Source organism: Ipomoea nil, unplaced genomic scaffold (assembly GCF_001879475.1).
Source record: "Ipomoea nil cultivar Tokyo-kokei standard unplaced genomic scaffold, Asagao_1.1 scaffold2338, whole genome shotgun sequence".
Lineage (NCBI taxonomy): Eukaryota > Viridiplantae > Streptophyta > Magnoliopsida > Solanales > Convolvulaceae > Ipomoea > Ipomoea nil.
The window spans coordinates 61,732-133,820 of NW_017618766.1; the positions used below are offsets into that span (position 1 = coordinate 61,732).

The window sequence follows — 72,089 nt, forward strand, 5'->3', positions numbered from 1 at the left end:
ATTTCTAAAATCTTAACCAAACATAGATTGAGCACCTTTTCCGGAATGTACTTAAGGGAATGTTTCTACTAGAAATCTAATAACCAAAGTTAATGTGACATCCCCTGAACCAAAAGACAAATTGCCCTCTGTTATGTGGCTGTTCTTTTCTCATGAAGCAAGGACTTAGCTCATGCTCTGTATTGATGTTTATAGGCTATGTTCATAACTTACATTTTGTGTTCTCTATATATCTATGGCTTTTGATTTGAAATAATGGTTTCTTGCCAGATAGAGAGCTCATATACAAACCTAAAATTACTTTCTTCTATAATTGCATCTGCAAATCAAACAATTTATGGCTTACAACTTGACTGAAATGGACATTGGATATTGAGTTGGTGCTGTCAGTACCTATCATCACATAACAGATATCTCCTAGTGTCAGTAGGCAACAATCTTGAGAAAAGCCCAAATTGTTTAGTACTAATTTGAAGAGATATATAGGTGGAAGACACTAAAAGAAAAGGTGAACTGAATTTTTTAAGATTGAAAATTTTTATGCATTTAACAGAGCCAACATCACTAATATCTCAAATTTGGTTAGTGTTTCATGAGATAGATGCTGTTTCTTTATAGATCCCTGGTTGTTAAAGGAAATACAATGGAGTAGATTTCTAAAACTTGTTTTGAACTGTCAATTTTCTAATATGTTTCTCACTATCATAAAATGGTACTCTTATCAAATTTGATTGTTTCTTTACATGGATTAAGGAATATTTTATATGTTGCTTCAGTTAACAGCCTTAAATCTACATGTGCAGAATACCATTGTATGTGGGAATGTTTGCTGTCGGCTTGAATAGTCTCTTTTTCTTGTATACTGGTACATTAGCCTGGGGAATCAGAAAATCCAGTGAGAACTGGGAAATTTCAAGTGCAGCTGCTTTGCCATTTGTAACTGTTAATGGACTCGTATCATTCTGCTTGTAAGAGGAATTGTGGTCGTTTCTGAAACAATTTCTTGTATCTTTGAGGCCAATCTTGCTTAAATTGAAAAAAATTATTATGCAGGTTCGTGTACGCATTGTGGCCTATTTGGAGTTTCTTGACTCTCCCTCTCGTGGTATGCCCTATGTTTTGATGCTTTGAAACTTGTATCATTTTGTTTACATGAATATGAATGGTTTAAAGGGCTGTTATAATTACTTTTTCATTTTCGTTTGTTCCCTGTCATAATAAAAGATTACTATGTGTAGAACTAACAGCTCAATAGCTTTTTGCATGAAATTCTGTGATCAAGCAGCTTTCTTTTGATGTTCAGTCAGAATAATTGATGAAAAATAAGATACATAACTTGAATAAATGTGTCTATTGTATGGCCTCTTTTGAATTATCTGTTAATATGAATTAAAATTGAAAATTGTTACATATGCTTCCATTTTTTGCAGTTCACTCTGTTTATGGCTTGCATGGTTATATTTCCATATTTGGTCCTTGGGACATTTAAGCCTCAAGCAGACATGCTTCGTACAGATTAGACGTTATTGGACTCGTTAGGACAGTATATCCCCAAGCTGACTTAGTTGGATGGTGTGTGCAATTATATGGACGGTTATCTCCAGTTCTTGTGAGGTTGAAGCCTTCTTTTGAGATTGTTGCCGAAAAGGAGACTCGTTCCAGCACAGATGCAATGTATCATAGGAGTTTGCTCCATTTACCTAATTTATTAATTCTTCCTTCTTCACCTCCCCTCCCCAAAAGAGTAAGTAAATAAGTTGTATTTAAGGCTTTTAGATTTGGCAGTTCTGCTGGAACCTTGTAGTCGACAGAAGAACCTATATGAAATCAAAACACTCGGAAATTTGTCAATGTTTTCACTGGCAGAAAAGAAAAGTAGAAATGGGTAGAAAGAAGGACAGAAGGAAGCAGGTAGCGGGATAAAAACCATGCTTCACATCGTCTTTAATTATTGTAATACTATCAATATGAAAAGTTTCATTATACTTGTTTCTGTCCAATGTCCATAGCTTTTCTTTGTAAAGAGTGGCTATCTTTTTCCCCCATAATCATTGCAGATTGCAGATATCTTAGCCTCCCAAAGTGAATGTGCAAAATGCAGCATTTGGTGACAGTTGTTCACTGATCTGCAACAAACCAATCTTTGGTGTTTGAGTTGCCAGGTGGAGAGATTGTTGGGGGTGGGTGGGGGGGATGGAGGGGAGGTAAGGGAAGTGTCAACCTGATGGCCTAGTGGGAGTTTGACTATTGGAAACTGACTTGCCTATCTTCAACTCTTTGTGTTTGTTGGGTATACACTAAGTGGAAGTAGCTTTCAGATTTTTGTTCTTTTATAGAACTGAGAATCTTTCCCTTTTCACAACTGCATTATTTAGGACTTTATTTTGAATCTTCAAGCATTACCCAATGGCCTTTAACCTACTTTGAGTCATTTTTCTGTTTTTGCTTTTTGTTATCAAAGAACATTTATGTTGTACTGCCTGAACATGCCACACACTGACACAAGTTATGCACATTATAACTTTCTTTTTCTTGCATGAAGGGTGTGGAAATGTGCAATGTTGGTTCTAGTCAATGTATAACATGGTTTAGTTGGAGGAAAAGGACATGAGGGTGGAGAATGGAGTACATACTTGATTGACTTGGAATAATAGTTGAGGACAAGAAGATTAGGCACAAGGAAGCTCACATCTTTAGACTTTATAGAATTCTATATAAATTGGAGAGCACAAATTTTCTATTTCATAAAAGTAATGGAGGTTTTACTGCTCGATCTGATATGTTCATTGAGAAGTTAATGTCTCCTACCAAAGTAGGGCCGTCGGGGTGGGGTTTGCCAAAGCTTGCCATTTAACGGGGTGGGACAGGCTAGTTTGCCATTGTGCAGACTTAAGAAATACTAGAATGCCCTGCCCTTTTCATTATTTAAACATATTAATTTAATAAAATGTTTATTCAAAAAGTTTATTGTTGAACAATAAAACAATTTAAACAAACAATAATACAAAAAAATTGTCTCATGAAAATATAAAAAATAATATCTATGGAATTACTTTGATTGTCATTTAAATTGGCTAGGGATTTAAAGTGTTTGACGAGGTTCTCCCATCTTTGGAGCAGTGCTCGGCTAACGACTTATCGGTCTTCTCTATAACTACACAAATCTTAGTGAACGATAGCTAGTTTGAGCATTTTATTACAATGTCAAAAAAAAAGGTAAAATATTTTTGTTTACATGTTACTTTTTTTTTTTTTTTAATTCTTCTTTTTCAACACAATTGATATATTCAAAATAATTTTTTTTAAAAATTTTTTTTATAGAAAGATCGCGATAAAAGGCATTCAAGAAATTTTATATTTTTTAATCCCAAGAATCTACTTAAAAATCAATAAATAATATCGTTAACTTTCACAATCCGAAAAAGAAAAGAAAATGAAATGAGGATGCATGTGTTTTAGTTTTCAGTATATAATTATTTTTGGCTTTGGTTTGCAGGCTTTGCTTTCTTGGACTTGTGTTGATTCCAAGTAGTTCAGCAGTTGTCTTAGCTTGACAAGTTGCTAAATGCTAATGATATGATGAGACAATTTGGTGTGGCAATTATTATGTCAACTCCCAAGTCCCAACTGCAACAAATGAAATTCTACCTGTCTTACCTCTCAAGTAAATGGCATTTAATTACCAAACAAAAGCCTAGTTATCATAAACTATGATAATAGGATTCATATATTTGTAACAATATTGTTGTTGCCTTTTTGTTTTAGGAGAAAACCTACAATCGCTACTCAAGGATGTGTCTCGACTAACCAGCTCAACTGAGAGGCGATTAGATAACCCTAATAATTGGGAGTCAAACTTGCAAGTTTACTGGCCGACTAGCTCAACTGGAGGCTGAACCTAAAGCATCAAGAATATTTTTATTAGTTTAACCAAAGATGCGTCGTGGCTTACCAGTTCAACTAAGATAGCAATGGGTCAGGGCCGGTTTTATATTTTTGTGGCCCTGTTCTTGTAAATAAATGAGATCCTACCAAAATCGCAATTTTAAAAATTAATAGCGTAATATTTTCTATGACCTCCCAAATGAAACACAATATATACACGTTTCTACCACTCCTCCATGGAGTCTTTTAAGATTAATTGCAATTTTATTTTGTTTTAATGTCTTAACTAGCTAGGTAAAAATTAAATATTGGACCTTTTAAACTTTGGGGGCCCTTTGCTGTTGCATAGTCCAAAATCCGACCCTGCAATGAGCAACCCCCACCTGCGAGTGGAACTTGCAAGTTCACTACCCAACCCAACCAGCTCAATGGAGCTAAAGCCCCTACAATATTGTTATAGTAACATTTGGCATGTTATAATTTTAAATTCAAATAACAATATCAATTTTAATAAATATTTAGTTTAAACATGATAGAACAAGTTCAAATGTAACCAACATTGTGATCCAGTGATAAACGTGCAATTCAATTTATTCAAGGATTGAATGCCCCTTATATATAGGTAGAGAAGTCAAACTACCTTATATGGATTGACTCTAAATAAAGATTGTTCCTTATTCTCATGTTAAATGATCGAAATTTTTCTCCCAAAAGGTTGAATCCCCAATCCCAAGGACCCTTCACATTTCGGCTCAACAGAACATTTAGGGAACAATTAGTCCTTTATATAAATTTCACAATTAATAAAAATGACTAACATTTAATTTCATTATTCAATTATAAGAGTTACGTTTATGGAAGAGGAAAGAAATTACATGTTGGGGCAAGAATTGAATTGCAAAATTACATGTTAATCATTTTTATTAAAGGTTAATGACAAAAAATTAAATAAACTAATTGTGACAAAGAATTGAAAGTCAAGGATGTATTAGATAAAATTAAAAGGGCATAACCAGATGGGGTAATGTCATAATAGGGATGGCAATGTGCCCCGTCCCCGTTGGGGATCCCCGCCCCTATAGGGGATGGGGACGGGAACGGGGAAAAATTTCGAGAATCGGGGACGGGATGAGGAATTTCACAAACTCCCCGGCGGGGTGAGGGACGGGGACAAGGATACCACTCCCCGCCCCGCCCCGTCCCCGAAAATTAAAAAATAAATAAATAATATATATAGAATATTATTTTAGGATTAGGAAATAGAATATTTGAATGTATATACATTAGAATAATACGTGTACTGTACTATTGTGTGTATAACAACAATAAGTCAATATAATTACATAATGTTTGAATGTTAAACTATTTTTAGTATATATTTGCTCTTTTGGATTGAAATTTGAACTTCATTAGTTCGTATGTTATTAAAAATAGTTGAATTTTAATTGTTATTTCAATTTTTTTCTTTTTATTTCTACTAATTTCACACTTTGACTATGAGTTGACCGGGTATGGGGGTTCCCCGTCCGCGCCAAATTCCCCGCGGGGACGGGGATGGAAAATTTTTTCAAGTCCCCGCCGGGGACGGGGATGGGGTCGGGATAGCTATGTCATAACTCATAATAGTCATTAACATTTACGACTTAACATTCCGTTATTGTCTTTCATTTTTTTTTCCTACTATTTGATTATTATGTAAATTCGTTAATAACACATGATACAATTATTCAATTCTTTGGTAACTAATAAACTCTTTATTCCTTAAAAAAAATACACTCTTTATTAAATATTATAAATAGTATCATATTATGAAGTAAATTTTTTTAATAAAAATAGTATTTATTATAAATATAAATAATTTGATAAAAATAAAATTAATGAATGTATAATAGAATGGATTACAATCATGCATCAACAAACAATTTCAAGAATAAAAATATTGGGCATGATTCAGTCAAATAAGAAGATTTTGCATCTCAAAAAGTCGAGCAGATGGAATCAGCATGATGATGGTCTAGTGTAGACACATACTTTTGTTTCAAAATTCTTGTAATCAAATCCAAAAATAAAGCAAAAAAAGTGGTTTAGATGTGAGTATGGAATCAAATTAATCCTCCTTCATTACTCAGGTATCAAAGCACCCCCATCACTAACATCTCATCAATACCCTTTATTTGTGGGACCTACACAAGCATTTTTTTTTTTCTAAAATATTGAACCATCAATTTAAGAGTCACTCACCGCTCATGTCATGTACACATGTAGATGTGGTAATTAAAATCCTATTTGGTAAAATAGTTAGTTTATCAGTCAATTTTGATTTGTTTGACTATTATTAATTGTTTGACTTGGTTAAACAATCTATATAAGTGTTTGGTTAATTAATTTTTTTTTTGTATCAGCTAATTGCTCTTAAAGGTTAAAATTCAAAAAGTTGCTCAAAGCAGTTTTTTTTTATTAGCTTTTCGAGAAAGTCATTTTGCATATACTCAGCTATCAGCTAACAGCTAATTTACCAAACATCTTTCTACAGTCAATACTATCAACTAATCAAATTCACTAACCCAATCAACTATCAACTATTAACCAAACACCCTTAAATCTTGATATACTGATATGTGTCTCAACTAGCTTATCTGTACTCCAAATAATTTGTACACTAATGTCCATAAAAAGGATAAATTCATACATCTTTTTTTTTTTGTTTTTTTTTTTAATCATCGATATATATAATTCAAATCTTATACACTATGATAGCTAGCAAAGTAAAAAGGAGGAAAAAAAGTGACAATAATAAGCATATAAAGGAGGATGAAATTTAAATTGAATTTTGAAATTAAACTTGGCTACATTTTAAAAGTTTTCTATACTATATATTTTAGGAAAATAAGAATTTGGCCGTCTAATTATAGTTAAATACTTAATTAAGTATCACATTTGACTCTCGAGTTATTAAAAATGTGGTGAAATTAGTCATTGACATAATTAAAATGCTACAGAGAACTTTTTATTGTTAAATATTTAAAATTCTAAACATTTTAAGAATATTTTTGTAAATTTTGCGTAATTTTTATAAATTTTTGAATAATTATGCTTCTAAGGTTCAAAAATGACGTCGTTAGTGTTGAGCATTAACCATTATGTACAATCCAACTATCAATTTTTAAAATAATCTAGAAATATTTTTTATTTGAAAAAAGTACACTTTATTCATCTAATTCAAACTAAATAATGAATTTAATATCTATATTACATGAAATAAATATTATCATTTTTAATTCACGAGTTGTCACGGGAGTTGCAGATATATGATCTTTAAATGAAAACAACCTTAACAACAATAAATAAACTATCAACATCACTATGAAACAAATAAAAAGAGAAAAAAGAAAAGGAAAAAAAAACATAGTAACCATGTTTGGTAATATAGTTAGTTTATCAGACAATTTTGACTTATTTCATCACTATTAGTTGTTTGACTTGGTTAAAAATTCAATATAAGTGTTTGATCAATTAACTTTTTGTAATAACTTATTGCTCTAAAATGTCAAAATTTAAAAAGTTGTTCAAAACAACTTTTTTAATCATCTTTTTTAAAAAAATTATTTTACATGTAATCAACTATCAACTAATTTATAAAATATCTTTTTATAATCAACTAGTATTTGCGCCCGTGCGATGCACGGAATAAATTTGTTGTAATATATTAAGAATATTTCGATCGATATATAATTATTTAAATTAGAACATCAAATATTATATAGTTCAATTGAATATACGGGTTGGATCATTTATGTGTTTTTATATTATCATTGTATGAATTTAAGCAAATAATTGCTCAAATTAATAGCTAATGTGTAGATGTATGCATGTAGTGTTATAACTTTGGAGATTTTTTTTTTATCATTGTTTAGTATTTTTTTTTATAAATTATACAAATGTGTTCGTTCTCTAGCAACTCAGTTATATGAATGAATTGTTATCTTAATTCATTTGTATGGAGGATATTTTTTTTGTCTATACATATAACAATTTTGTCATTTAAAAAATATAATATCAACGATTTTATTTACACATTGTTGAAACCTCTTTGTAGACGACATTGGTAGTAGCAACACAATCTTGTCCATCATCGTCTAGAGCTAACACCTTCAATTGATCAGGATGGGTGACTCGGTGAAAATATATAATGGTATAATATTAGTCAATTAGCGATCCTTTTATATTTTAAATAAATTAGTAATATCATATTCATTTCCAGTCAATTATTCTTTTGTATTTTTAGTCAATTAGAATATTACATGGAGTGATATTTTTACCTAATTTGTGTTCCATTTTTAATTGAGGATGTATAATATTATTATTGAAATATTTCTGTTCCATTTGTAATTTACCTTTACTATTGTTTAAAACATGCACTTACTATTTATGATGTAGAATATTATTATTGAAATATTGGCGTTCAATTTTAGTTTCCCTTCCATTTTAATTAAAATGCAATGATTTAACCATTTATTTTTTTCATATTAGTCAATTATGAATAATTTTTTATTTGCAGTCAATTATTAGTATTCATTTCCTTTTAAATTTTCAATCCATTAGTAATATCATATTTATTTTCATCCAATTACTTCTCTTTTATTTTTAGTCAATTAATCAATTAGCGAACTAAAATATCAAATGCAATGATATTTTTACCAAATTTTCGTTTCATTTTTAATTGATGATTTAGAATATTATTATTGAAATATTTCCATTTCATTTTTAATTTTCGCTACATTTTTAATTTACCTTTACTATTGTTTAAAATATGTCTTTAGTATTGATGATGTAGAATATTATTATTGAAGTATTTCCTTTTCATTTTTAATTTACCTTTACTTGATAGTGTAGAATATTATTATTGAAATATTTCCATTCTATTGTTTAAAATTGTGTAAACTTTATGACATACTTGTGATTTGATGTATTATACTGTGTAATATTATTGTGAAAAATTAAAATGCAATGATCTGACCATTTTTTTTTTCTGTTTTAGTCAATTATGAATATTTTCTTATTTTCAAACAATTGTTAATATTTATTTCCTTTTTCAATTAACCTAATGTTTGTTGCCAAGCACCTTGTGCTCAGATGGCATGTAGTGACCTTTTTTATGTGGGAAGTCATGAGATCGAGCCTTAGTGAAGGTGTTGGTTGAGAAAATATGTTTGAATAGATACTTATTTATTTACCTAATTTCCATTCCATTTTTAATTGATAATATAGAATATTATTGTGAAATATTTTTGTTCTTTTTTTTTCATCCTTTTTTTTTTTAATTTACCTTTACTATTTACTATTGTTTGGGCGATAAATCAAGTAAATAGAATTTTGTTTTTAATTATATTATAGATTTTTTTTCTTTTTCTATTGTTTGGGTGTGAAAGTAAGGAAGAAGGATTTTCTTTTTAATAATGGTATAGATTGAGAATTTTTTTATATTTTCTTATTTAACTGAGTATTATTAGTATTAATTAGTGACTTTCGTTTCTTTTTCTATTTTTAGTGAATTAAGGATCCTTTTATATTTTTCTATTTTAATGCTAACTTTTAATTTTACTGATTATTATTAGTATTAATTATTCAGTGAATTCCATTTCATTTTCTATTTTTCGTAAATTATGAATCTTTTTTTTTTTCAATTTTTTTGTAGGATTGTTTTTACTGTTATTTTTATTATGACCCCTTTTTTAAAAAAAAAAAATCTTTCATTTTCATTGAATTAAGAATCCTTTTTTATTTTTTATTTTTTTTTGAATGCTACTAGCTCTATTACAATGTAGTATCTGTTCATATACTTTCTCAACCTACTGAAACACACTTTCTCAACCTACTGAAACACAAAGAGCCAATAACGCCTCCACTGAGGCTCGAAATCACATCACAATCTTCCAAATGGAAGTCCAACCCAGATACCATTAGACCACATAGTCCTGGTTTTTTATTTTTAATTTTACTGATTATTATTAGTATTAATCAGTAAATTTCGTTTATTTTTCCATTTTTAGTGAAGTAATGATCTTTTTTTTTTCTTCATATTTTACTGCTAATTTTTTGACTGATTATTATTACTATTAATTAATCAGTGAATTCCATTTCCTTTTCTATTTCTCGTGAATTAAGAAACTTTTTTAATTATTCTAATTTTTGGTAGAATTTTCTTTTTTTTTTTTTTACTGTTATCCTTATTATGACCTTTTTTTTTCACACCCTTACGTTTCTTTTTTCATTTTTATTGAATTAAGACTCATTTTTTATTTTTCTATTTTACCAATTATTATTAGTCATAATCAGTAAATTCCGTTTATATTTTCATTTTTAGTGAATTAAGGATCTTTTTTTACTGATTATTGTTAGTTTTAATTAATTAGTGAATCCCGTTTCCTTTTTTATTTTTTTGTGAATTAAGGATCTTTTTTTCTATTTTACTACTAACTTTTTTACTAATTATTATTAGTATTATTAATTGGTAATTTTTTTTTTTTTTATTGTTTGGGCGGGTAAGTAAGAAATGGGGGTTTTGTTTTTAAGAATAATATAGAATTTTAGTGAGTTAAGGATCTTTTTTATAGAATTCTCTTTCAATATTTAAATACATTAGCATAGTAATTACACGAAAGAAGGAAAGAAAAATTATTAGAATAATAGTATTTTCACCCGTTCGATGTACAGAATGGATTTGTTGTAATATATTAAGAATATTTGGATCAATATATAATTATTTAAATTATAACATCAAATATTATATAGTGCAATTGAACATATGGTTTAGATTATTTATGTGTTTTGATGTTATCATTGCTTAAATTTGAGCAAATGATTGCTCAAATTAATAGCTAATGTGTAGATGTACACATGCGGTGCTGTAATTTTGGAGATTTTATTTATCATTGTTTAGTATTTTTTTTTTTATAAATTAGTCAAATGTGCTCATTCTCAAGCAACTCAGTTATAGGAATGAATTACTATCTTAATTCATTTGTATGGAAGATATATATTTTTTTGTCTAGATATATAGCAAATTTGTCATTTAAAAAAAATGTCAACGATTGTATGTACACATTATTGAAACATCTTTCGACATTGGTAGTAGCAACACAATATTGTCCATCATCGTCTATAGCTAACACCTTCAGTCCATCATGATGGGTGACTCGAGTGAAAATATATAATGGTAGAATATTAGTCAATTAGGGATTTTTTATATTTTAAGTCAGTTTGTAATATCATATTCATTTTCAGCCAATTATTCTTTTTTATTTTTAATCAATTAGTCAATTAGAATATCATATGCAATGATATTTTTACCTAATTTTCGTTCGAGTTTTAATTGATTATGTATAATATTATTATTGAAATATTTCCGTTGCATTTTTAATTTTTTATTATTGTTTAAAATATGCCTTTATTATCTATGATGTAGAATATTATTGTTGAAATATTTCCGTCAAATTTTAGTTTCCATCAATTTTTAATTAAAATGCATTGACCTAACCATTTATTTTTTTCATATTAGTTAATTATAGATCATTTTTATTTGCAGTCAACTATTAATATTTCATTTCATTTTATATTTTCAGTTAATTAGTAATATCATATTCATTTTCAGCAAGTTATTCTTTTTTATTTTCAGTCAATTGGTCAATTAGCCAATTAGAATATCAGATGTAGTGATATTTTACCCAATTTTCGTTCCATTTTTAATTGATGATGTAGAATATTATTATTAAAATATTTTCGTTTCATTTTTAATTTTCATTGCATTTTTAATTTAACTTTATTATTGATTAGAATATGCCTTTATTATTGATGATGTAGAATATTGTTATTTAAATATTTTCTTTTCATTTTTAATTTACGTTTACTTGATGATGTAAAATATTATTATTGAAATATTTCTGTTCCATTTTTAAAATTGTGAAAGATTTATGACATAATTATGATTTGATGTACTATATTGTGTAATATTATTGTAAAAAATTAAAATGTAATAATTTGACCATTTTCCTTTTCCATTTTAGTCAATTATGGATCATTTTTTTTAGTCAATTATAAATATTTATTTCCTTTTTCAATTAACCTAATTTATGTTCCTTTTTTCATTTTTAATTTTCAGTCAATTATTAATATTCAATTATTTTTTCAGTTTACCTAATTTCCATTCCATTTTTAACAGATGATGTAGAATATTATTGTGAAATATTTATGTTCTTTTTTTTCCATTCTTTTTTTAAAAAAAAATTTACCTTTACTATTTACTATTGTTTGGGTGGGAAATCAAGTAAATAGGATTTTGTTTTTAATTATAGTATAGATTGACTCATTTACGAATTGGTTCAATAAATCATAAATATTACCAATTGTTTGGTCACAAAATAAGCTTTATTTAATTATATCTATATTAAATTATATATATATATATATATATATATATATATATATATATATATATATATATATATATATATATTATTTAATAAATTAGAAATTATAAAAATAAAAAATGATTAAATTGTGTAAAGTATATCAGGGAATATTACGGATTATTTGCTTAGAGGAATTACTTACTAAAAAAAAATGTAGTGAATTATTTTATTAAAAGCAGCAAAAAATTGTGTATATAAATTAATAAATTAGTTGTATAAATTAAAAATGAAAAAACAGGATATACATACTTAAAATTAGATTTCTAACTTATTTAATTTTCAGAATTTTGGAATAAATTTGTAATTGTATATAGTAAGGTAAGAATAATTCTTATGCAATATACGATTTGACAACTCAATTAATATTAAGATTTCGTGCAATGAACATGTATATTATCTTGTGTACTCATTTGAATGGTAATTTATTTTTATACAATAATTATGCATAATAAATTAATATTATGCTAATTAATAACTAATAAAATTTATTATTAATTTGACCATTAAAATTAGTCTGGATGGAAAAAAACATATATAAATTGGTTCAATAAATCGTAAATATTACCAATTGTTTGGTTAGAAAATAATCATTCTCAAATTAAAATTGATTAATTTGACAAATTATACTTAAGATAAATATTACAGATTATTTACTTATATAAAACTTTTATTGAATTATTATTTTATTATAAGGAGTGAAAAATTATATATATATATATATATATATATATATATACACCACATTGGTTATTCGTTATATACCATATTATGGATTTACGTCCATATGAGAATATGAAAAGAATAAATGTACAACCTAATTAATACTACGCATTACATAATAAATATCATACCTAATATTACTATACATAATACCATACGTAATTATTATTTTTAATACCATGCATACAATTACCATACATACTTAAACTGGTTATCAATATAGATTTCTTAAATTGGTTATAAATCATATTATGATATTACGTCCATATGAAATAATATTAACATACATAAAATTACCATACATACTTGTTAATATTTAGATTTATTAAATTAGTTACAATTCATATTATGGTAAAATAATTCTTATGCAATATACGATTTGGAAACTCAATGAATATTAAGATTTCGTGCAATGAACATATATTCCATCATGTGTACTCATTTGACCAAAAATATGAAGGTTGGTTCAATAAATCGTAAATATTACTAATTGTTTGGTTAGAGAATAATCTTTATCAAATAAAAATTAAAATAATTAAATCTCTATCATATTCATATGCTGTTGCTTTAGGCTTTTGTCAAGGAGCACTACTCATGATCCTCGACACATTGCCATGGCTCCAAATCCTTGTGTTACTCCTATTGGTGCTGGAAGGACCGTCACATCAGGAAAAAAAATATTAATAGTCCAAACTCATTCAATGATGTCCCCTCTCATGCAAATGACCTGCAGATCTAGTTGCTCAGAGTCCACTAATAATTGGTCAGTTTTTTTTCTATCACTATGAATAGTGCATTATTTAATCCTGCCCAAAGTCCAATAATAAACAACTTTTAATGGATTGAGATAAGGTATTAGAGAAATACCTTTAAATGGGTTGAGCAAACTCGTCCAGATTGATGATGAAGAAGATGATATATATGATCAATATAATCATAGTTTATATAATATATGTAGATAGATTTTAAATTTCACCAATGGTATATATGATTTTCTATTCTTTATTAAAAAAAAAAAAGAGTTGAAAAAGGATACAGAGATTTACCAAAATGTGTAGGTGTAGTGCAACAGCTCTTCTGGATACGCAGAGAATATGGGTCTTGTTCCTCCTCTTCTTGAAGGTCCCTGTTCTCTACACCATTGCTATGCAGTTTCAGAGAATATTCCCTTAGGTTCTTTGTAACTTGGTACTGTTTGTATTGAAGAGAATGTGATGTATATATAGGTGTTTAGATATAATTAAGGGTAACATTTATGGTTTTTATTATATTACCAATTACCAATTACCAATTACCAATTAAAATTAGAGTTACCATTTTACATTTGCTTACCAAAAAATTATATATAGATACTTAATTTATATTTGAAGAATATATTTACCTAATTTACTTTATATACAGTAATAAGTATGTCTACACATAAATGAATAATATATAATATATAATTTCAATATTTTGATAATTAATTAAATTAAAAAATTAAGATATTATATAAATGCCGCTAAGTTTTGGGAGAAAATTTATATGGTTTTTATAATATTATTATTATTATTATTATTATTATTATAATTATTATTATTTTATTATGCTTACATTATTTCATAAGATTTTTATTATACTTGAACAATAATATTTTCAATTATATTATAGAATATAATACCAGACATAATATTACCATTACCAATTATGTAATATAACAATTAATAGATTTCATTTAATTTTCATTTGGCATTTACTTACCAAATAAACTTTACTACAAAAGTTTTGGAGGGAAAATTTGTTAGGAGGATTTTACTTTTATATATATATATAGATATAGATTAATACTATCAACTATTTAAACACAATCAAATAACATCTATTTACCAAATGCCAGGTAAACTTGTATTGAGTAGTGCCGAGTCAACAATGTATGAATAAGAAACGAAACCTCAAGATCTCAAATGAGTGGGGCCCACAAGCCATTAATGGAGTAGGGAGAGTATCAAAGTCAAGTCTGCTCTCTGGTGGGCCCAATTCCCATTTTAGACATAAATAAATAAAAATTATTTAAATAATTTTTTTTTAAAAAAAAAAAAAAAAAAAAAAAAAACCTCCCACGTTATCGTTACGGCGCGCATTCGTTAAGGAGTCGTAGGAAAATCTTTGTCCCCACTTTAATATTTAATTTGAAAAGTCTTTGTCTGAATCTCCCTAAACTGCAATATGATTTTTGTAAATTTTGTTTTATTTTTTTTTTAATTCCGTAATTTGGTAACACAGACTTGTACAGATAAATTGTCCATAATTTGATTAACAAAATTTAAATAAAACTATTTTAATTTCTTCTTTACTGGGAAATTAATATTAACAAATAAGATTTAGAATCATGTTATATTGGCCAAAATTTTTCACCATATGATATAACAATATATGATTCGTATTTGATTAATAAATAGATTACTTTTGAGTTTTGATACATGATGGAGTACTGGAGTTGTCAAATTCATAGTAGTCAATGAATAAACATAGATTTATTGTCACACAAGATGATACAAAAATTTGGATCTTTGCAACAATATCTTAGAATTTATATGTATAAAAATTATACTAAATATTTTGTTAAACACAAAAAGAAAAAATTAAAAATTATTTTAAGATAAAGAAGAAAATTAATTTAGCCATATAATTACCAACAAGATAGATAAAAAAAAAATAATTTGCTTAATGAAATTATAGAAAATGACTTTAACTCAATGACTCAACAACGAAGTCCATTCGAGTCCCTTTCTTATTAGTTGTTGCGATGAAATAAAATTATCTAAGTGAAATAGTGGGTTTTATCACCCATCTAGACATATGAGGTGGTGACAATGTCAAAGACATGAAACTTGTAGTAAAATTAAGAGTGATTGACTAAATGTGATAATACAATATACCATGGCAGTCGTAGTATTAAATGGTGAACTTTCTCTTTTGTAACATCCTCAAATAATTAAGAAACCAAGACAATTTATGTCAAAAATATAGTGCCATGAGACATAGTTTAGTGGTGTAAAAGTTAAAGTAAGATAAATTTGAACGATTCAATTTTTTTTCTGAAGGAAGTGGAGAATATCCAGGATCAGTAGCTGGTCCTCACTGAAAGCGTGCCTCTCAAGAGGCCAATCTCATCTTCGCGTATGACTTTATGAATTGCTCTGGGAGGGCGTTCGAACCAAGTGTTGATATCGTTGTGCTCGTAAGCTTGCTTGGCAAGAATGTCTGTCACCTTGTTTTGTTCCCGAGGTGCGTGGACTATCTTAATTTCCCATTGTCTTCTCTTTGCCTCTTTGCATCTCTCAACAAGATTGCTTGCTGGCCCTTCATAGATCCCGACTGAATTTATTACGGATGTGGCCTTCGCGCAATCTGACTCTATGATCATTTTGCGAAAGCCCAGCTCCCATGCTCTTTCCATTCCAACATAGATACCCCAGATCTCAGCCTCCATGGCGCCACAGGTCCCAATCTGCTTGGAGAAGGCTCCTAAGAAGTCAGCTTCTTCGTTCCTGAAGATCCCTCCACAAGCAGCTTTGTTGTTTGTCACTGAGCATCCGTCTGTGTTTAGTTTAATCCAGCCAATGTCCGGTGGTTTCCATGGTTGATTACGTCTGTTGTCACCTCTCTGTCGGCCTCCAGGTCCTGAGCTTCTCTCCAGTACCTTCTCAATCTCCTCCATATGATTGTGCAGCCTCATAATCTTATCGCTTATGTCCATCTCCACCCCATTGAATATGCAATTGTTCCTCCATCTCTGTCCCCCATTGAACGATTCAATTTATACTGATATATAGCGCAATTTGAAAATGAATTCCTTATAAAAAGACTATCCCAACTAATTCTAAACCATTACATGTCCTTTGGTTGAAGGGAATTTAAATTTCCTTCCCACTTAATTCTCATCTAATTCCAAATGCTACAAAATTTCCTTGTTTGGTTGAAAAGAATTGTAATTTCATGGAATTGCAATTCTCCACTTTTCATGGAATTAAAATTCCATGTCCCCCCCACCCCCCCACCCGGGATTTTAATTCATGGGATTTTAGGAAGAAAAAAATATAGTGATGAGTCAAAATTATCCCTTCCCTTTTTAACCTAAAATTAATGCCTGACAATAACAATGGACATTTTGGACGTTATACTACTTATTCCCTTTCAATTCTCATGTATACCAAACATTGGAATTGAAATTCCTAGTAATTCTATTCTTGTAAGTCAAACACTGGAATTTAAATTTCCACTTTATTCTCAGTAATTCATCTCCAATGAAATTGCAATTCCTTTCTCACGTAATTCCCCCTCTCCAACCAAACGCCCTGTTACAGGGCGGTCGGTTGGAGGGAATTTAAATTTCATTCCCACTTAATTCCCACATAATTCCAAAGGCCACTAAATTCTTTAGTTTGGTTAGAAGGAACTGCAATTCCATGGAATTGCAATTCCCTCATTTTCATGGAATTAAAATCTCATGCCGCCCTTGGGATTTTAATTCCGTGAATTTTAGGAAGAGAAAAAGATAATGATGAGACAAAATTACCCTTTTTTTTTTAATGTAAAATTAATGCTTGACAACAACAATGGACATTTTGGACTTTATACTACTTATTCCCTTTCAATTTCCATGTATACCAAACATTGGAATTGAAATTCCCAGTAGTTTTATCCCTATAAACCAAACACTGGAATTTAAATTTTCATTTTATTTTCAGTAATTCATCTCCCATAGAATTGCAATTCATTTCCTATGTAATTCCCCCCTTTAACCAAACGCCCTGTTAAATGTTGGAAAAATAGCATTAAAATGACATTTTAAGTGGCTATTTTGTGGTACAATTATCAGTGGGGTCCACTTCCGAAATGAGTCAGGTCAAAGTGGATTCAGGTTCTTCGTAGTGAGATGAAGAGATTGATATATTGTATGCTCAAAATGGATAATGAGTGAATGAGATATTGATTCTCAAAGTAGACCCATTGAGTTGGAAAAATAAAGGGAGAAAGATAAGCTTTTGTCCCACATTGATTTGGGAAGAGGATTTGCCCCACTATTTATACAATAGTCTTTTAAAGACTTATTGAATTGATCTAAGCCTAAGCTTGTGTGTGTTGGAGTTGTAATCTTCTAGATTACAAATACAATCTTTATATATATATATATATATATATATATATATATATATATATATATATATATATAACTTTTGGGATATTAAATCGACTTTGATTTATTATTTCCCAACATTAAACGTACAATTATACAATTTATCTCTTCTATAAAATCAAATGTTTTGATTTATGAAAAATCTCGCAATTGCTATATAAATGTTTGTTCAGGATAAAATTATAAATACCAAACCTTAAGAAAACAAAACAATCAGAATCACATACAATTCGAACAAGTGTCATTTAATCTTTTTTTTTTTTTTGAACGATGAGAAAATTTCGCAGGGAAGATATGTATTGTGTAAATTCTTGCATTGGGACCTAGTCGATAAAGAATCACAAGGTGTAAGCCTAAGCTTGTGTGTGTTGGAGTTGTAATCTTCCAGATTACAAATACAATCTTTGTAGATATATATATATATATATATATATATATATATATATATATATATATATATAAATTTCGCAGGGAAGATATGTATTGTGTAAATTCCTGCATTGGGACCTAGTCGATAAAGAATCACAAGGTGATAAATTAACTTAGATTGTTTATAATTAACAGACATACCAAAAAAGTTAACAAGACACTCCTTTTGAATCAAACTTATAATTGAAAAGTATTACATGTACTCTTATTTTCTACTCTCAACGCAAAATTTTAGGTAGACACTTATATTGAGATCCACACAAAATCTTATGTAGACACTTGTATTGAGACCCGTATGAAAAAGTAGCCTATCGTTAGAGCTGTCAAAACGGTCTCGCGGGACGGGACGGGCCAAAACACACCAAAGCCCGTCCTCGTAGCGGGACGGGCTAAAAAGCCCGCCTCTTAGCGGGACGGGCTATAAAGCCCGCCTCTTAGCGGGCATGGAATGTGGTCGGCCCGCCCCGCTATGTCAAAGCCCGCTGGCGGGGCGGGTTAGCCCGCCAATCAATTTTTTCACTGTGTTAATTTTAAAAAAAAATCACTGTACAATATCCTTCAAAAAAAAAAAGAAGAATCGTACAGTACACTAACACATTAACACTACCTAGTATTGTATTCCTATAAATCTATAATCATATAAGTTATAACACACTAACACAATTACACAAACCAAAATAACAAAAAAAATAATATGTATTAAATACTAAATATATATGTATTAGCAGGTCGCGGGCTAAACCCGTGACCCGCTTGACCCGCCCCGTCTGGACCCGTGACCCAGGCGGGTCGAGCTAAAAAGCCTGCCTCCTAACGGATCAAAATTTGAAGAACCCGTCCCCTACCTATGGCGGTATGGGACGGGTCGACCCGACGGGTAAAACCCATTTTTGACAGCTCTACCTATCGTGCTAATATGAAAATTTAGAAAATATGATTTAAAAATCTAAGTAGAAAATACAACTTATGATTTGTAATATAATTTTGTGATTACTGAATTAACAACAGGAGTTCGCTGAAGTTTAATATTTAAATATTGAAATGAGTCAGGCTACTGTCTCGTATAAATTTATGCTTTATATCTCTTTCCTTCAACAGTAGTCACCTCCAAATCTCAAAATTTGGCACTCTACTTTTTTTTTTCTCCCCTTCCAACGCCTAAAGATTTCGACTTTCAATCAAACCATAGTTTTCTTTTATTATTGTTTCAGTTTTCTCTTTTTTTCATGGGTATATATTTGTACGTGAGTGGTGTGTAATCAAAGGAACTGTTGAAGTGTTGATGGTTTTAGGTGTGCTTTCTGTGGAGTGTTTGGTCTCTTGTTAAACACACTGTTGTGCTTGGTAGATTGTGCTATTAGGGCTCTTTTATGGGCCCGGAGTTCCACTGAGGGGGATTTTCATGGTGGATGGGAGAGGAGTCTCTATCTATTTCCTCAGTGCTTTTCTCTTTTTTGCACCCATTTCTTGCTGTCTCGCATTTGGGGTTCTAGGGTTCCTTTTTAAAGATAAGACTTGGGGATTTGGGGTTTTCTGCTCTTCATATTTTGGTTCTTGGCAATTTTGTGATCTGGGTTTCTGATTTTGGGGTGCGTGTTTTCAGTATTCTGGGGACTGCTGATTGCTGAATTTTAAACACCTTTCTTCACACTTTGATTCAATTGGTGCTCAATTTCAGTGCTGAGTTCTCTCTGCTTTAGCTTCAAGTGTTAAGACTCTTGAAGTCAATGACCCTGATCTTACTTTCTGATTAATGCTTCCAAGGTGGGGTTTTTACTTTTCAAAATTTTTTGGTTGATTTCTGAACTTCTGATGTTGGAATTCATATTTCATTGATCTTGAAGAGTGTTCATCTTTTGCAGGACCTGATGGTCTAGCTGGAAATTCAAATTTTGAACTTGGCCTTGAAGATACATTAATGTTGATAAAGTTGGATTGGATTTGTTGAAATGACTGATCGTTCAAGAATGGATAGAGTTATTCAGCCTCCTCTGGTAAAGCTTTATAATTTATGTTCATGGCTGTGCTTACATGTTTGGTTGTTTGGATGCCTATGACTTGTGTTATTCCTTACATTTAGTATATACAACCTAAGTTCGCATCTTTTTGTCTCGAGTCATCATTGGTTTAATTGATGTCTACTCTAAATTTAGCAATTCATCGGTTTTCAGCAACTGATCGGTTTTCTTATTCTTTCCTTGGGTCAACACTAATTAACACTCTCTATTATGACTGGTTTACGCCAGCTTATATATATAGTTGTTTTCATTTGCCAGTCTGTGGGGGAGATTGGAAACCTTCCCAAAGCCCAGAAATTTTCAATCATGTATGATGCTATACGCTTCCTCTTTTCATGGCTCTTCTTTGTTAGTTCACTATGCTTATCATGCTTCTTTTTGTGAAATTGACAAGCTTGAAAGTGTGTTAGTGATGGGCCATGTAATAGCTTTAGTTCTTGGTGTTTCTTATATGCAAGCTGACTGTTATGTGGCATGGCTGCAATAGGGCAGATGAATTGGGGTGTAGTTAAGACTTAAGATTGAGTAACATGGGTTCTAAGTATCGGATTTCCAGTTAAGGAGTTGGGGGGGTCTAGAGATACATGACGGTCCAGAACACTTTAATTTAAATTGTAAGTCAACGTGGTCCATTTTAGGTCCTGTCTTTCACTGCACTAGCATTTATTGGAGTTTCTATCGGTCTTGTTGATTTTGCTTACTGCCTGTTGCATGGGTCATTGTAAATGTTGATGTTTTCATGAAATAGTCACATATAGAGGCTGTGCCGTGTGGAAAGAGCGACTGAGAAATAGACTGCCCTGCCATTTCGTCTTTCAGGTTGACACAACAGCTTGTCTCTGTAGAGTAGATGCTGGGCTCAAAACAGTTGCTGGTGCTAAAAGGTATGTGCCTGGGACAAAGCTTTGTCTTCAGCCAGCTATTAAACCTTCTATTCATCCTACAAGACAGAAACCACCGCGCGACAAAAACCGAACCCAGTCCCCTCTTCTCCCCGGACTTCCTGATGATCTTGCCATTGCATGCTTAATTCGAGTCCCTAGGATTGAGCATTGCAAGCTTCGTTTAGTCTGTAAAAGATGGTACCGTCTGCTAGCTGGTAACTTCTATTACTCACTTAGAAAGAAACTTGAAATTGCTGAAGAATGGATATACGTAATCAAGAGAGACCGAGATGGTAAGGTATCTTGGCATGCCTTTGATCCCATATACCAGCTGTGGCAGCCACTCCCTCCCGTGCCCAAAGAATACTCTGAAGCCCTTGGTTTTGGATGTGCTGTTCTTAGTGGTTGTCATCTCTATTTGTTTGGTGGCAAGGACCCTGTTAAGGGTTCCATGAGAAGAGTGATCTTTTATAGTGCACGGACTAATAAATGGCACCGTGCCCCTGATATGCTTCGAAGGCGACATTTTTTTGGCTTTTGTGTAATAAATAACTGTTTGTATGTTGCTGGCGGAGAGAATGAGGGAGTTCACGGGTCTCTGAGATCAGCTGAGGTTTATGATCCAAACAAGAATAGATGGTCCTTAATTTCTGATATGAGCACAGCAATGGTACCCTTCATTGGAGTTGTTTACCAAGGAAAATGGTACTTGAAAGGCCTAGGTACTCACCGACAGGTTATGAGTGAGGTTTATCAACCAGAAACTGATACCTGGAACACTGTTTATGATGGAATGGTTACGGGCTGGAGGAACCCAAGCACTACGCTGAATGGGCGGCTTTATGCTTTGGACTGTAGAGATGGTTGCAAACTTCGAGTATACGACGAAGCGACAAATTCTTGGAGCAAGCATATTGATAGCAGGATGCATTTGGGAACCTCCAAGGCTTTGGAGGCAGCAGCGCTCCTCCCTCTCAGCGGGAAACTGTGCATTATCAGAAACAACATGAGTATTTCGCTTGTCGATGTAGCGAAATGTGATGATGCCGGGGCTGCAACTTCCGAGCACTTGTGGGAAACTATTGGTGGGAAAGGACAGTTTAAGACCATGGTGACAAACTTCCTGTCAAGCCTTGCTGGTAGGAGCCGCCTCAAAAGCCACATTGTTCACTGCCAGGTTCTTCAAACTTGAATTTTGTAACTAGTTTTTTCCAACTGTCGATGCCACATAGGCTTCTTTTCTCTTCATTTGTTTCCATTCATGAGCCATGGCATAGGAAGAGGCCGAAGAGCAATCACAAAAGCTTAGAGAAATTGAAATTGGCCCAATGTCAATGTACGTGCCTGTCTGCCTCTCTTGTAGCATATAATGAAGTTAGCATGTACTGTTAGGTATTAGGTAGACTAAAAAATGCTTCATTTTGCCTTCTAGACTCCTGCATTTCAAATATATAAACATACACAGCCCAGCTCTTGTATCTTTTGAAATCCAAAGTCCCAAGAGAAAATGATGTGTTTCAAATATATAATAACCAGAATGTTGTTGTATTATGCATATGTGCTGAGAACTGCATTTCCTTTACATGATAAGAAAAGGCAATATTGTTCTCTGCTATAGTAAAGAATTACTCTTTTCTTTTCCAGTTCATGATCATATACATATGGTTCCTAAAGTGTAAAGGAGAAAAGGCATAGATTGAGGGCTATAAGAGTACTACATTTGAACAACATTTAAGAGTGCATGGAACCTAATGGAATATCCCCTTAGATTTTGCGAGGTAGGCTTTTGCTGTTGTGAAGCACTTTTCCTTTTGCTTTTTGTATTCGGTGTAACGCCAGAAGAAATAACCAAGATAATCAAAATCAATCGGAGAAATCTTTGCCTGCCAACGTTTAAAGAAAGAAAAAAAAAGATTCTTTTCAGTTCACTTTCCATAGTGTTGAACTTGAAATTTGAAAGCTTGAAATACTATATACCTGGATTAGACCCCACAGACCCCAACACAAATGTGATGCTAACATGTAAGTGTTGGTCTCGACATAAAGAGCTTCAAGGTCCTCCTCAGATACCTGCCATGAAAATTTCACAACTTCTTAGCATTATTCATTCCATTTATGTGATGCAACATTTGTAAGATGCGTCGATATAATGTCAAAAGTTTAGCACAGAATGGCACGAGATTTTGAATTCCTTATCAGTTTTCACCTAGAACAATACAAGGTGTTTTGAATTTACTAACCAAATAAATTCTCCATATTTATTTTAGAGAAGAGAAAGTAGAAAACAATTAGGAATTTTAGTCCCCAATTTATTTTATCTTCTAGACTTGGGAATCCTATTCTTAGTTTCGAATAGTCTGAATAACTAGTCCGGATAGTTATGCTTCAGATAGTTAAATCAAACAGTAACCCAAATGGTTACTTCTCAGACAACTAGAAAGAAACTTTGAAGGATAGAAGATCATAAGAGTCGAAGAACAGAAGATTGCAGGACCGAAAGGTTGCAAATGTTGAATGGTGGAATGACCTACCTTTCGAAGTAAAGTGGAACGAATGGTTAAGTCAACCATTCGTAACCAAGAAGTAGCAAGTGTTAAGGTTCGAGATGTTAACTCGAATAGTTAACCATTCAAAGAGAACTGCTCGAGACATTCTATGAGCCAACCATTCTCTGTGTTTACTTGTATATTTCTCCAATTTGAAAATAAAGAATCAAGAATGGATTGGAGAAATGGAAAATTGAAGAACTGAAGCAAATTTGCTTCTCAGACATCAAAATTTGGTTTGGTGTTGTTCAACTAAGGGAAGGATCAAATGAAAATATAGCAGTTAAAATAACTAATTTAGTGAACTCCACTAAGAAGTAGGTTTAATCGCATTTTGACAGTGAATCCAAGATAACCTTGGATTTATAAAAAACAAATGGTGGAGAGTTGAGATGAATTGAATTGAAAATAGCTGCATACCTCATTTGGTTGGTGGGGTTTTAAGTAGTAACGGAAGAAATGATACTGCTCAGTCTTTGTTGGGTACCTACACCAGATAAGATGTTCAAATACAATGTTCATGTTCCACAAGAACATAATATCTTGAGAAGAAGGGTGGGGAGAGAACAACATACAGGCTGTAGTCGCATTCATAGCCAGCATATTCATTGAAGTGGTTCCCAATGTCAAAACCCCTATAGTTGTAGGATCCATACTCGAAATCAATGAAATAGAGTTTTCCTGGATTTTTACGATGAGGAATGAGGTTAGTGGAAAGGGTAGAATCATGTGTAGAATTTAGAAAAAAATCAAATGAAAGGATCATATAGCTTGTTCACATCAGATTAGTGCATCCAATACTTGCTTCCAACATTCTCTTCAAATCACCTCATACAGATGAGTAGATCACTAATCATTAGCCATTAAAAATTATTGATCCCGTGTAAAATCCATTATTGCAAAACTAATTCGTATTGGGATGACATCATGACAATGAAGGAGATGTGATCAGATATGTTACCAACACTTATAGCAAGATTTTACCAGACACTGAATGATCTGTTATATGCAATGGGCTCATAACCATTGGCAACCCAATATCTTTCTTGTGTGTGTAAACGGGAAACAAGATGAAGATGCAATGGTTAAGGAATATCAATGGCATAAGTACCTTCATCCTCATTGTGCATCAGATTGCCACAAAGTAAATCATTATGAGCAAACACCACTGGAGCATTAAGATGTCCTGTCAATTCCTGTTCCAGAATTGAAATAGTATTTAGTTATCCATCAACAAGATATTATAAATGCTAGTAATAGTTTAGATTCAATGAACCTCAAAGAACCCATGATTCCTTGTCCAAGGAAAATACTGTCCCTTCATTATGAGCTTTCTTCAAATGATGCCAAACTATCAGCAGTACAAGGTGAACTTAATTGAATTAGATTATGTAACCAATAATCAGAAATTACTGAAAGGTCAACTACCTTGAGCTCAGTGATCTCATTATGAACTTCTTCAAATGAGACTGTCACATACTTCCTCTGGCTCTCACTATCATCAAACTGAAGAGTTGATGCTGCAAACATAGTAGAAACACAGGCATAAGACCAGATGGACAACAATAGCATGTAGACTAAACCAGCATTCTCATTTCATGGGCTGAATTGCAGTGATATGTCTAGGATATTCAGTGAAGGAAATATCAAATTGTTCTTAGCCACATCAAATGGCATAACTGAGATAAAGTACCTTTTCTAAAGAACTTGATTATTTCATTCCAAAGTTGAGGTTCCTTGGGACCTGGAATTTCCACTTGATGGAACTCATGGAGTTTTTTTGCAATTTCAGCTGCCAGCTTGGGTTTTCTCATGTCTGCAAAGTTTACATTATTTAATTTTTCTTTCCTGTACTCTCCAGTATACAAATGTGTCTAGTCTGCATTCATCAAGTAACATATCTGGCTCTGTTTTTCTTTTATTAGTCAAGCCATCATTTTCTAGTGCCAACCCCAGGCTTTGAACTAGTTCAGTCTTGATTCATAGCTTGTGTGTGTGAAGCTTTCTTATTCTCAAATAAGACATGAGTCTATATTTCAAATGGGGGAAACACAAATATTTCTGATCAAAGGAAAAGGATAAAACTAAGGTGGGATGAAAAATGACAACATTTTATGGAGTAATATGCAGTAAACCAGCAGCACAACATTGCAGCATATGAACAGCTTCTGTCCAAAGCAAAACCAATAAATAGACAAGACATATAGATTATTCACTTAAAGAAATGAAAAACTACTTTTCTTCAAACTGCTGCCAGGGTCTCCAAGTGAGTTAAAGAAACTGATAGCTGGATAAATATGCTGTGTCAAATTTCCTACCTGAGGGTGCTAAGGTACGTGCATGAATAAATGACTGAACCATGCCATTCTTAAACACTCCAAACAACTTGGCACCAAACCCTGCAGCTGAGAGGTATTGAATGGCCTAAATGCAATTTAAGCAGCAGTTAATTAGACATAAAATCAAGTGAAAATACATCTGTAAACATTGTCCTATTTTAGAACTGCAACAGCACAATATCATCATTCTTTAAACAACCACCATAAATAAGCAGAAAGCCTGTATGCACATCTTATACACTTGCACTCCGGCAGGTGAAATGTAGGTGACTAGAATATGATGTGCATCATCATGGTTCTGTTCTACAGTTTGTATGCCAAACAAAGTGCTATACAGAGGTAGCCTTAATTGTTTAAGGTAGAAACAATATTGAGAAGCCCAGAGAATTGACTACTAGCATAATAGGAAGTTCAGATAAGGAAAATTTAAGTTCCACCTATTTTTGTTGGTAGGAATGATTTTTAAAATATAAAAACACAAAACAGAAAATTCCAATGGCATTAGTGATCATTAACTTAGTTGAATGGCTAAAACTGTTGTAACAATGTAAGTTGCTAATGAAGTACCCAAAACTTCATGTTCTTTTCGAAAGAAGCAGACATAATTAAGTGATCAAAATCACTTCAGAGAAGCATACTAGCTTAGTAAACAATGGCATCTGAAACTCACCTGGAGTTCTCGTTCACGATCTATAACGTAATCAGTATTGGGGCCATATAATCTAACCGTCAGATTCACTGTTTCCCCATTTTCTTCCCTTACAGATACTTTCAGTACTGTAGAAATTGAACATTGCATGAAAGGGAGAAGATATAGATGTAAGAAGATGAATTTCAGTCTTTTGAGAAGTACTCCGTAACTACATGCTAAATCCACTACTAACTACTTCAAGGAAAACTGGATAACAAGAGAGAAGGAAAAGATAGAAGGCTATGTTTGGATAAATACGCTATGCATGTTAATTAAAGATAAATACGCACAGAGATTTGTGATGCCACCAGATAGAGTCTCAACGGAGAAGTGAGAATCATCCAAATTTGACCATTTCTTGAAGAGATCCTTACAGAGCTCGCTGTAAAATTTTAGCAGGGAGATTAAAAACAAGAGACAGAATGAGCCACACATTGCTCGAGTAAGAAACTCGAACCACAAAATTTCAGAGGCATTTACACTGAACAAAGTGACAAAAAACAATCAATCAAAACTGTACTACACGGTCACGGTAATTTTGTAGTTTGATGGGAAATTTAACATAGAATTCCACAACAACTAAACTTGATAGCTTCTAAAAATAGAAATTCTCAGCGAAACAGCAATAAATCCAATATATCACGCTCCACTATTCCATTTCTTATTTCAAAGCACACCAAAATATTTTCTCAATTATAAAGCTGACATTTAAACTACACAATTTTTTATTGGCGCGCCAATCTAATCAGCTTATAAACTGAACTACGACCTTAGCTTCAGGAATACATATATCTACTTCAATAATATCCTTAAATATATTTACTTGATTTCCAGCTTCAATCAATCATTTCCTAGCTAACGCCGATGAATTTTCCGTCAACCTTAATCAAACAACCACGGAACTCTTCCTACTTTTCCTAATGTGGATTTCATATTGATTCCTACGGCGGAATTCACACACACACACACACACACACACACACACACACACATATATATATATATATATATATATATATATATATATATATATATATAGAGAGAGAGAGAGAGAGAGAGTTCGTACACAACATGAGGCTTCATCTCGGGGATAGAGAGAGTGTGATCGACTGTAAGATGCGACGACGGTATACCGGAGGTCCGGTCGTCGGGAGCTCCCTCCGCTACTTCCTCGGCGTTCAAGATCTCCACTGCTTTACCCATTTGTACACTCTACTTACTCGGCTTGTATTTTGGTGAGCTTAACAGATTCTAATGCCTTTGGATATCGGGGATTTACAAATTTGCAAACTTCCGGCGGTTTGGACACGCTTTTATAACGCTGTGTATCAGTTCCGAGAAATTCGGTTTTTTAAAAGTGTTGAGACGATTATGCCCTCAGAATTTTTTTTTTTTTTTTTTTTTTGAAAACTCGGAAAATTATTGTTGTTGCTTGATACTTTTGAAAACTCGTGTATTTCCTTCTCCCAACTTGAGGATTCCCTTGGTCAAAGAGGAATAAAATATTAAGCACAGGGCCATCTAGATATATATATATATATATATATATATATATATATATATATATATATATATATATATATATATATATATATATATATATATGTATATATTTCATATATGTTGACCTTTTTGTTTTTTAGTTTTATATTTAAATTTTACTAAAATGTCAAATTCAACCATTTATATTTAATGAACTAATAAATGTTCACATTTAATAAATTAAATGTTTATAATATCGTTTTAGTTCGAACAAAGAAAAAATGTCAAAAAAGAACTTATAAATACTTAGATCATTTTGCACTAATAAGATTAATAAAAAAAAGTGAAATTTTAGATCATTGGGAATTTGGAGAACAACATACGCGTGAAGGTAGTTAGGGAGGAAGAGAATAATGATTATTTGTCATTTAAACCGTGCATATATTGATTTTCATGTGAATATGATTAACTGAACAAAACATGTCTTTATGATCGTGAAATGTTTATATAGTTTTCTATTTTTTTCATTCAGAGATGTTGATCGAACTATTATTATAAATACCGGTCCTATCATTTTATAGGCCCGGAATAAAATAAAAACAAGGACACTTAATATATGAAGTTAAAAGATTGTATGAGTTAATTGAAAATAATTAAATATTAATTTTAAATTTTTGTATACATATAATTTTTATTAAAAAAATATTTTAGATTAGCCTTAGAGTAGTGTCCAATTGTCCATTCAAACTTTGGGTACGTCCTATATGAAGTTTAATTATAAATAAAGTAATTAAACATTGACTAATATTTACTCCTTCTCTCCCATTTTATTTGTCATAGTCAGTATTCATGGGTCAAATCAACTCTTTTTTCTTTGTTTATTTTCTTTAGTATTTTTTACTTATTTTTAAATTTGATTTTTTTTTGTGTTTAATAGTATTTTAGTGTAGTTTCTAAATACATAAATTGTGTATACTAATACTAAACTTAATATTATGAAAAATTGAATTAAAAATAACTTTACTCGAGCCTCGTTAACTGAACCAGACACATAAAATGTGACGGAGGGAGTATCTAATAACTGAGATATAAGTATAACACATGATTGTAATTGTTAAGTGGATTTAAATTAATAAATAATTTTGAAGTCATGGATTCAAATCTTTGCATATGCAAGCATTTTTTTTTTTTTTTAACTTCATCATAAAAATAAAAAATCAAGCTAGGGGTCCCTTGCAATGTTGGGCCCAGGGCGGGTGCCCATCTCACACGCCCTCAGGGCTGGCCATGATGATTGGTTGTATCATATATTATAGGGACAATGGTCAAATAAGTCCTTAAACTTTACTCAAAAAGTCAATTAGGCCCTTAAACTTTCAAAAGTTACAATTAAACCCATAAACATGTTATTTTGAAGCATTTAAGCCTAGAAACCGGTTGGTAACCTCTAATTAAAGGTTACCTAGGGTTCCGACGACCTTTAATACACTTTTCAGTTTCCGACAATCATCACCAGTGATCGGACGGTCGCCGGTCGTGTTTGGAGGAGGCGACCAACGAGTCTGCCTTCTCCAATTCCCGGAGAAGGCGACCAAACTAGTTGCCTTCTCTAACGAAGGAGAAGGCAGACCAACTCGTCGCTGGAGAAGGCGTCCAACTAGTCTACCTTCTCCTTTGCTGGAGAAGGCAACTACTTTGGTCGCCTTCTCCGGCGATTGGAGAAGGCAGACCAGTTGGTCGCCTCCTCCAAATGCGAACGACGACGGGGCGATCGTCGTTACCGGTAATTATTGTCGGAAAGTGTAGGAAAGGTCGCTGGAACCCTAGGTAACATGTAATTACAGGTTACCAACTGGTTTCTGGGTTTAAATGCTTCAAAATAATATGTTTATGTCTTTAATTGCAAGTTTTGAAAGTTTAAATGCATCATACAGTGTTCGAGAATACACCAAAATAAAATGTTAAAAAATGCACCACACAAAAAAAAAAAAAAAATACACCACACATGATTGTGTATTTTTGAACACTTTGTGATGCATTTATGCATATCTAATAGTGTATGCCGCACTGACCGCATGGGAAGACCTGTTCTCACAGGAACTTGACCTTTTATATATATATATATATATATATATATATATATATATATATATATATTGTTTTTAATGGATTATAACACAGGAGGAGATTTATCTATTGCAAGGGGTTGCTGCAAAATTCTTTGTTAAAAAAAGTCAAAAAATGTGCAGTACAGTACAATGATGACAATTCAACCAGTTCTGAGGAGCCAAGTGACAGGTGCAATAATATATTAGAATCCTCGTTGTCGTCAAGGGGTATCTGATACGATATATATATATATATATATATATATATATATATATATATATATATATATATATATATATATATATATATATATATATATATATATAGTGTTTTTAATGGATTACAACACAGGAGGAGATTTATCTATTGCAAGGGGTTGCTGCAAAATTCTTTGTTAAAAAAAGTCAAAAAATGTGCAGTACAGTACAATGATTCCAATTCAACCAGTTCTGAGGAGCCAAGTGGCAGGTGCAATAATATATTAGAATCCTCGTTGTCGTCAAGGGGTATCAGATACGAATTTGTTACTTACAAGTTATAACAAGCTAGGCTAAGGTTCCCCATGCTCTTTGTTCAGCTCGTCATGCATTTTATACTTCAATTGTTTTGCGTATTTCATGAAATAGCGCGAGAATATGTGCTAAAGCAAAATTCTTTTATTAAATATATCATCACGATCACGACAACATATGAAAATTCCATCGTCATACCATATAGTTCAAAGATTTGATTTGAGGTGTTTGGCATTAAAAAGTTTAATTAATGTCATATTAAAGTAGGTGCTAATGACCTAATTATATAAAAAAAAAAAATCTAAAGAATAAATTATTTTTGCCATCCGACTCGAAATTTAGGTCATGGGTCAACCTAAATGTTTATATATCAGTTTATCCGATTGATTTTGTGCAAAACTGTCTGATAAAAGTATATTCGTATTTTATTTTATTTTAGTGAAAATGTAATATTTTTTTTATAGATAAACATGTATTACATTTTCACTAGAAAATATTATAATTATAATTATGGTTGAAAAAATGTTAGGCACTCATGTTTTTTTTTTTTAAAAAAAAAATTTGTTTAATTTTTTTTAAAAAATTTTTAAGACTTGATAATTATAAATTATTAAATACTCTAATAGTTAATACTAAAATATAAAATATTAACTTAAAAATATCTAGAATTTGAACAATTTATGGTTATTTCGCTCAAAACGATATCGTTTTGAGTGAAATAATCATTTAAAAAATAATGGAACAATAGCTAATCAGCCGAATAGGCTGCCTAGTCGGCCAGCCGCCTAGACAAGAGATTATATATGGTGATACGCTAAACGCCCGGCCAACGCCTAGCACTTAAGCGCCGATTAATTGGTGTCTATGTGGAATTTTTGTAACCCTAATTATAATATATAATACCTTTCAAATAACAAGTACTATTTGTTTCAATGAATATGCAATACTTGCTGACATATAAAAAGAAAACACATGCACCCACGACGACACCGGTTAAATAAAATTGTTTTTAAAAAAAAAAAAGTGCACAAAGACACATAGACAATACACTAAAGACAATGATTCGGTAAAAACCATTGTCTTTGACAAAAGTTTTACGTCAAAGACAACGATTTTAGACAAAACTATTGTCCTTTACATAAAAGACAACATTTTTGCAAAAAATTGTTGTCTTTGTGCATTTTTCTTAGTGACTATCGTTTTGTTTAAATACTAAGATTTGAGATTTTCAATGTTCAAGACTCATGTCCAAGAATTTTTATGATAAAAACTAGCACCATAAATAGTTTTGTGTATGGACAAATAATCATTGACTTTTGAATCAGGATCATCAAGTGAATTTGACACTAGAGTCTTATAGATTGCCCTGGTGTTGTTATCCTATAATTAGTGCTATGAATTTCACCACTTCAGCCTACAACTTCATTTATGGGATGTGAAATTAATGACATTATATTTCCCTCCTAGGCAAAACTCTCATTAAGATTTAGTATTATAACTTATGAATTATAGCAAATAATTGTTACTATTAAGAGTCGACTTAACAAATTCTCTTTTATGATGGTTCACATGACCACAAAACAAATTTGAGCAAATAAATGTTCTCAAATTTGAGACAATGAATGAGTATTATATTATGCAATCCGCTGCTGATTGTATTGCCTACCATTAATAATAATTCATTAACATAATTATTATAAACAATAACATAAAGTATGCATTTAATCAATTAGGATGAGACAATGTAGCTTTAATATCACATGTTAAATATAAATATAATCTAACATAAATTTAATATTTAAAGTAGGTAAGCATGTAAACTAACCTTTTAGGCAGTCAAAGTTAAGTTGTTGCACCAATTTGAGTAGCCAGTGCTCCATGTATCTATTTCGTAGTGTTATCAATCTGTTCACTTATTCCATCAGGGTCTTGTCCACATCATCAATATTAGTGATGCATGGATTTCATTGCTGCCCATTCGTTGTATAAGAGAATCCTTAATAGTGGGGTCTATTTTTGTGTTTTTGATAAATTTTTATAAGTGTGGGTTGTTAAGCATATATGTGGTTGATGTTTTTTGTTTATATTTATTCAAATTGTATTCTTTTAAAATAGGTATATTAGAGTAGCTGTTACAATTTCTTAACTACTTACTCTCCTGTGTATACTATTTATATCTGTTAGCTTCTACATCAATATACAACAGTTCATTTCCTTACATGGTATCAGAGCCAGAACCTCCTACGAAGGTTTTTTTTTTTTTTTTTTTTTATCCTTTATCAAATCGTTAGGAAAGAGAATATGGGAGGAAAGAGAAAAAAAGAAAAAACAAAAACAAAGTTGATTTAAAAAAAAAAAATTAAATATGAACAACACCATTTATCACGTGTAGGCGGCACGAATGTGCTTGTTTTGCAGTGGGTTCCACATTTCTGCAAAATTTTGAGTCTTTGGAAGAGGACCTCAAACCATCCCTCTCCACCATCTCTCTCCTCCATATGGCAAAAGACTCTGAAAAAACCAAGAAAAATCTCTCTAATGGGGATGCCCTAAAGATCCATGTTATATTAACTAAGAATAAGGGTCAAATAGGCCATTCAACCGCACACAATAATTCAATTAGGCTACTGAACCTAAAAAATCAACATTTGGGTCCCTAAACTAACCAATTTCAAACAATTCTTTCAATTTGAAAATTTCCAACAGGTCAACATATCATCCTTTCAAATAAATTATTTTTTTAAAAATAAAATTTTAAAATTAATTATTTAAATTAAAAAAAAAAGTACCGGCCGGAGATGGACCGTCTCCGGCCGGAGTCTTTTTTTTTTTTTTTTTTTTTTTTTTTTTTAAATTTTAAATTTAAAAATAATTATTTTTTAAAATTTATTTTTTAAAAATAATTAATTTGAGAGGATGACCTGTTGACCTGTTGGAAATCTTGAAATTGGAAGAATTGTTTGAAATTGGTTAGTTTAGGGACCTAATTGTTGATTTTTTCGGTTCAGTGATGACCTAATTGCATTATTGTGTGCAGTTCGATGACCTATTTGACCCTTATTTCTATTAACTATTAAGATTGGGACCCATAAACGTTCTGATTCATAAAATCCTTTGTTGAATATTGATCTGAGTATCTCGTCCATTTGGATTGGGAATTATATTGATCTAAGTAACTCGTTCTGATTCACCTACTATGTTCATATTTCCAAAGGGCATGCAAATTATATTGTAGACCATGTCTACATTGTAATATAGATCATTAATAAATGTACATTTTTAATATACTGAATGTAAATTATATATGTACTAAATGTATAAATGTATATTAAGTACTCAAATATTGTACCTTTAAAAAAAATTTAACTTTTAATATATTAAAAATATGCTCCTAGTATAATAAAAATATATCTTATATCAGTAATAATCCATAATATAATAATTGATTCTCAATTTCACCTATATATGTTTCTATTCCTTTTCCATTAAGGCCTTTTTTGGTTATTGGCGGATCCGCCAAAATTTTGGCGGATCCATCATTTTCAGCGTTTTGACCATGTCAAAATGCTGAAAACTATGTTTGGTTAATGGCGGTTTGGAGCAGCGGATTTGCTCCAAACCGTCAAAATCTGAAACGCTGCTATATGCAGCGTTTTAAAATGGCGTTTTGGGCTTTTGCCCAAAACACCCCTAATTCTATATATATATATATATATTTTTAACTTTTTTGGTTAACAATTTTAACAGAAGCCTCAGACTTCTAAATAAAGAAGCCTGAGGCTTCTTTTTATCCTGCCCATCCGATGTCGGTCATCGGATGGGCCGGAATGAATAAGGAGCGTTGAGCTCCCCTTTTGGGGAGCTCAACGCCTCCAATTCCTTAACATTTCGATGTGTCAATTTTAGTTTTTTTTTTTTTTTTTTTTTAGTAATTTTATTATTATTTATTATTATTACATCAATTTATTTATTTATTATTATTATTACCCTTTTGGTCATGTTTTTTTACAAACCGCTAGTACAATTCAAATAGTCAAACTCGCTAATACAATCCGCTATTGCTAACCGCTGATAATCAAACAAGCCCTAAATTAAACCACCATTAATGCAGGATGCATGTGCAAGGTCAAGAGTGATATCATTTTAGAAATACATTATGAATAATTTTATAATTAATAATTTTATTTCAACCCATTCGTCACCTCCGAAAGATGTATGCGGTGAGCGTGGATCGAACACGCGGCCTTCAGATCTTCTGACGCTCTCCCAACTGAGCTATCCCCGCACCTGATTATGCCTTCTTTTACATTCAGAATCTTCCATTTTTATTTTCTAGTTGGGGTGCCGAGCTCCAATTCTTCATCCTTTTGCAGACGCCGAAGAGGTAAATCTCCAAGTCCATACTGAAAATTGATTAAAATTAAAAAGAAGTCTTTAAAAGTTGAGTGTAGTATGATGATAACGATTATATGTAACGCTGAAAAGTTAGCAGTCTGTTTCTGTTTCTTTTTTGCCATTTGGATCTCACACCAAGTGTTTGAGTTATTGCCTCAAAGAGAGACTTCCTTGCTATAAGTTTTTTTCACTGATCGTTTTTGCATTCCTGTGGATGTTGGTGCTTAATTTGAATATTGTTCTAATAATTCTTGATTTTATTTTCTGATTTTTACTATGGCTGGCTGGTTGTGAGATTATTTTATACAAATTTATTATTTTACTTAATTTGACTTTTAATTAGTTATTTAAGTTGAATTTTAATTCAAAAAGATATCATTCCTGATTCTGTTCACTCAATAATTTGGGCAGTAGGTTGGCTTTTAATTCAGTATGGACTTTCATGTGCTTAGCAGTTTTCCTGAGTTGTATGATTGCATTAAAAAAATGTAAAAATTCAAGTATGTACCGATGAGATTCTAGCTAGCTCCATATTAATGGCCCTTCAAACATATATAAATTCTCATCAATTGCTCAGAAACAGATCAGACAAAGAGAGTGTGAGAGGAAAAACATAGAAAGAGAGATGGCTTGTGTTGCATTGGCTTCTCTAATGGCAACAATCGACCTTGAGTTCCGAAAACGAAACCACAGAGTCTCTTCTTGATGAAAAGCCATTGAATTCTCTGTTTGAGAAGCTTTCTTCTTTGCAAGCCTTTCTGCACAAGGAATACAACAATGGTGGTGCTCCAAGACCGTCGTCATCTGGAAATCAAAATCAGAGACTTTGCGCTCAAAGCTGAAGATGACATTGAGATACAACTAAGAAGCTTTGTTCTAGCCCAAGACGGAGAGTGTCAAGCCAAAGCCCGTGGGGAACTCCATGAAAGCTTGCGAAAAGCTGCAGAAGATGCAGAAGAGCTGTCCAAGATTATCAACAACAGCAGAAGCAGTGAACCCGAAGCGGCCATGGTCACTGAAACTCATCCATCCATTCATTGGTTGAAACCTGAGAATGTTGTGTTGGGTGGACCATCCTCACCATGCTCTCCAAATCTTGAGGATCAATTTAATGAAGACGCCTTCAATGCGGTAGAAAAGATGTTATTCCATACCTTGGAGCCAAAAAACATAGTTTCAATTGTAGGATTGTCAGGCATTGGCAAGACTACTTTGGCTAAAAGAGTCTATGGCTCAGATATGGCAGAAGGTCACGTTCGAGCTTGGGTTACTGTGCCTCAAGAGTACAAGGGAAACACTCTTTCTCAACTAATAAAAGAGAAATTACACAAGCACTTGGGAGGTACTCATCAGAAGCAGTATTTTATTGTTTTGGATAATATACCAAACACCCGAGCTTTGGGTGATATCCTAACATGTCTTCCTAATGATTCATTCCGAATCCGTATATTGCTGTCAACTCAGTTCAATACTGTTGGTTGTGATGCTGCCACATTTGGTAATGTGCATAAAATGTGCATATTATATCCAAACAGAAGTTGGGATCTATTTTGCAACAATCTCTCTCCCAAAGAGCTTAGAGCACCAAAATTTGTAGAAATTGCCAAACATGTTGTGAATGAATGCGAAGGGTTGCCACGGTCAATTGTTGCAATTGCAGAGCGTTTGTCTAAATGCGGTTACATTTTAAAGGAATGGAAGAAGATTGAAAAGGAAGTCGAGACATTGGGACCTCTATACAATGATGCTGAGCACTTAAGTAAGCTTACTCTATCTTACAATCAATTGCCACAGCATTTGAAAGTTTGTTTTTTACATTTTGCAATCTATCCAAAAGGCTTTAAAATCAATGTGAAAAGGCTTATTAGGATATGGATTGCTGAGGGATTTGTGAGGCAAATGGAGTGTAAGGGATTTGGGAGGCAATTGGTGAAGGATTTAGAAGAGGAAGGTTGCTGCTATTTAGATGGTCTTGTTCATAGTGGTCTAGTCTCAATCAGCAAATGGAAACATAAGATGACTAATGTTTGCTGGATACATAGCTCCTTATGGGACTTCTGTACAAGAGAAACTAAAAAAGAGGGTCTCCTATGTGCGGTGTATACTCGAAAAGATTTAGGATTGCCATTAGACATGTTTGTAAATTCATGTCGTTGGTTAGGTTTATACTCGCATAAGTTGGATTATTACACGCTCTTTACTACAAATAACCCTCGCTCTCTTTTCTTCTTTCATGGAGATTATGTAAAGTCGGTATCTTTCAAGCTATTGAGAATTGTGGCTTTGAGTGCACTTCAAATCTTCAAAATTGTGCCATTGCATTTAAGAGATTTAGTTTTTCTGAGATACCTATTTGTACCACCGTGGTTTGATGGTTTAGGTGATGTAGTGTCAAACAATCAGAATTTGCAGACAGTTATTGTTTCTGGTGGTGAGCCACAACTACATAGAACTGGCCATTTGTCATTCAGAATTTGGGAGTTACCACATTTAAGGCATCTTGAACTTGGCAATTACTATGAGGTGGATCCTCCAAACTGGAATATAGAGCAATTGCAAACATTATCGTGGGTTAGTCCAACTCATTTCACAGAAGAGGTGTATAGGAAGTTCCCAAACTTAAAATATCTGAAGGTTTTCTATAAAGGTGCCTTTGAGCCAAGTAGCAGCCCTGGATCTTACAGAAACCCCACCATCAATTTGGATTATATTAGGTGTTTCTCGAAGCTCGAAACACTTACGGTTATAGTCCCAGCAAACAGTATGACCCATTTAGAGCGGCCAGTGTTTTCTACAGGGCTGAAGAAGTTGAGGTTGAGCGGGAATAATATCTCGATAATTCCATGGATATTGAGAGGTTTAAAGGTGCTCAAACTAGAAAACGCCTTCTCTGGCCAAGTGTGGGGATCATTTGAACAATTTCCTAACTTAGAAGTGTTGCTATAAATCTCCAGAAATTGGAGGTCAGGTGTAGTGCTGATTTCCCAACACTAAAGTGTCTAATCCTAAGACGTTGTTATTGTTTGGAAGAGATCCCATTTAATGTTAGCTTTATTGACATCCTAGAGACAATTAAGGTGGAGCAGTGTTCCCCTCGTGTTGTCACTTCTGCCATTAAGATTCTGGAGAAGCGAAAGTGGCTTCGGAAAGAGGCAAACAACCCTTGGGAGGCGCACAATATCAGGCGTGCGTGCCTACTTCGAGTTCATGCTTTCCTTACACCACTTACTGTTGTTGTCGACGACGTGATTCATGATTTTAGCTAGCTTGCTAGGTATATCTGTGTTTCTTTTCTCTTCTATTATATTGTTTGTTTTATTTGCCAAATCTGTTTAAAATATCTTCTTCAATTCTCATCTGGTTTCATATATGTTCCCCATTTTGCATTATATTTTCAGTGATGGGGCGAATTCCTATGATGAATCACAGGATATGTTACTGCCAATTGCCATTATATTGTATAAGATATAAGAAATAATGATGCTGCCGCTGTTAGATGCTAATAATTTCTTACTTGTCCTCAATATTTTGTCTGTTGTCAGTTTTAACATCATTGACCTATTGTCAATAAAATATCTCAATTTCATTTATTATGGTATTGATATTGAAATCTAATTATAATAAAATAAATTATAAGAAAAACTAATTTCATTTGTTAAAAGCTAAATTGTTTTTTTTTTTTTTTTTTTTTTTGAAACACAATACTTACTTTGTTCAATGCATTTTTAAAACTTATATATTTTTTTAATATAAATAATTTGAACATAGTAGGTATCGTGTTTCAAAAAAAAAATTAGCTTTTAGCAAAGGAGTGTTAGCGAACCGAGCTTTCGGTAAATAACTCGTGTTCGTGTTCGGTAAGCGTTCGTTTATTTAAGTAAACGAACATAAATGAACAAATTCTAGAGCTCGATTGATAAACGAACAGAGTCTGAACATTTATAAGCTTGTTTGCTAAAAGCTCGTGAACAAGCTCGTTTGTGTTCATTTAATATTGTTCATGAACACGCTCATTTAGTATTCGTTTTAATAATGTTCACGAACAAGCTCGTTTATTGTTCGTTAATAATATTCACGAACATGTTCACAAACAAGCACTTAAATTTATATATATATATATATATATATATATATATATATATATATATATATATATAATAAGCTTGGAGTTGAAGGTTGGAATGGGATGGTGGATGCATAATCTAAAAGTATCTTATGTTATAAGTTTTATGTGTTTGGCTTGTAATGTGAACAAACAATTTGTGTGTGTACATTTTTTTTTATCTAATTTTTTGAGAAGACGTGTATTTTCATTTTGATAGTAGATGTTACGATTGGACTTATTCAATTATTTGTGTTAGTTTTGTAATTGTCTTGCTTGTTTGGTTATAGTTCGTGAACATAAATTATTTATTGACTTATTGTTCACGAACAGATTGCGATCATGAATATGTACATGTATTTGGTTATTAAGCGTTCGCGAACGTGTTTATGAACATGAACGAACATGTTCGCGAACGTGCTTGTTAACGAACATGTTCGTTAACATTAACGAACACGTTGGTGAACATGTTCGCGAACGTTAACATACACTAATGAATGCTTAACAAACGAACACGAACAGGATTTTCAAAAACCTTACAAACAAACATGAACACGAACATTCCAAAAATCTTAACGAACGAACACGAACAACCTCTGTTCATTTATGTTCGGTTTGTTAATAGGCGTGTATGAAATTAGTTTTTCTTATAATTTCTTTTATTATAATTAGATTTCAATATCAATACCGTAATAAATGAAATAAAGATATTATTTTTTAACAAATAAGTATAGATTTGTTAAATAACTTGTAATAGCTCAATAACACCTTTGTGGTTTTTCCAAATGAGAGGTCACGGGTTCAAACCCCAGTGGAAGCATGGACAGATATTGTAGTACTCAAAAAAAAAAACATATATATATATATATATATATATATATATATATATATATATATATATATATATATATATATATATATATATATATGGGTTTCATAGTTATTAACTTTTTCATATTAATTTTTATTTAAATTTAAATATATTCAAATTTGGCGGGTTCCCTCCAAGGCCCGCGAGCCTAAGGTGGGGTAGGGCGGCTGAACCGAATACCGATTCAAAACTGAACCGAAATCATATCGAACTCTAATGTTAAACCGAATTCTTTAATTTTTTTTTAAAATCAAAATAGAAAAAAAAACAGAATCGAAGTCCGAAATGCCTACCCCTAATTCTGTCGTTCTATATTCCTATTGATAGACTGTGAATACAATTATCAATTACTCCAAAACACTCATCTTGGGTAGGTAGAGGAGGGAATGTTGTGTATTATTCTTCTCCAATTGCTTAATAAACCATTGAGCTAAGCTCGTGGAAGCAAATTCTGTGTATTATTCTTCCCAAAAGGTTGAATTTCCAACCCCAAGGGCCCCACACCCCGGCCCGACAGATTGGTAGCTCAACTGAACCATAGAGGCTAGACCTTTGCTTACTGCGCACAAGTAACCCCCTCATTTGAGAGGTTACTCCCACACTGTGGCTGGTGAGACTCGATCCCTGGTCATTCTTCCCAAACTTCACCCATATGATCAGTTGAGCTACCCATGCGGGCAAATGCTGTGTATTATTCTTTCCAAAAGGTTGAATCACAACCCTAAGGGCCCTCCACACCCTGGCCCGACAGAGCATCTAGGAGGATGTAAATCATGGTAACTCAATTGAACATGAACCACAGAGGCTAAACTTTTGCTTACTGCGCACAAGGAGCCTCCCGCACTTTGGGAGGTTGCTCCCACACTGCTGCTGTTGAGACTCGATCCCTGGTTATTCTTTTCAAACTTTACCTCTATGACTAGTTGAAATGCGGTGTATTATTTTTGGTAGAAATTGAGGAGAGAGAAACGGTGATTGGAGTACCGTTTTCTCTCTCCTCATTACTCCAAAATTTATTTTCCTCATAAAACGATAATTGGAGTATCATTTTTCTCTCCTCCTTACTCAAGATTTTATTTTTTCTCATCTATCTCATAAAACAATAATCCAATTACCGACTTGCATACAACCTTAATTGGAAAAAGGCAATGGAATAATTACTTTATGTTGTAAAATCAAAAGGAAAATACGAAGAATGGAGAGGGATATTCTCATTCATCATCTATTTCCACATATTACAACAATATATATATATATATATATATATATATATATATATATATATATATATATATATACACACACACACACACTTGTAACAAAAAATAATAATGCTAAACATAAATATTTAACCGTTATACAATCAATCCTCATAACGTCCACAATAATTAATCTTTATAACACTCCCCTTGGACATTATCTTCTCACATTCATGCCTCGTCAAAAATTTGCTAGGAAAATCCTGTGGAAAAAAACCTAGACAAATGGAGTATATATATATATATATATATATATATATATATATATATATATATATATATATATATATATATATATATATATATATATTCATTCAAGCCTCGTTAAAAACTTCACTAGGAAAACCACGTGGGAAAAATCTAGTTGAAGAAAAGAGTACATGATATTTGTAAAATCATAGATTCTATTGATTGCCTCATTAAAACCTTAATTTAAGAAAACCCTTTGGAAAAAAACTTAATCAAAGGAAAAAGAGTACAATCATAAGCCTTCAGGGTACAATCGGCATCATCTTCAGGATTTTGAGATTTGTTTATTTAAGCAATTATTTTGCAACTTTTTCCCATTTACATTACTATATCATACCCATGCCTTGTTAAAAACCTCATTAAGAAAATCGCGTGGAAAAAACTTAATTAAGGAAAAAGTGCATGATGTATGTGTATTCTTGTTTTAGATTAGCTGCCTCATTAAAAACCTTAAACTAAGAAAACCCAGTAGGGAAAAAATTTAGCTAAGGAAAAGAGTACAATCATTAGATGTCAAGACCCAATCTTCAGGATTGATTTATGTAAAATGATACTCCCCCTCAAGATAACAATCTTTAAGTCCATACATTAAATTTTCAAAATGTATAGAGGAATTTAGTAAATAAATATGTACAATTGTCAATGGAATGAATATATTCTATAATAATCTCGTGACTCTTCTAGAGCTCACATGGGTATAATATTGACATCATAATGTCTAGTCAAAATGATTTCATTATATGTCCTTTTATCATTTGTGCAATACAATCTTTACTGTCTCTTTATAGGACAATGGAGGTAAATATAGTACAACTAGTTTTGGAACTTGGCATTATGGGAATACAAAAATAATAGCCAGTACCCAAGTAACTCATTATATATTGACTTATTGGTGTATAAAATTTTTTTAAGGAAAAACTCGATCTTCAGGTCGAGATAAAACTTAACTTAACCAAACTTTTGCTTCAAAATCTCCCTCTTTAAACATTAACTGATATCATCAAACTCTTTAGATATTTCATTGATGTTTATACCATCAATATTGACTGAGATAATAAATAAGTCCATTATCAACTCTTTATTGAGCACATAATGGTACATATTATTCCTTCTACATGAGGATAATAACCACATTCGCAACTCTTTAAAGAGTAAACAATGGCACATAATAATACGTAAATAAATCCTCATTTCGAGAAATATAAATCCATCAGGGATTTTTCAAAATAAATTTAACTGCATATCGAAATTTATTATTCTTCCAATTGTAGTATGTAGCGGAACTTAATGCCATTTACCATGAGAGGGTATATTTGATTAAAATCAATTAAGGATCTCCGCGTGAACCCATAGGCTACAAATTCGCTTCATATCTTATCACCTCGTTATTCTTATTTCTCTTTCATGCACACACTCATTTGTAACCTTCAGGGTCAACACTCAACGGTGTATTGTTATAAAGAGAATATATATATATATATATATATATATATATATATATATATATATATATATATATATATATATATATATATATATATATATATATATATATATATATATATATATTAGCGAGTCGAGCTATGCCTTAATTACTCCTTTATACGTTAAATAGTCATGACACTTCCGGTGTCTAACTCTGGATCCAGATTATCATATAACGGAGCAATTTGTAAAGGAAATTGTGTTGTCCACAACTATAGTACTTTCATAAATCTCTTCAATCCCTCCCATATTTATAATTGTTAATGGCAATTTCTAAAACAACTAGATTCTAGACATTTCACAAAGATATATTGATCTAGTCGTTTCGCATCCCTAGTATTGTGTTTGTTTGGTGCACCTATAAATTGACTAGGGTTTCTTGTCATCTGGACAAGCGTCTTCAGGACTAAATTGTTCTATGTTATTTCAAGAGTGATAATGTTTATTTACTAGATCTCGTATAATGATTCTTATCTCTTACACCGATAGATCTCTTACACTTCTGGCGTCAAGAAGTATCAGTAGATATATTTGGTCCAAATTGGAGAAGATATATGAGACCTAGTCACTCTTTTATGATCAGTATGATCAATAGATGTATTTGACAGATTATTTGCTAATATCGCAAATATATCATCTACTGAACTTCCAGTTCAGTCTAAAGAAGTTCAGTCTAACTAATACATGAATTTAAATAATAAAGATATTTTCATTCTATGAAATTTCTTGACATTCTATTAAATTTGAACACTTATCTCCCCCTAATGCCGAGAAACGATCTTCATTAATTAAGTATGCAGTCAGCTTACCTAAGCATATGTATTGGTCTCTTATTATGTCATCTTGATATTAATTAATCAAGAGACGGAGGCTTCTTTTGTAGCCTTTTTAGAGGTACGTTGTGCTGGTGATATATTTGAAATAGACTGCGCACTATAAATAATGACGCAGATAGGGAAATGTATATTTTGAAACCATGTACTAGGTATAACAATCATAACAATGCTTGAGAGATGGATTTGTGATATGCAGTGAGTTAGATTTGGATTTAGAACAAAAGTATATCCCCAAAACAAATAATTCAGTAATTTCTCCTTCACACATGCTCTATAAAATACTCATGTGGATAAGAAATTGTAATATCTAACTCATTATGTTTGCCCTAAGAGACCCAATTGGTCATGCCATAATTAAAAAATGGGTCTCTAAAATGTAAAGATTATCACAACATAATAAGTTGTCAAATGTATATGAAATTAACCACAAATGGCATATAAAATTAGATAGGACAAGCATACACATTGAACAAAATAAGTCAAACATTCGACAATCTTAGGGAGATTAAATGCCAAAAGAAGTATTAGATGGTGAAATATTATCAAATATTAGCAATTTGTTTGCTTCAGGCAAACCAACATGGTGTGACTCACTTTTAGCTGTTAAGCACATAGCATTTTTGCATAGTAGCATAGCATTAAAAATAGAAGTTGCAGACTTCATTCACGAGTCATAAGTCATTAGTCACTCAAAGATCAAATTCATATTCAGAATCTTTCAAACTTCGGACGATCGCGATAGATCAGCTACGACCGCCGATTGTCCTTGCGAAGTCTCCGTCGTCTGAATTGCCTCCATGGCGGGTGACTGATTCGCCATGATGGCCATTCCCGGGGGATAACTCTCAAATTTTACCCCCTGTTCTGTGAGATAGCTTGAACTTAAAAGGGGGTCCTTCATAAAATTCATCAAGAAATCTTCTTCGCATGTTGCAATCCGGAAAGGCCTTGTCGGCTTGAACTAAGGACTTGCCATTGCCATCACCGGAAGCGAGAATGCGCATCCCATCGAGGGACCACTGGAGATCGTCGATCTGAACGGAGAGCACTCGGAATTCTTTCTTGAGTACAAAATCGTTGTGGGTGCCTTAGATCCGGATGGTGCCGGAGACGTCGGCGGAGGTAATTCACTCGCTGTTGGGGAGTACCTGGCGACGATGGTCTAATAAGCATGCTCGGCGTAGACGGCTACCTCGAGGGAGCGGTCAAGGTAGCGGATGATGACGGATCGGCCATTGCATTAGAGGACGGAGTTGGATTTCGGGTCGCCCGATATGATGATCGGCAAAATGCAGAGGGGCGAAAAAAAAATCCACCAATGCGTCGAAGCAGATCGTGAAGCGTTTAGGTTCACTGAGGAGGTAGAGCAAAGCCAGATATCGTGTTATAAAATCAAACAGTAGAAAGAAGGAAAATATAGAGAATGGAGAGGAATCTTCTCATTTATCATCTATTTCTACATATTATAACAATATATATAATATACACTTGTAACAGAAAGCAATAATGATAAACATAAATATTTAATCATTATACAATCAATTCTCATAATGTCCACAATAATTAATCTTTATAACAGATCTTTAGTTTTTGAAAACCTACCAATCTACCAATCAATCCCTGGGAAGTCCTTGTGTTGCATCCCCACCCCTCTTTTCTATTAAAGTGCAATATTCTTTTATTTACCATACATATTGGGGTGTGGGGGGCCCTTAGGGTTGGGGTTCAACCTTTGGAAGAATGTTAAATATAATAATATGCACATACCTAAACTCCTAAAGCAACACAACTTTGCGAAGAAATAGTTGAAACAAGAAACAAGAAGATGTGTGCTTATTAATTGGCTTCTCAACGTTCATACCAATAACATATTTAAGTTGCTCATAAGTGTACTTACTGCATTCAATTGAATCAACAGATATTGCATTCCCCCTGCGGAGGCCCTGCTCATGGGCTTCAACTTGTGTAAAAACCATGGCTCATACTTTGTTCAAAAGTGTACTGCATTCATCAACACACATAATACAAAATCAAAAAAAAAAAAAAGTGAGGAACTTATCATAGTGGAAAAAAAAAGTGCAAAAGAGATGGACCTGAGGAGTGCGGTCAGTAACAACAAAACCATCATATCCATAGGTGAGCCGTTCTTCTTGAATATTCTTGGCACAAGTCAAAAGGGAAGGCTTACACCTTTCTAAGGCAATGGATTGGAGAGAATTAATGGTTGAGAAAGAACTTGGGATCTCTTCCAATGTGTTACAATACTTGAGGACTAGGCGCTCAAGCATAGGGAACTCATCATCAAAGGCATTCCAAATCATGAGTTGTTCATTTTCAAGCAGCAAAAACTTTAATCGAAGAAATCCCCCTTCAGTTGGTTCCCACACGGGCCCATAGAAAGCATCAATTTTTAGTTTGAGAACCTCTAGTCTAGGCAACAAGGCAATTGTTGATATATTATCCTTCCATGGCAAATAAGTCTTGCTTAGTTTCAGCTTCCTAAGGTTACAGGGAAGTGCATCTATACTTGGAAGCAACATACGCTTATAAATGGCATACTCAGCTTCAATAGTTAAAACCTCAAGTTGATTCAAATAACATAGATTTTTCAAGCTGATAACACCATTGCAAGACACACCATCGTCAGAAATCAATCTATTTTCACAAAAAAGTCCCTAACGTTTATACGTTGGGAATCCTAGAAATAACTTCTCCCGTGCAATGAAATATGCTCAACCAATACCAACTTGCAAGTCCTCTTTCACTATGCCTGGAGGCTCCACTCTAAAGAAGTTTCTAAACTCAAGATGCCTTAACTGTGGTGATCCCCAAATTGTGGATGGCAAATGAGAAGAATACACTTGCCAGTGAGGGGCACTATGTGAAACCATAAGTGTTCGCAATTTTTTATTTTTAGACAGTAGATTCTTGAGACCCTGGAAGCCAAGAGACCTATCCATCTCAAAAGCTAGGTATCTTAGAAGAACCATATTGGATAGATGATCTCGGGCGGACAAATGGACTCCCTTGTTGTACAAGGGAGAAGTCAAATCTAGAACTATTAACAAGCTGAAGTTTAGAGGCTTTGGATCATTGACCATTGGCATTATTTCATCTTTATGCAAACACAAAATGGAGCGGGCTTTACTGTTGCAAAAATCAAAATGTTCAGACTTTAAATTTGATGATCTAAAACTTAGCCAACGACAAGTACCACCGGCTTTTTTGGAACTGCTGCACATATCAAAAGGCTCAGGCTTTGACGATCTAAAACATAGCCAACAAGAAGCACCATGGGGTTTTTTTAAAATACTGTTACGCATATCAAAATGCTTATGCGGCTTTGACGATCTAAAACCTAGCCAACCCCGAATACCACAGGCTTTTTTAGAACTAATAATGTTGCACATATCAAAACCATCGTCTTCAACATACAAAAGTTTTTCGTTTCTTGCTTGTCTCACACAAAGTACGCGCAGGAGATGATGCATCCTACATGTCTTGATTTGGCCATCACATTTAAGCTTATCAATTTGGACAAGGCTTTTACTAATAAGATCTTGTAAATACCCAACACCCACTTCTTCCAATTCCTTATCCCCCACTGACTTCTTCACAAACCCCTCGACAATCCATAACCTAACAAGCTTTTTAACTGGAATTTCATTATGGCCTGAGAAAACTCCTAAATATAAAAAGCAAGCTTTCAAATGCTGAGGTAAATGGTTGTAACTTACAATAAGAATTCGTGAACATTGTTCACCAATATCTGTACTAGCAAGATAGTTCATTTCTTCCTCAATATTTTCCAATTGTTTAACTTTGCTGAGTCGGGATATAAGTCCAGCAGGTACAACAATTGCCAAGGGTAGCCCCCCACACTTTTCAACAATATTCCTTCGAATTGTCTTGAATTTAGAGCGCAAGGGTTGTTTCAAGAAAATGTGACTGCAAAATAGTTCCCAACTTTCATTAGAATCGAGAACATGCAAGTTATGAAGATTCTTGTTACTTGATGTAGTGTAGTCTGCAATCTCTTTTAGCCGAGAGGTTACCAATACTGCACCTCCAAGACTTTTAGGAAAACATCTTGTGAGATGATTCCAAACATCGGTTTCCCATACGTCATCCACCATAATCAGATACCACTGACCCATCAAACGTTGCCGAAGTTTGTGCGCTAGATCAACTGTGCTTCCGTCAGTATTCGTTCTTGTCTCAATGGACCAAAGAAGGTTGCAGAGAATTTGTCTCACGTTAACTTCTTGAGAGACAGTAGTCCATGCACGAAGGTCAAAGTGGGATACCACTAATGGATCTTCGTAAACTCTTTTGGCTAAAGTAGTTTTACCGATCCCGCCCATCCCAAGAATGGAAATGACTTTCCATGGGCGACCAATGAGCTGATTCATTATTGTATTTAATTCACTTCTACGCCTAACCATTCTGTCCTCAATCTTTGAGAACCGCTGTGCAGATCCGCTCTTGTGGTTTGAACCAATATCTAACGGAAGGGTATGTACCTGCATGTAGAGGAAAATTTGTAAATTTTGAAAAGAGTTTTTTCGATCCCTGGACTATTGCTCATTCTTAATTTTGCATTTCGACTTTCAATTGCACCAAAAGTGGTCATTCGCTATCTAAAAACTCATCCAATTTAGTCATCCGTTAGGTTTTCCGTCTACTCAGTGTTAAAATGGAGAGCATTTTCATCCGTTTACGTATTATACACATTGAGAAATAGTCGAGGGACCATTTTGGAAAAATCTCTTTTATTTATTTCATTTTTGTTTATTTTTCATTTTTAGACTCTATCAAATTAGAATTTCTATAGATTATTTTTCTTACAAATATAATACCTAATAAAATCACACACTCTAACCTTAAAATTTTAAACTTTTTCTACAAACTTTTTTCCGTTGTCTAAACATACAAAATTTTCCTCTATCCCTATCACGTTTTACAATAAGTTTCGTAACTTACATAAATACTCGTAGTACTTTTTACTTTTATCTTTTGATGTTCATATATATATATATATATATATATATATATATATATATATATATATATATATATATATATATATATATATATATAGGGGAGGGTTCAGGTGCGGGTATAGCTTCCTGTGCGGTTGTGCGGTTAGATCTGAGCCGTTGATCAATTCTAGATCAACGGGTCAAATCAATGAAAATTAAAAAAAAAAAAAACGCGTGTATGGAAGTAAGAAGCATAAGCTAAAAATGGCGCACCTTAAGTGATAGAAACACGCACCTTAAGTGTTAGATTTTAAGCACAAACTCACGCACATTAAGTACAAAACCCCCGCACATTAAGCACAACCTCACGCACATTAAGTACAAAATCCACGCACTTTAAGTATTAACTCACAGACCTTAAGTTTCAACAACTACTGACATTAAGCACAAACTTATGCATATTAAGTACAAAACCCACGCACATTAAGCACAACCTCACGCACATTAAACACAAAACTCACGCACTTTAAGTATTAACTCACAGACTTTAAGTTTCAACAACTACTGACATTAATCACTAATCTCACACACATTAAGCACAAACCCTACGCACATTAAACACAAACTCCACTCACATTAAGTACAAATCTCACGCACCTTAAACACAAAAGCCCACACTTTAAGTTTTAACAACTACTCACATTAAGCACAACCCCGCGCATATTAAGCACAAAACTCACGCACCTTACGCGCAAGACTCACTCATCTTATATACAAAACTCACGCACATTAATCACAGAACCGTTCACCTTAATTTTGACCTAGATGCAAAAATTACAAAATTGCCACCGCGTTTTTTTTTTTTTAAATTTTGGTAATCCTGGACGTTGATTTAAGCGAGATGAATGACCCAAATTAAACCGCACAACCGCACCAGAACCTAATTCTATATATATATATATATATATATATATATATATATATATATATATATATATATATATATATATATATATATATATATATATATATATATATATATATATATATATATATATATATATATATATATATATATATATATATATATATATATAAGACATAAATGGACGAAAATGCCCCCCATTTTAACACTGAGTAGACGGAAAACCAAACGAAGGACTAAATTGGGTGAGTTTTTGAAAGTCGAGGGACCACATTTGGTGCAATTGAAAGTCGAAATACAAAATTGAGAATGAGCAATAGTGGATTGATCATTTTGGGAAAAAAACTCATTTTGAAATAATGTATCATCAATATAATGTTACTGCATGCTAATTAATACAGTAAGCAAAGACTGTGGTGATACCTTTGGCAAATTTTGGACGGCTGAATCATAGTATTGGCTTTTAATTGTGTTGACGAAGTTTTGGGTTTTTTCAGATAGTTGTCGTAGGTTCTGAAAGAGTATCATCTCTGCATCTTCACCTAGTACTTGTTGTAGGTTCTGAAAGAGTGTCATCTCTTTATCTGCCGCCTCCATATATATCGTTGCCAGATATGATTCAACTTCATCTTCTGCTAAAAAGGCGAAGTCTTTGATTTTGGCTTCCAAATCTTTGAATGCAGCTTCATCTATCCCTGGTTTCTTCTTCACTAATTCATCGAGAAAGGCGAGCAAGAAACCAAGATTCTGGTAGAGAGAATTCATCATATGTGCTGTATCTTCATTAAAAATCACAGGTGGGCTGGGTTGTAAGAACTCAAAGTGGATTGTATTCATCAGAGAAGTTAGAGGAACACAAGCCATTTCTCTCTCTCTCACTGTAGTTGACAACGAGTACTATGGTTTGAATAACATTGTGCCGTTATGTAGGAAATGTAGGAAATTTATAGTCATACCAGGGGTTAGGTTTCTTTACTGTTTTATTCCATTTTCAATACTTCATGATGTGATAATTTATAAACTTTGGTATTAATTAGAAGAATTCATTTTATTATTACAATTTATTTATTTATTTTACTTTTTAACCAATTATAAATAGGGAGTGTGAAAGCAGGACTAAAATTTATTGGAATCTCCCTCTAATATTTTTCACTAGAGTACACTTGTCTGAGTCCGTCCCATAGGTCAAGATTCGTGAGATGGGTCGAATCTAGGATAATTATTTATTACTTATGATAAAAATCATAATACTTATTATAGAAAAAAAATTAATACAGATTTGGAATAAATAAATTGTTATTTATAATAAATATTGTAATATTGTAATATTATTTAAGGTAAAATGATTGTTACTAATAATAAATATTATACGGAGTAATACTTATAACTGAAATTGTGATACTTACAAATTAAAGTGTAATTCTAACGTAAATATATATTGTAATACTTATATATAATACTAGTTTTTTACGCGCATTGCGCGATTGGGATAATGCCCAATGCATTTTTTTTTTAAATAAGTACTTTAAAGTATATTAAGGCAGGATTATATTGAAATTGTTCATGCATAGATAATTGAAGGTTGAATTTGCGTATTTAAATAGGTAATTCTTCTCCCAAAGGTTGAGTCCCCAACCCCAAGGGCCCCTCACACTCCGACTCGACAGAGCATTGTGGGAAGTTGTAAATCACGGTGACTCAATGGTTCAGCAGACAGGGCCAAATGCTGATACGCACAAGGAATCTGCCCACTTTGGACATAATTCCCGCACTGCCGCTGCCGAGGTTCAAACCTTGGTCTCTTCTCCCAAATACTACCCACTAAACCATTGATAAGCCCGTGCGGGTTAAATAGGTAATTCTAAGTTTACAAATGCAAGATAATATAGTCAAGATTGATTATAATTGTCAATAAAATAATTGTATAGGTATGGTTGAAACCAAATACGGGACATAAGAGAAAACAAATAAAAATTAGGGCATAAAATATTAAATATACTAATATTGTTTGAGGAGATTCCGACATTAGGATTTGTGGTTAAGTTCTATTAAGACTTTAATATTAGAATTAGATTAATGGTGTAGTTATAATTCTATATTAGACTTTAATATTAGAATTAGACTAACGGTGAATTAACGGAAAAGTTAAATGGATAATCATATAATTAAGGATAAATTATAAAATCTTAAAAGAAAAAAAAAATTAATAAGGGTCAAATAGGCCATTGAATTGCACACAATAATGCAATTAGGCCACTGAACCTAAAAAAACAACAATTAGGCCATTGAACTAACCAATTTCTTTCAATTAGTCTAATATACAGGTTTTACAGGTTAGTAACAGGTCACCCAAAAATTTAAAATATTTTTTAAAAATAATTAATTAAAATATATTTTAAAAATAAAAACGTTTCTTCGTCTCCGGCGGACGAAGAAAGTTTCTTCGTCTCCATGGCCGCCGGAGACGAAGAAACGTTTTTTTTTTTTAATATATGTTAATTTATTATTTTTAAATAATAACTTTTTAAAAAATTATTTTAAAATTTTTGGGTGACCTGTTACTAACCTGTAAATTAGACTAATTGAAAGAAATTAATTAGTTTAGTGGCCTAATTGTTGTTTTTTTAAGTTCAGTGGTCTAATTGCATTAGTGTGTGCAGTTGGATGGCCTATTTGACCCTTATTCCTTAAAAAAAATAAAACCTGAACAATATGAACCATTCATTTGATTTAATAATTTGGCGGTCATTTTTTCTACCCAACGTTAATAATTAAATAAATTCGATGGTCAAATCCGCTAGTATAATCCGCTAACGCTAACCGCTAACTGCTGATTGTCAAACAAGGACATTGCGAGGTAGTTCTCACTTCAATTTGTTATGTGATTTGAATACTCTCTTTGTCACAAAATCTCTCAAGTAGTTAATATGGTTGGCTTTATTAATTATTTTTATTTTTAATTTTTTCATGGTATTAATAAAATACTTGGTAAATAAATATATAACATTATTTTGTATTATAACTTTGATATTTAATTAGAAAAATAGTGCACAAAAAAGATAATAGATAATGTAGTGAATATAATCAATTGATGAATTTGAATGTAAAAATTTTTACATTTGAGAAAAATAAAGACAATATAACTAATGTAAATATTTCTTTTAATTAATTTATTGATAATTAATAATTTTTTTTCACTGAATAAAGACATTGTAAGGATAATGTAGCGAATATAATCAATTAATAAATTTGAATATAAAGAATTTTTATATTGAAGAAAAATAAAAACAATATAACTAATAAAATTATTTCTCCTATTTAATTTATTGATAATGAATAATTTTTTTTTTTGAATAAAGACATTGTGGACACATAATTCTAAATTAAAGAAATGCATATGTATAATTTTTCGTTGTAACTACTAAATTATTATTTATATAATTTAATAAGAGTAAAATAGAGTACTAATTATGCCAACTTTGATTGGGATGGGGTTCGAACCTAAGACCTTTTTTTTATTGAAATCAATGAGTAAGTTAACGGTGAACTAACGGCAATTCTTAAAATTTTAACGGAATTAGTAACGGTGTGTGGGTATTTTAGGAAATTTTAGTTTAAAATTTAAATTTGATCAATCTTTTAATCAATCTGAGCCATACATTTGATTAAAATCTGTGACCGTCATTTTTTCTACCCATTATAGGCCTAACTCTCTTGGGCTCTTATTAGTATATAGATTAGTATAGTAGATATGTGAAATAGAAATTCAAACTACCAAACGTAATTGCAATTTCTTTAACATCATCAACTAATGACCCAACACACCAAAACCAAAAGCACCACGTACAGCAAACACCACTTGTTGGGCATTCATTTCCACATCCACACACTCTGGGGTATGCAATACAATCCTCTTCCTCAAAATCAGGGGCTAAGTGTGGAATCATCGGTTGAACATTGGGCATCCCATGATAATAATCTTGAGGCACTCCTTGTTGAAACTATTCGGGTATGAAATTTATGGGCCTCGGGCCCTCGGCACATGGTTTTTTTTTGTTGAGGCATGTAGTTGTGATGCATTTGATTGAGCAAGTTCTGCATCCCCATGCCTTGCATTGGTTCCTAGTTGTGTCCTTGACAAGTGCTTAAGATGCTATATTTTGTGGAGTGTTTTGGAGGTAATTTATGCTATAATTGTGGTCCTTTAGATAATTTTATGCATTGAATAACTTAACTTGCTTAATTTGAGAATAAGGACTAAGTGTGATACATTTGTGTATTTTTTTTTAGAGAAATGGAGCTATATCATGGGCATTCTAATCATTTTGGAGCTAAAAAGGAAGAGGAGTAAATTTTGCTGGCTGTACAAGCGTACGTGAGGTGAACCAGCAAAGCATGCCGCGTATGAGCGTTTGCACGCTCGTACGCCCATTCGTACAAGCTCTGAAGCTTTAGGGTATAAAGAGCTCGGTTGAAGGAGGTTGTAGAGACCTTTGCCACTTTGATCAGTTTTTAACCTTGTACTTTGACTTTTTAGAGAGAGAAACTCTCTTAGGGTTCTTAGATCACAAATTGACAACAATGTTGTTTGGAAAAATTGCTCTTTGGTTCCTGAGTTATACCGAAGTTCTGACTCAATCCCTGAGTTATAACTGTATCCATTTTTAGTCTCTCAGTTATGAACGGAGTGGCGCATTTGGTCCCTGACCGTTAGAACTGATGGAAAAATTTAAAAATATTTAAAAATTGAAGGGTAAAGTAGGAAATTCACATTTTATTCTCCTTCTTATATCAAAACCACTTTCACAACATTATTATTTTTTACTTATTAGGCTCTTATTTCAAGATTGTTCAATTCTAAAAGCATTTCAATAACTTTAGTATGACTTGTTAAGAACTTGACTCTCGTATAACAAACTTAAGACTTAGCACAAGCAGAGAAACACTTTATCATTGTCTTCAGATGTGTGAAACACACTATCCTATCAATTTTTAATTTTCTTTACTAAGCAACAAAGGTAATCAAACCATAACTTTTGAGATACAAAATGATGTCAAATTTTTCAGGTTGCTTTTATGAGAAATTCACGGAATAACTCGAGATTTTTAGTATGTAAAATTTTTTCATATGCAGTAGTTTAGTCAATAATCGTTTTTAGAAGTTACAAAAGTTTTTAGAATTTTCATAACTGAGTCTAAGGTTCCTGCATAGCTTACGAAAGAATTTTACGTACTAAAAATCTCAAGTTTTACCATTATGTTTAATAAGAGAAATCAGAAACTTTTAGGATGGCGTGTTTTACATGCTTAAAAAACAATGATCAAGTGTTTTTTATTTGTACTGAGTCACAGGTTCCTTATACGAGACTCGGGTTACTAACAAGTCATACGAAGATTATTGAATTGCTTTTGGAATTGAAGAATCTTGAAATAAAATGCTAGGAAATTGAAAATAATGTTGCAAAAGTGGTCTCAACATAAGAAAGTGAATAAAATGTGAATTTCCTACTTTACCCCTAACATTTTAAATATTTTTAAATTTTTCCGTCAGTTTTAACGGTTAGGGACCAAATGCGCCACTTCGCTCATAACTGAGGGACTAAAAATGGATACGGTCATAACTCAGGGACTGAGTCGTCACTACTATTATAACTCAGGGACCAAACTCACCATTTTCCCATGTTGTTTTTATTAATTTTTATTTCAATTCCCTAATTGATTGATACATGTGTTCAATTCTTGTTTGCATTTTCATATCAATGAAACATATTTTTTAATTCAGTAGCCATTCAACTTCTATCCCAAGTAAACAAAACATTTGAATTGGAAAATATTGAGGAAGAAATAAGTTCTCTTGTTAGTAAAGATATTGGACACTTTTTGGTTTGATTAACTAATTAATTAATTTTATTTTTTTCTTACTCTTGGCTATTATTGCGTGTTATATGACTATATGAGTCTAGATATGATGGGTGTTAGAATATTCAAACTAAATGATACTCCGTAATAAATATGTCGCCAATTCTTACCATGTATATAAGTTTCTTGTTTCTTAGTCTTGATTATTGCGTGTTATATGAGTTTAGATACAATAGACATTAGAATATTCAAAGTATATTAAATATGAAACCAATTATTATCACACAAGCTTTTTTCCCCATTCCCTAGTTTCAACACATTTTTCTAGCTTGGACTTGTTGGTAGAGGACTTTTCTTTATTTTGGTTTCATTTATTTATTTTATTTTGGATTCTTAATCTTAGTCCTTGAATGTTAGATGTAGTTAGGGTGTGTTTGGTTCATGGATTTAACTATCTGGAATGCGACGCGAATTAAAGTCATTGTTATTGTTTGGTTGACATGTTTCTAAAACACTACTATGCGATTTTATTATCCCTTAATTAGAAAACTCAATCCCTAATAAAATAAGGAGTTCATTCCATTATTCTTCATTCTAATTGGTAATTTGATTTTAAAATTTGGATTAATCCTTTTAGATTTTTTTTTTTGTTAATATCGGTGCTTTGGATGTCTTTATATTAGAATAAATTATATTGATTTTTGGTTCTTTATTTTTAAAACCTTTATTTTCATTATAGGATCATACATAACCAAACAACAATATTGGTAATCATTCCAATTTCACTCTACTACCAAACATACAAAATACTTTCACCAAAACTCATTACCATAACTAAGTATTTGATTCCCATTCCGATTCTGATTCTCATGTGCAAACCAAACACCCTTAGATATGATGAACGTTAGAATATTCAAAATATATGACAAATTCTTATCATAGAAGTTTGGAATAAGGGTCAAATAGACCATCGAACTGTACACGATAATGCAATTAGGCCACCGAACCTAAAAAATCAACAATTAGGTCCCTAAACTAACCAATTTCAAACAATTCTTCCAATTTGAAGGTTTCCAACATGTCATTCTCCCAAATTAATTATTTTTTAAAAAATAAATTTTAAAAATTAATTATTTTTAAATTAAAAAAAAAAACAGGACTCCAGCCGGAGACGAAGAAACTCTTCGTGTCCACTGCCAGAGACGAAGAGTTTCATCGTCTCCGGCCATGGCGACGAAGAGTTTCTTCTTCGTCTCCATAGCTGGAGACGAAGAGTTTCTTCGTCTCCAGCCATCAGCCATGGAGAAGAAGAAGAAACTCTTTGTCTCCGGCCGTGGAGACGAAGAAACCGGCTGGAGACGGTTCCGTCCGGAGTCCTGTTTTTTTTTTTTTTTTTTTTTTTTTTTTTTTTTTTTTTTAAATTTTAATAATTATTTTTTTTTTAAAAATATATATATTTTAAAAATAATTAATTTGGAAGATTGACCCATCGGAAACCTTCAAATTGGAAGAATTGTTTGAAATTGGTTAGCTTAGGAACTCAATTGTTGGTTTTTTAAGTTCAGTGGCCTAATTGAATTATCGTGTGCAGTTCGATGACCTATTTGACCCTTATTCCTAGAAGTTTTATCCTCCCAACCCCATACCCTATACTGAAGACTTTTTCTAGCCTGCGAGTCGTTTATTTTAATTTCTGTTTATTATTTATTTATTTTAGTTTGATTTCTTAGTTTCGGTCGTTGCATGTGTAAGTGTACAAAATAGTACACATTAGATTGGCTAATTTATTAGTTTATTTTATTAATATGTCATGTTAATTAGCATGAATTGTAATTAGTATTTTGGACCAAGCTAAAATGTGTGGTGGAGATTTATTGTTAATGAATTGGACAAAGAAGCAAGTCTGAAGATCTCAAATTAAAGAATGAGTGGTTGAGAAGAATTCAAGCCACATATGAAACTATAATCATGGCTTGGTGGAATGGAATTCACGTACAGTATATAAGGAAGGGAAATCGAAAGAGGAAGTTGCCAATTCTGAAATTCTGATCTCATATGCAAGCTTCCTACTTTACTGGTTTAATATTGATTATATTAATTGTGATTTAAATCTGTACTACAAGTTAGTACCTGTGACAGCTGAAGTGCTACACCAAAGATGTTTATGGCATGCACGGTTCAGTCCTGAGTAGGTGTTTTAGAAGAGTTGTAGTGGTAAAGGCTGTGAGCCGTTTGTAGTTACCTCTTGTAATACTCTGTGGTGAACATCTAGTGGATTGGGCAGACGTGGGTTGCCCCGCAGACGTAGGAGAAGGAGCTCCGAACTGCGTAACAATTCTACTGTGTCTTTACTTTATTTACGCTTTCAATTTCGTTATTTATATGTTGATTGAATTGATTTAATTAAACAGCGAAATTGTCTAGTAATATAAAATCAAGTAGAATCCTTAGTGTTAAATTGATTTCAAGATACACGGGCTTTTTCAATTGGTATCAGAGCCTCCAAACTTAAGTTATTAGTCTGACGATCTGGCTACTCCGTGCCCCTTGATCTCAATCCTTCAGCGGTTAGTTTTATTATTTCTGATTCTGTTAAATTGTTCGATCTCACGGGGTATTGAGTGTTACAGAATGGAGCAGACTAAAGCTCTTCCCCAGCTAGTCGGTGACAACTATGCATATTGGAAGGTGCGCACACGCACTCATCTCAAAGCACAAGGTGAAGCAGTATGATGTATCATTGTAACAGGCTGGGAACATCCAACAAAAGCCAGTACCAGTGAGGATGAAACTCGAGTGACAAAACCTGAAAATGAATGGACCCAAGCTGAGAAAACAAGTGCTGGACACAACGATAAGGCACTAGATATTATTTATGGGCTAATTCATGAAAGTCAATTTCCTATTGTTGCAGGCCATGATTCAGCTAAAGGCGCGTGGGAAGCACTAGAGGCTACCTACGAAGGCACATCGTCGGTAAAACAATCGAAACTGCAACTGGTACAGTCAGACTTCGAGGAGCTCCGGATGAACGAAGATGAAACCATCGTGACCTTTCACACTCGTGTGCAAGAGCTAGCAAATCGAGCTATGGTCCTCGGAGAACCGTTCACTCAAGAAAAGTTGGTGAAAAAAATTCTACGATCACTGCCACCTCGGTTCCGGATGAAAGTTACAGCAATCCAGGAACATGACAACTGGGAGAAAAAGACTGTAACACAACTAATGGGGAATTTAAGAACATATGAGATGGAAATCTTAACAGATCACACAAAAAAACAAAAAACAGTAGCATTTACCGCTGAAGAAAATAATTGTGCACCTGACTTAGATGAAATAGGTGATGATCCAGTTGTATATCTTACTAAACAGTTTTCTAAACTTTTGAAACAGGTGTCAAAAGGTTCACGAAACAAGAATATGCAAAAGGGGGCGTCATCATCTAAAACGAGTTCTAAATCCGGTTCGTCAACCGTCAAGTCTTCTGGTTCACGTCCAGGACAGTCCAAAGAGAAGTCCACCAGTAAAGGGATCAGATGCTATGAATGTGAAGGCTTCGGGCATGTACAAGCAGAGTGCCCCACCTATCTTCGACGCAAGAAATCCATGTCAGCAGTTACTTGGAGTGATAATGACTCGGACGGTGAAACAGGAGGATCTGATTCAGACGAAATTTCTGGTAATTTTGTTGCCTTTACTGCACATATGGCTGCTGAACCGTGTCATGAAGATGTTGCTGATTCAGAGGGAGGCGAGTACAATTCTGCAGAAGATTTAGAGTCAAGTGAATCATCTTTTGAAATTGAGTTTAATAAATTGTATCCCAAATGGGCAGCACTAAGGAAAGAAAATCGTAGATTAACTAGTGAAATAGGGATTGTAACAACTGCAAAGAAAGTGTATCAAACTCAAATAGTCGATAGGGATCTGCTACTTAAAGAGGCATCGGTCAGAGAAGAAAAACTGAAACAAGAGGTACAGACTCTGAAACAGGAGCTGAACACCTACAAACGCCAAATCCAAATGATGGATACCACGTCTACACTTGACGAAATCCTTGAGTCTGGAAGAAAGACTTCGGCAAAATTTGGTATAGGTTTCACAGGAAACAGCTCAAAAGACAAAACGGTGTTTGTCAAAGCGTCAGGCCCTGGTCAAGGAGATATTCCAGAGTCTAGCACAGCGACACGTCGCGTTGGTACAGTAAGATCACTCAAGCCATATTATAAATCTTATAACCCGGTATGTCATTATTGCAGGTTACGGGGTCATACCAGACCAGAATGCTACTACTTCTACGGGGTCCTTTGACAAGTCACTGGTATAGGCACGCTAAACGTAGTTGGTCTGCCAAAACTGGAGAAAGTTCTACTAGTCAAAGGACTTCATGCAAATCTTATAAGTATAAGTCAACTATGTGACCAGAACTGGAACGTGAGCTTCAACAAAAATAGTTGCAGTGTCCTAGACAAAGCAAATCAATGTGTTATGGAAGGTACAAGGTCAACTGATAATTGCTATATTCTTACTAACAATGTTGTGTGTTGCAGGATCAATGTAGATGACTGAGCTTTGGCACCAAAAGCTAGGACATCTAATTTACAGACTTCTTGACAAACTTGTGAAAACCGAAGGTGTTCGTGGATTACCCAAGCTGAAAGTCAAACCAACCATATGTGGTGCATGTCAAGCAGGAAAGCAAACCAAATCCTCTCATCCAGCGCAGCACACTATAAACACAAGTCACTGCTTGGAACTGATCCACATGGATCTCATTGGTCCAACTCAAACAGAAAGTGTTGGAGGTAAGAAATACATACTAGTTTGCGTAGATGATTGTTCTCGTTTTTCTTGGGTTACCTTTCTCAGGGACAAGTCTGAAACCCTCGAAGCCTTTAAAACTTTGGCATTAAAACTCCAAAAAGAAAGAAATGAGCCCATGATTCGAATCCGAAGTGATCACGGACGAGAATTCGACAACAATCTGTTCGATACCTTCTGCAACCAAACAGGAATCACACATGAATACTCAGCTCCGAAAACACCTCAACAAAACGGAGTTGTTGAACGAAAGAACCACACAATTCAAGAAATGGGACGAGTTCTGCTCAATGCCAAAGGACTACCCCAAAAATTTTGGGCAGAAGCTGTGAATACTGCATGTCACATCGTCAATCGGGTCTATCTACGTCCAGGCACGAATCAGACTCCGTATACATTATGGAAAGGTAAGAAACCAAACATTAAATATTTTCACGTTTTCGGATCACGTTGTTTTATCTTGAAGGATCGAAACCCTGTCGCAAAGTTTGAAACAAAAAGCGATGAAGGCGTCTTCCTCGGCTATTCAACGAACAGCAGGGCATATCGTGTATACAACAAAGTTACCAAAACCATTATGGAGTCCAAAAACGTTGTAATCGATGATCAACCGAGTGATATTATCACAACGTCTCATCCTGAACCAGTGACAGAACCTGACACAAGTTGTCCTGAACGTAATCCAGAGTCTCATATGCCATCTCCCATGTCAACTCAACCAGAGCAAGAAACTGAGTCTGAGTCTGAATCTGACACTGATCATGGTAACGTTGATATCCTTACTCGCATCCAGAAAGCTCATCCAATACAAAACGTAATTGGAGATCCTAGTTCCGGCGTAAAAACCAGAGGTAAACCGAAACGTGATTATCTTCAATTAGCGGGATATTCTTGTTATACTTCACAGATCGAACCGAAGAATGTCAAAGAAGCTCTAACAGACGAACACTGGATCAAGGCCATGCAAGAAGAACTGGGACAGTTCGAACGAAATAAGGTATGGTCTCTAATTCCCAAACCTGACAATGTCAATGTTGTAGGTACCAAATGGATCTTTCGCAACAAAACCGATGCAGCTGGCAACATCGCTAGAAATAAAGCGCGACTTGTAGCCCAAGGCTACTCCCAAATTGAAGGAATCGACTACGACGAAACTTTTGCCCCTGTTGCAAGGCTAGAGTCAATACGACTACTCCTATCGATTGCCTGTGCCCTAAAATTCAAGTTGTTTCAGATGGACGTTAAAACAGCCTTCTTAAATGGATATCTCTCAGAAGACATATACGTTGCTCAGCCAAAAGGGTTTGAAGATCCACATCATCCAGACTATGTCTACAAATTACAAAAAGCACTCTATGGCTTAAAACAGGCCCCAAGAGCCTGGTATGAAAGACTTACTCAATATCTTCTTCAGAACAACTACAAAAGAGGAGGATCGGACAAAACGTTATTTATAAAACGATCAGGTAAACACATAACAATTGCTCAAGTGTATGTAGATGATATCGTTTTTGGATCCACACAACCAGGAGAGACAGACCAGCTAGTCAAGGTAATGCAACAAGAGTTCGAAATGAGCATGATAGGCGAACTAACCTATTTTCTTGGACTACAAGTAAGTCAAACTAAAGAAGGGATTTTTATTTCGCAAGAAAAATATGCAAAAAATCTTCTATCCAAATTTGGGCATGAATCTGCAAAAGATGCCCGTACTCCTATCTCTACGACTTCAAAATTGTTCAAAGATGAAAAAGGAAAATCTGTAGACTCTACTATGTACAGAAGTATGATAGGCAGCCTATTGTACTTAACAGCCAGTCGACCAGATATTATGGTAAGTGTTGGTATGTGTGCACGCTATCAAGCCGATCCAAAAGAGTCACACCTAAAGGCGGTAAATCGTATTATAAAATACGTTAAAGGTACAATAAATTATGGTATTTGGTACTCGAACGATACTAATATGAATCTTGCAGGATACAGTGATGCTGACTGGGCAGGAAATGCTGACGACAGAAAAAGTACATCAGGCGGATGTTTCTTTATCGGAAAAAATCTAGTCGCCTGGTTCAGTAAAAAGCAGAACTCGATTTCACTCAGCACAGCTGAAGCTGAGTATATAGCGGCGGGTAGTTGTTGTACACAATTACTTTGGATGCGCCAGATGTTAACTGACTATGGTATAGAACAACAAAGTATGACATTGTTTTGTGACAACACCAGCGCAATCAACGTCTCAAAAAATCCAGTTCAGCACTCTAGGACGAAACACATAGACATCCGACACCACTTTATTCGTGAGCTAGTCGAAGAGAAAGAAATTATCTTGGAATATACTCCAACAGATAAAAATCTTGCAGATCTATTCACCAAGCCGTTAGACAAATCGAGATTTGAACTGCTCAGAGCTGCCCTTGGTGTTTGCAATCCTACAGCTTAATCATCATCAACGGTACAACAAATAATCTTTAATTATTTTTTAACGTAGTTGTTGTTTTTTTATGTTTGCAGGAAAATTCTAAAACTCTCCAACTTAGTTTTAATTCTTCTCGCCCATATACCTACTTTTTCCTTAATTCGGCTCGGCTACCTTATTTATCTATATATTAATTCCACCATTACATAATATGTATTGAAATATTAATTTCAAACAACTTCCACCACTCTCTCCTAATATGACTCTACTACTACCCCTACAAACTAGTCACATCACAACTTTTGAGAAGCTCATTAATTAAAGAGCCTTATTGTTTTTCTTGCACTTACACGCCAAACCCACATCATTCATCTTCAACTTTACCACTCTCAAACATTGAACCTTCAACAATGAAAGACGACAATCCCTTCGCCATTTTCACAACCAAATCCGAAAGATTGGAGCTTTTTCGACACATCATCAACGCTGAATCTCCGCTTACATCTGATGATACGGATCGAGTTCTCGCAACGATCAAGCAACATGCAGGACTTCTTGAAGGACTCTCGGACAGGGAAGTCAAACAGATCCAAGCTCTGGCTAGGTTCATATCTGTGGAGCCGTGGACTTTTCCGGCCGAATCAACCAAACCGCCTCCGCCAGAATCTGAGTTGAAGCTCTCATCCCCGGAAACCATGGTAGTCTCTTCACCCTTAGATGAATCAGTTTCCGCTTCTAGAAAGCTAGATTTCAACATCTCTTTGCCAAATCAGTTTGTGTCCACCTCAAGTGAATTGTGTGCCCCTTCCATTCCTTTACAAGGTGATCCGTATGAATCTTCTTCACATAAATTACCTGAAAATCTTGTGCCTTTATCTGATTTAATGCATGCTGTGTCATCTCCCTTCACCATTCGAAATATTAATCAATATGTGTCTCCCATGGCGTGTGCTACATTCTCTATTCCCATAACCATTCCAGTTTCGAAATCAGCAGAGGTCCCCATCCCTGTGCCCACCTCACATGATTCTGTTCCCATTATCTCTGTGCCCGTGGGCAAATCTTCCCGAAAAGGGAAAGAAAAAATTACTGTTTCAGGTACAGCCAAAATTGGCGCATTGGAGGGTGTTGTCTACTTGTCTGATTCCAAGCAATCAAAAAGAGGGTCCACATTGCCACCCAGAATGACAAGATCCAGATCAGTTTCAGGCCCAGTACCAAGTCCGGCCCCTGCACCTGCCCGCTCTGGCTCAAAGATGAAACAACCCAAGAAGAAATATCATCCTATTTTGTTGTCTCCAGATTTGATGTCTGACTGAAATGTTCATGCTACTAGGGATTTTATTCTAGAGAAATCCATCAATGTGGAGGAATTGACAGAAAAATGCAACATTGTGCCTATTTTGCGAGATCAATATCTGCTTGCCTCACTTGTCCATATTGGTCCGTATTCTAGATGGCTCACTGCCGAGTTCTACACAAATTTAACGTTGGATACATTTTCGGAGGGGTCACCGCGATTTCAACAAGTTTTTTTTCGGGATAAATGGTATCCTTTAAGTCCGGCAGCGATTAATTCCTATTTGGGTACTCTAAATCATCAAGCTGCTCCTGACCCGAGTCCTAATCTCCTAGCCGCTGCTTTAACTCACAACAAGATCGTCACTTGGCCAAACACCGGACTTGAAAGCTTAAAACTCACCACGGTCTACTCTGTTCTGTTACGGCTTGCTTCAACAAATTGGATGCCGGCTGTGCGTCATCATCTTGTGTCTGACCAGCTTGCTGCCCTTCTCTACAAGATCAGGAACAGGCTTCCACTCAATCTTGGAGAAATCATATTTGGCCATCTTGCTCAATTTGTGCGACACAGGGAACCTAAGGTACACCTACCATTTCCTAGCCTCTTTTTTGGACTTCTACAGGAACACGGGTTCAAGCCCTACACGGATGAGGAGGTGATTCCTAATGCCTCAGTCTATAAATATGATGATCGGTTGACAAATAAGGATCACTATGATGATAGAGCTACGCTTTTGATCACTCCCGGCGCCCCAACTGCCACACCCTCTGTGTCTGCCCCTGCATCATCAGCTGACACTGCCTCTGCACCGAATCCCCGTCCTACGACTGCTATCAAGGAACCTCCGACGCTCATGAATCGCCGTCAAATTGTTCTCACTCTTCAAGCGTCAATTGCACAAGTCCGAACCTCGGTTGCTTCTCAACAAATAACCATTGATGGCTTAGAACAATTGTTGAGTGCTCAGTTGGAAGAAATCGCCAGAATGGAGGCTATCTATGCTCGGATTCGATCTAACCCTGGCGCTGGCACTGGTTCTATTTCTGAGAGTGATGAATCTGAGTCGGGCACCCCGTCTGCAAGTTAATCCAATCCACTAAAATGATGTTCACCGGTTTGTTTGTCATTTATTTGGCATAAACAAAGGGGGAGTATTGGAGAAAAGGGGAGTATTTTGGAATGTTTGGATATTTGGTAAGTTTTTGGTTTTTGGAATATGTTGGTATGGATGTTAATCCCTGGTTCGGATGGTATATTAATAATTTGGTACTATATAAATTATTTTTGGGATGTCTATGAATGAATTAAGTATGAAAATATGAATGTCTTGGTATATTTGGTATGTTGACTGCATGGTATGAATTGGGTTTATTTGGAATGCATATGAAGAAAGGAAAGCTCCAAGTTAGGGGGAGTAATCCAAATTTCAGTACGGAAAGCGTGACATATATGGTATGTTTGATACAACACTATTTCGTGCATGATTCACTTTTTATTAATTGGATGAAGTTTGTGAGTCAACATCAACCAAGGTCAAAATAAAATTCCACCCACAAATAAGCTTTGGTCTGGTCTTAAGAGAATTTAATTTCACATTTATATGTTCAGTACGTATACTATGGGATGTTAATAAAATATTCTCTCATTTTCCCAAAGTATAATGATACTATTGTTTTACCAAATAAATTGCCAAAGGGGTAGATTGTAAGTGTACAAAATAGTACACATTAGATTGGCTAATTTATTAGTTTATTTTATTAATATGTCATGTTAATTAGCATGAATTGTAATTAGTATTTTGGACCAAGCTAAAATGTGTGGTGGAGATTTATTGTTAATGAATTGGACAAAGAAGCAAGTCTGAAGATCTCAAATTAAAGAATGAGTGGTTGAGAAGAATTCAAGCCACATATGAAGCTACAATCATGGCTTGGTGGAATGGAATTCATGTACAGTATATAAGGAAGGGAAATCGAAAGAGGAAGTTGCCAATTCTGAAATTCTGATCTCATATGCAAGCTTCCTACTTTACTGGTTTAATATTGATTATATTAATTGTGATTTAAATCTGTACTACAAGTTAGTACCTGTGACAGCTGAAGTGCTACACCAAAGATGTTTATGGCATGCACGGTTCAGTCCTGAGTAGGTGTTTTAGAAGAGTTGTAGTGGTAAAGGCTGTGAGCCGTTTGTAGTTACCTCTTGTAATATTCTGTGGTGAACATCTAGTGGATTGGGCAGACGTGGGTTGCCCCGCAGACGTAGGAGAAGGAACTCCGAACTGCGTAACAATTCTACTGTGTCTTTACTTTATTTACGCTTTCAATTTCGTTATTTATATGTTGATTGAATTGATTTAATTAAACAGCGAAATTGTCTAGTAATATAAAATCAAGTAGAATCCTTAGTGTTAAATTGATTTCAAGATACACGGGCTTTTTCAGCATGTTATATGAGCTACAGCTACTTGTATATAATGGAAGCTAGAATATTAAAAGTATAACATATATGACACTAATTCTTACTACAGAAGTGACCCCCACCCCCCCTCTCTCCAGGTTGACTTTCGACATTTCGTGGTCATTGTGTATTTGAGTGGTATATGAGTTTAGATATATGATGAAAGTTTAGAATATTAAAAGTATGATAAATATGACACCAATTCTAATTACTATAGAACTGCACTAACTACTAGAAACATCCCTCCCCCTCCCCCACCATTTGGACCATTTCCCCTGCTCTCCTTTGACTTTTGAGTTTATCTGAGTTTAGACATGGTGACAGTTTTAGAATATTAACATATAATAAATATGACATCAATTGTTACCCATAGAAGTTCCATCCCAACCAACTAGCTAGCCCCTCGACTTTAAACTTTTTTGGTTGTTGGGTGTTAGAATATTCAGGATATAATAAAATAATAAATACTAACATATATCTTCTTAGGATTTGGTCTAAGACTTGAATATCTAAACTTTTTAGACATCAATTCTTTGACAAAATGTGCAATCCACCATAGGCAAGTAGGAACGAACACACAGAAATAGAGGTGGCCAAAGTCTGAATCGATCTTAGGCCTAGATTAGTACAAATTGGGACCGGACCTGAATTAGTTGTACCGGTCTCGACAAATTATTATGTGGATCATGGTTCACATAGTGTTGTATGCACCATAAAAGAAAGTACTATTTTAATATATTAAAAATACATTATTTGTGTACTGAATATACATTATATAAAATAATGTACTTTTAGTATTCAAATAATACATTTTTCCTGAATACAAAATACATTTTTAATATACTAAAAATACATTATTTTGTACTAAATTTACATTATTTTTAAAACATACAAAATATGGTCCACACATCTTGTGTGGACCATGATTAGTCGGTCTCCTGCAGGGCGTACCTCGGATCCGCAAATTATGCCCTGGAAACGTACCGATCCAAACAGTGTCGTTTTTACGAAAAAAAAAAAAATTTAGTTAATGTGCTGTTAACGGCGTGCGTTTGTTCAGATTATGAATTTTCTGTTATGAGATTATGAATGTACTGTAAATTCATAATCTCATAACAGAAAATTCATAATCACATAAAAGAAAAACATTTATTAAATTATGAATTTTCTGTTATGAGATTATGAATTTAGAGTTATGTAATTATGAATTTTCTGTAAATTCATAATCTCATAACAGAAAATTCATAATTTCATAACAGATAATTCATAATTTCATAAAAGAAAATTCATAATTTCATAAGTGCACATTCATAAATCCATGCTTGTACATTCATAATTTATGAATGTTGAAAAAACTTGCGCGAAGAGGAAGTAAAATCGCGAAATGTGAAAATGAAGAAGAAAAGTCGCGCGATTTATTAAGAAAAAAAAAAAAGAGATAACGGTGCACCGTTACCGTTGGGACCGTGTTCACCATGGATGGTGAATACGCTTCCATGGAATAACGATTGCCTCGGATCAGCCTTGTGCCTGGGCTGGGGACTTTTGGGGGTCAATCCAGGGGCTAGGGCCTAGGATTTTTATTTATTTATTTATTTATTTTTTTAATATATAAAATAGTTATAAATTTTTTTAATTGATATAATTTTTCATACAATAATTATTAATTAATATTTTATTTAAAATAAGATTTCAACTATTCATTTTAAAATTAAAACTTAATAATATTTTCTACTAACTTAAAAATTTATAAAAGACTTGCAATATATTATTTGAACTTGTAATATTAAAAATTTGATAAAATCAGAAAGTGGTGGGACCATAAGATTCTCCAAGATTCTGATGAGCGAAATGCTTTCTGCGGCTGAAACACCGGAAGCCAGTGATAGGCCGCCGGACGTTCACGACCCCCAAAGGGCAAGACGTGATGAGCTCATGGAGCAGCTTCTGGGTAAAGACTCCTTGCCTAATGTTGTGCCGGAAATGCCCCAACCCACTTCAACAGCGGCTCCGGCCACCGTCAATTACAAGGCTAGCTTGAATAACAACCCGCACTTCAAGAATTTGGACCTGCCTGAGGAAATCGCATCAGAAGATGAGGAGTCGGATGAACTTGCAAATTCAGACTGCCCTAGAATCAAGATTACCAAAGAGGATAAAGAAAGGATTAGGCGGCCATTGCGTCGGACGCTTATCATCAAGCTGCTTGGAAGGACGGTGGGCTACGGCTACCTATCCCGTCGACTCCGAACCCTATGGAAACCAGAGGCGCATATGGAACTCATTGATCTTGACCAAGACTACTACCTAGCAAGGTTTGAATCTCAGAATGATTATGATGCGGTAAGGTTTGTGGGTCCTTGGATGATACTGGACCATTATCTTCTTGTTCAGGAATGGAGACCCAAGTTCAACCCGCTCACCGACTCTGTAGAGAAGATCCTGGTATGGGTAAGACTGCCCACGATCTCGATCGAATACTTCGATGAAGTAATTTTGATGCGAATTGGAAACAATATTGGCCGTGCCATCAAAGTTGACATTACCACAGGCTTGGCAACCAGGGGAAAATTTGCTAGGATTTATGTGGAGATCGACTTATCCAAGCCACTCCTGGCCAAATTTGAGGCGGAGGAGGAATGCTATCCTGTGGAATATTAGGGCATCCATTTGATCTATTTTAAATGTGGGCTGTATGGTCACAGAGATGATCTCTGCGGGCAAGAAGGGTGCAAAACCAGTTTGGAGGACTCATCCACGATGGATCTTGACAAGGATAAAGACCAGCCTATGGGACCTCTGCAAGTACCTATCCAGATGAAGAAACCAGCCGCCACTAGAGCTCACGTGCAAGAGAAATTTTGATCCTGGATGATCGTGAAGCGCAGGGATCGAAGGCTACCAAAGAAGGACGACCAGAAGTCTGCTCGGAAGGACACTCAGAATATTCCCCTGGGTGACAATAATCATTCACTCTTCAACAACCCCCAGCTTAACTCTCGGTTTAGTCCCCTGAGGGATCTTGAGGACGAAAGTTTGGCTGACGATCAAGCTGCGGTTTTCAAGTTTGGCGAGAGGCTGCAGGGCACCAACTCCTGGCTATAAATCACAAGAGAACGTCAGGCTCCCCATGTCACCTTTGAAGCGGCCCCGACAAGTCCAGACTCGCCACGTTAGGAACACAAGAGGTAGAGGGGGTAGATTGGCTACCCCCCGAAGAACGGCTGCGGAGGAGGATCACACGGTGGGAGAGGATCGGCCAGAGGGAGGGTGGTAACATCTACCACAGTGAATCACCGGCCCAAGGACCCTAGAATTCTCTCACCCACAGCTCTTAACTCACCTTTGCTGAATACCTCGGTGGATGAAAGGATGGACTTCTTTGATTGTGTCACTCCTAAAGAGGCCATGATCGAGGAGGGTGGCAATGATAGCCAACTTGGCATGAATTTGGATCACAACAGGCTCACTGGAGCCTCTCTTTCCCCTCTTGGTTTAGGATGAATGTTCTAGTGTGGAACTACTAGGGAGCGACATCACGTTCGTTTCGTCGCACCCTGAAACAGTACCTCCGTGAACACAAACCTGTCATTGCTTGCCTCCTAGAACCTAGGGTCTCCGGGAGTCATGCCAATGACATTTGTTTTGATTTAGGTTTTGATGAGTGGTGTAGAGTTGAGGCTGTTGGCTTCTCTGGGGGTATATGGGTGTTATGGAAAAATACCATTTCAGTTACAATTCTGCACACCCACCCTCAGTTCATATTGTTAGATATTTTGGATTCAAACTCTCATTTGTGGAAACTTTCAGTGGTTTACGGCAGCCCTAACCATTCCCTTAGAAACGAATTATTTTCTTGTCTCTCACAGGATGTGCTAAATTTGCAGGGCGCATGGCTTTCAGCAAGTGACTTCAACGCGATTACTTGCAAGGACGAAGTCTCAAATGGATCTAACCTTTCTAATTCTCGGTGCGCAAGCTTTAAGGACTGACTTTTTAAGGAAGGATTGATCGATCTTGGGTATTCTGGCCCAAAGTTCACTTGGTTTAGAGGCCTTTCTCCGTCATCTTTCAAAGCTGCCCGCCTGGACCGCGCTGTCTGCAATCTGGACTGGAGACTACTGTTTCCGGATGCAGAGGTTATTCACTTGCCCATAGCAAGCTCGGACCACGCCCCACTGCTTATCCGCACCAGATCCTTGAAACCTCGGACTCAAGCGAAAAAGTTTAGGTTCAACGCTGTGTGGGCATCCCATCCTAATTTTCTACAGTTTGTTGAGGAAAATTGGAGCAAGGAAGGTGAGCTGGGTCAGAACAAAGACAAGCTGGCCTCTAAACTTCAGGAGTGGAATAGGAATACCTTTGGAAACATTTTCCATAGGAAAAATCGAGTGTTGGCTCGATTGGAAGGAACCCAACGCAGCTTGACACTCAATTGGAGGTCGGGCCTCATTAAACTGCGAAAAGAATTGGAAGAGATTTTGCTTCAGGAAGATTTGTTGTGGTTCCAAAGATCTCGCGAAGAGTGGATCACATATGGGGATCGGAATACGAGGTTCTATCATGCTGCAACGGTAGCAAAGAACGCGGTTTCCAGAATTACTAAGCTCAGAAATGGGGAAGGGACTTGGTTGGAGAATGATGATTTGATCAGGGAACACATTTTTAACCACTTTGTTAGCCTTTTTACTGAGGATGGTAGTGCTTTGGCCACCTTTAGCAGAACTAGCTCTTTCCCTCCCCTATCCAATACAGATTGGGACATGGTGAATAGACCTTTCTCCCCTCTTGAAATCAAACAAGCCTTGTTTGAAATGGCCGCATTCAAGGCACCGGGACCAGATGGCTATCATGCAAACTTTTA

At 33.9% G+C, this 72,089-nt stretch overlaps 6 protein-coding genes across 8 annotated transcripts in view; 4 read left to right on the forward strand and 2 right to left on the reverse strand.

Annotated features, from left to right (window-relative positions):
• Positions 1 to 2,000, forward strand: part of LOC109151947 (transmembrane protein 128) — a 4,757-nt gene extending 2,757 nt beyond the window's left edge. The window contains exons 2-5 of one of the 2 annotated variants that reach the window (XR_002049311.1): positions 804 to 968; positions 1,054 to 1,105; positions 1,431 to 1,674; positions 1,786 to 2,000. Coding sequence is in view for 1 of the 2 variants with exons in the window: in XM_019299533.1 (XP_019155078.1) it covers positions 804 to 968; positions 1,054 to 1,105; positions 1,431 to 1,520 (307 nt within the window). In the remaining variant the exon portion in view is untranslated. Of the gene's footprint in view, positions 1 to 803; positions 969 to 1,053; positions 1,106 to 1,430 lie in introns of both variants that reach the window. The other variant, XM_019299533.1, reaches the window with a different exon arrangement.
• A 17,777-nt stretch (positions 2,001 to 19,777) lies between these two features.
• LOC109151988 (F-box/kelch-repeat protein At1g55270-like) lies at positions 19,778 to 23,117 on the forward strand. Of its 2 annotated transcripts, none has more exons than XM_019299577.1 (3): positions 19,778 to 20,445; positions 20,526 to 20,675; positions 21,519 to 23,117. In XM_019299577.1, the coding sequence occupies exons 2-3, from the start codon at positions 20,631 to 20,633 to the stop codon at positions 22,773 to 22,775; spliced, it is 1,302 nt and encodes a 433-aa protein (XP_019155122.1). In that variant the 5' UTR covers positions 19,778 to 20,445; positions 20,526 to 20,630; the 3' UTR covers positions 22,776 to 23,117. The 2 variants fall into 2 exon arrangements, with proteins under 2 accessions (XP_019155122.1, XP_019155121.1); XM_019299576.1 differs by having other exon boundaries at positions 19,779 to 20,445; positions 20,544 to 20,675.
• LOC109151989 (probable ethanolamine kinase) lies at positions 23,106 to 28,460 on the reverse strand. The gene is made up of 11 exons (XM_019299578.1): positions 28,226 to 28,460; positions 27,450 to 27,541; positions 27,139 to 27,245; positions 26,448 to 26,553; positions 25,823 to 25,945; positions 25,558 to 25,649; positions 25,241 to 25,325; positions 24,705 to 24,810; positions 24,550 to 24,616; positions 23,561 to 23,653; positions 23,106 to 23,466 (listed from the first exon to the last, which is right to left on the reverse strand). Exons 1-11 carry the CDS (start codon positions 28,360 to 28,362, stop codon positions 23,332 to 23,334), a joined length of 1,143 nt encoding a protein of 380 aa, XP_019155123.1. The 5' UTR covers positions 28,363 to 28,460; the 3' UTR covers positions 23,106 to 23,331.
• A 7,974-nt stretch (positions 28,461 to 36,434) lies between these two features.
• LOC109151952 (late blight resistance protein R1-A-like) lies at positions 36,435 to 38,923 on the forward strand. The gene is made up of 2 exons (XM_019299541.1): positions 36,435 to 38,522; positions 38,612 to 38,923. The coding sequence occupies exons 1-2, from the start codon at positions 36,435 to 36,437 to the stop codon at positions 38,921 to 38,923; spliced, it is 2,400 nt and encodes a 799-aa protein (XP_019155086.1).
• An 8,268-nt stretch (positions 38,924 to 47,191) lies between these two features.
• LOC109151953 (putative late blight resistance protein homolog R1A-4) lies at positions 47,192 to 48,595 on the reverse strand. The gene is made up of 2 exons (XM_019299542.1): positions 47,808 to 48,595; positions 47,192 to 47,726 (listed from the first exon to the last, which is right to left on the reverse strand). The coding sequence occupies exons 1-2, from the start codon at positions 48,593 to 48,595 to the stop codon at positions 47,192 to 47,194; spliced, it is 1,323 nt and encodes a 440-aa protein (XP_019155087.1).
• A 20,481-nt stretch (positions 48,596 to 69,076) lies between these two features.
• On the forward strand, positions 69,077 to 69,886 carry LOC109151954. Its single transcript, XM_019299545.1, has one exon. It carries the CDS (start codon positions 69,077 to 69,079, stop codon positions 69,884 to 69,886), a length of 810 nt encoding a protein of 269 aa, XP_019155090.1.
• Positions 69,887 to 72,089: the final 2,203 nt, after the last annotated feature.

Coding starts and splice junctions, on each gene's coding strand:
- LOC109151988 (XM_019299577.1), top strand. CDS start 20,631: ATGACTGATCGTTCAAGAATGGATAGAGTTATTCAGCCTCCTCTG. Junction 20,676..21,518: donor GAGTTATTCAGCCTCCTCTG/GTAAAGCTTTAT, acceptor TTCGTCTTTCAG/GTTGACACAACAGCTTGTCT.
- LOC109151989 (XM_019299578.1), bottom strand. CDS start 28,362: ATGGGTAAAGCAGTGGAGATCTTGAACGCCGAGGAAGTAGCGGAGGGA. Junction 26,554..27,138: donor ATCGTGAACGAGAACTCCAG/GTGAGTTTCAGA, acceptor AATTGCATTTAG/GCCATTCAATACCTCTCAGC. Junction 25,650..25,822: donor AATCAAGTTCTTTAGAAAAG/GTACTTTATCTC, acceptor CTATGTTTGCAG/CATCAACTCTTCAGTTTGAT.
- LOC109151952 (XM_019299541.1), top strand. CDS start 36,435: ATGGTGGTGCTCCAAGACCGTCGTCATCTGGAAATCAAAATCAGAGAC. Junction 38,523..38,611: donor GGATATTGAGAGGTTTAAAG/GTGCTCAAACTA, acceptor ATAAATCTCCAG/AAATTGGAGGTCAGGTGTAG.
- LOC109151953 (XM_019299542.1), bottom strand. CDS start 48,595: ATGGTGGATGACGTATGGGAAACCGATGTTTGGAATCATCTCACAAGA. Junction 47,727..47,807: donor GGTTGGCTAGGTTTTAGATC/GTCAAAGCCGCA, acceptor GCTATGTTTTAG/ATCGTCAAAGCCTGAGCCTT.
- LOC109151954 (XM_019299545.1), top strand. CDS start 69,077: ATGCTTTCTGCGGCTGAAACACCGGAAGCCAGTGATAGGCCGCCGGAC.